This window comes from Mytilus californianus, unplaced genomic scaffold (assembly GCF_021869535.1).
Source record: "Mytilus californianus isolate M0D057914Y unplaced genomic scaffold, xbMytCali1.0.p SCAF_8, whole genome shotgun sequence".
Lineage (NCBI taxonomy): Eukaryota > Metazoa > Mollusca > Bivalvia > Mytilida > Mytilidae > Mytilus > Mytilus californianus.
Genome location: NW_026262734.1, coordinates 14,411,650 through 14,462,234, shown reverse-complemented (window position 1 = coordinate 14,462,234; position 50,585 = coordinate 14,411,650). Strand labels below are relative to the sequence as shown.

Genomic DNA, 50,585 nt, shown 5'->3' with positions numbered 1-50,585 from the left:
TAAAATTTAATGTATTTATTCCCCCAAATAATTTGTTTTCTAATTTCGTAAAAGGTTTTTGGTTTTATCTGTCTGTCCTCCTCCTACTTTCATTCAGCTTTTTAATAGATTTTTATAAAATTTTGGAATATAAGGTAGATATTGATCAACTTTATTATAATCCATATTCATATAAACTACTAGGCAATATTTTCCTAAGCCTTGTAAATATTTTAAAGGTATAAGTTGCCATCTGGCAATATCTGTATTTAAGATTCTACCTATCCATGATGCTTTTAGTGATTCAAAGTGACTTTCTATATCAATCATATTCATACCGCCGTTTTCATAACTACCAATCATCGTATTTCTTTTAACTTTTTCTGGTTTGTCATTCCAGATAAAATTTAAAACATTTTTTTTTCTATTTCTTTTTTCTATTTTTCTGGAAATATACATGAGCTAGCTAAAAAGGTGAAGAGTGATATAATAAAAAATTTGATGATCAAAGTTTTCCCTAACATAGTGAGATTTCGCTTTTTCCAAAGAATAAAAATTTTATCCATTTTCTCTATTTTATTTTCAAAATTTAATTTCTCACATTCTTCATTATCTTGTCCAAAATAAATACCTAAAGCTTTCACAGGTTTATCTGTCCAGTTAATATTTGCTATTTTGTCTTTACTGTTTTTGAGTTTTCCTATCCATATCCCTTCTGTTTTATTTTTATTAATAATTAATCCCGAATAAGATCCAAAGATTTCAATTGCATTCGACGCTAGTTCGATGTCATTTTAACATCAAACAATAAAGTTGTGTCATCAGCTAATTGGATTATTTTAATACAATGTGTTTTCCTATAAAATTTTATCTGAAATCCTTTTATGTCTTTGTTATTTCGAAGTCTCAGTGCCAATATTTGAACGGATATGACAAAAAGAAGAGCAGATAAAGGACACCCTTATCTAATCCCTCTTGAATTCTTAAACATTTCTGAAATCCACCCATTATTAATAATACATGTTTGAATATCAGTATACATTTTTTTTTGTACAAAGTTTTAACCCAATTTATGAATGATTCATTGAATCCAAAGTGATATAAAGTATCTAACATAAATTTCCATTCAAGAGTGTCAAAGGCTTTTTTAAAATCGACTAAAACAATAACCCCTTCTATATTATATATATCTGCATAATCTATAATATCTTGTATTTGCCTTAAATTGAATCCAATAAATTTATGTTTTATGTATCCAGATTGATCTGTGTTTATGAGTTTTGGTAGAACTTTTTTCAGTCGTTGAGCTAGTACATGGGACAGAATTTTAAGATCTACGTTTAATAATGAAATTAGTCTATAATTTTCTGATTTTAATGGGTCCCCCTTTTTAAATATTAATGACAAAACACTAGACCGCTAAGTAAGTCAATTAACTATCTTTAACAAGTATATATTTAAGCTTCTCCAAAAACATTTTGTAAAATTCTACGGTTAGACCGCCAAGCCCAGGAGATTTATTCAATTTCATATTTTTAATTGCTTCAGAACACTCTTCAAGCGTAACTGAACCATCACACAATAGCGTTTCTTCGTCATTTAATTTTTTTTCTAATTTCGTATTTTTAATGTATTCTTGAGAAAATGTATCATTCGGATTTTGTGATGAAAATAATGTTTCATAATAGTTTTTAATTTCAAGTAATATCTTGCTTTGATCTTTTAAAACATTGTTTTTTTTTCATCTAATAATTTATTTATCGATTTCTTAATTTGTCTTTGCTTTTCAAGTCCCAAAAAATACGCATTATTTTTTTCTCCAAATTCAACCCATTTTTCTCTGTCTCTGATTTGTGCACCAATGGCTTTCTCGTCATAGATCTTATTCAGTTCTTATTCCAAAGTTTTAATACGATCATCTAATCTAGAATTAAACAAATTTAATTGGTCTCTTTCAACCATCCTTTCTTGTAATTCTTTTTCTAAGGTGCGTGTGACTTCTCTTTTGGTTTTAGCTTTTGATTTACAATATTTTACAGTAGCTTCTTTAATTTCAACTTTTAATATATCCCAAAAAATCCGACAGTCTGTTCTCTATTTTGGTATTGATTTAAAAAGTTAGTAATCAAATTGTTAATCAAACTTTGATAATCTTTATTTTCTAAGACAGAATTATTTAGTTTCCAAAATCCACGTCCTTTTTCTGACACCCCCGTTTTAAATGTTAAACAAACACTCAAATGATCAGTAAACTGAATCGTTGCAGGTTTAATTTTGCATGTATCTATCTGAGGTCTTAAATTGCTACCAATCAATATTAGATCTATTCTACTCGCCTGAGATTTATCTTTTCTCCTCCAAGTAAACTGTTGTACATTTTTATTCATAACTCGCCAAATATCAGTAAGATTATTTTCTTTTAATAACGATTTCAAGCTTGATACTGGTTTATTGTTTTGGTGATTGTTATTTGCACTTATTCTGTCAATATTTTTTTATTAAAATCTCCCCCAATTATTGGGATTCCAATTCCATTTTCTTTCACAAAGAGATCCACCTTTTTAAAAAATGAATTTCTTGCAGTTTTGTTGTTTGGTCCATATAAACAAACTATTGAAAAAATTGTGTCATTACTTTGGATATTCAATAAAACAATCCTTCCATCTTTGTCTCTGTAAAATGATTTATAATCTCATACTTCAATAAATTGTTTATCAATATCGAGATCCCCCTGCTTGCGGATGTGCCATTACTGCAAAAAACATCACAGTTAGTTTGGTTTTTGATTTCATTTTCAATATCTAAGTCTATATGAGTTTCTTGTATTACGGCTATCGATATTTTTTTGAGATTTTAACCATGTCAAAACCCTGTTACGTTTTTCTCTTGAGTGCATGCCATTTACATTAAGGCTGCAGAATTTTACTGTGTTATCAAATAACATATTAAAAAGTTTACAATTCTATCAATAACATTGAAATAAATCATGCATTTTCTCCATACACATATATCAATTTGGTATACACACATCTTGTAAAGTAATACTAATAATTATAAACATCACAATGTGGGATTGCATAGTACTCATTTTTTCTTAATTGTACATACATGCTGTTTGATATACAGATACATGGATTATTATTCTGAACATCTTTTGTGTAACTGTATTCTATGTTTCTACAACCAAGATATTTATAATATTCTTTTGTAACATACATTGTTGGATTGGATATATAAATTTCATTTATACACATTGAATTTGTGAAACTGGTTTAAATATGTGTGTATAAATTTGCACGGAAATCATGGAAATTACTTTTGTTGAATGGATGTTTTTGCACAACAGGTAAGTAATATATCACTTTTATTATCAATATGAAACACGGATAAGTATTTTTAAAAACGATACATAATTTGTGTGTGTATACGATTTCACTGTTCGAAGTAAGGTCTTGCAATATTATTATGAACTTTAAATGTTTGAATTAGGCGTTTCGTTTCTATAAATAGTACGGGGAAAAACCTATATAATATGTAAACATAAACCAGTTGTTTATACATTGAGTTCACACTTTTTTTGTCTGCATATATCATCACATAACAACGTGTTACTACACTTAGTATTGCTTCATTACGACAACTTGCACGTAATATATATATAAAAATACAGCAAACAGATACATTGTTTCCAAAATTGTTTATACACGTATGGCAATTTTGAAAAAACGTTTTACATATAGTTCATGTAGTTTGAGCTTACTATTTTTCATATTTTTTTAAAATTTTTATAGATATAGATAAAGATAAAATTATTTACATTGTCATGATTGTTTTCATTTAGTATGTATTCATATTAGATGTTTAAGTGTTCCCTGTATTTTTGTTTCTTTTGCATTCTGTTGTGACTGTTCCTGTCAGGAAGTCTTTCTGGTGGTGTAGGCGGTGTTCTCGCTTTTGGATCTGGCCTTATATGTCCTGAAGGTGTTTTAACAAATTTGTCCATGGACTGTTGAGACTTGGTTGTTTTTTCTTCAACATCACGATCAACAATCTTTACATTTTTTGTTGTGCTTTTAATTGTTTGTCCATCTTTGTCTGATTTACTGGTGTTTTTCATTTTGACAGTATTATCACTAACATCATTTTGTATATGTGCCTGTGTTGATGGTACTTTGGTATTGAATTTTGTACCATTGTTGACTGGACGACCATTACCATTAGTTGATTTTTCCACCGGACGATCATATGGTTTGGAACTCCTTCTCCGTGAATTAGCTCTGGCGATTGCAGACCGTAAATTGAGAGCATCGTTCTTATTATCAGCCAACGGACTATCCAGATACTCTTGTACTGTATCCCAGCCATGCTTATCGGCAATCTTAAGGATTTTATTGCGTTACCTTAATGTTTCTTTCTCTTCTGCAATAAAATGTGAGGCGGCGTCTAAAGAATTTAACTTAATATAACTGTCAGTTTTAAACAATTTATCAGAACGTTCAATATTAAAACTATGCTGTATTTGGTTACCTTTGTGTCTGAACGGAAAATCTGTTGCATCCACTCCAGTAGCTTTCTCCGACTTACTTGCAAAACGGCTCTCAAATTGTTGAATGATGTTGTTCTTTTGTTGTTCTAAAGCGTTGCTTAGTACAGTAGAGAAGATTGAAACAGCACTGTCGACAATTCGGTATTAGCACCATTAGATTCTGTCTGATCCCTAACATCTAGTTCTGAATCGGAGTTTGACATAACGTATACAGGAATAAACGGCAAACTGACAGTCGTAGTTACTGTGAGCACCTTTCGATGAAGTGACACCCAAAAATGTTCTTCATATAATATAACGGAACCCCACCTTTTAAACCGCCAAAGTATTTCACGTGCATATATTACCCATATATATTTATATTCCAAAACAAGAACCCGTTATACAACTACTCTCACTAACCAGTTTTGAACATATAAATAGTATAACTATAATACAGGGAAAAACCCGAAGTCTCAACGAAAAGAAATTTAATAAAACGATTTATATCTATATGTTTTATAATGTTTGTACTTGAAATATCACATCCGAAAACTTATTCACTTACCATAACTATTTTTATATACACTAAAGCAATGAACTCCTACATCTTCAACATGACTGCAGTCATGAAACCCCCATAATCCATGTGGACATAATGTTAAATTGCCCTCCGCCCCGTCACATTGTATGTTGTCTAGCCAAATTTTGCCAATACCATCTTGTACAGAATTTCCCAAGGAAAAACCTGTCCTGTTTATTGATACAAAAAATAATTTGTCTTTGTGTGTTTCATTACAATTTTGTATGATTTTAAATTCGTATTTTATCTTTCAAACATATGTTAAAAGATTTCCTCGGACGTTAAGGTAAATATATTTCTAATAACAAAATTTTCAAATATCTCCAATATGTCAAGTAAATTGATAAGAATCATCAGTACTAATATATAATAATTAATAGAACAAACAAATCTCTTTTTTTTTTAAATAGATATCTAACATTTTATGATTTTACATAACAAATGGTCATCACTGTGGGTATTTAATATCCATGGCATACCTCGTGAGTAAAAATGTATTTTACATTCCACAGCATATGTTTAAGTCTATAAGTGGTTAATACTAGTATGGCATTATTTTTTGAATTAACTGTATGTACTATCAACTACAAAAACGGTTTTTGGTTGACCTTTTTGTAAGATTATTTGTATACTGTATGTACTATCAACTGCAATAACCTTTGTTTTGGTCTCTTAATCAGATTTATGTGTTTGTCTGTTTACATATTGTAGTCAGTTGTGTTATATGCCTGCGATGTATGTTTTGTTTTTAGTTTTGGCTGCTGGATCACAATTATTGTCACATTAACCAATTATGTCTGTATGGGTTGGTCACCCTTTTTGTCAATATTACTGCACTATAAACAACTGTCATATAAATGGGAGGTTAAGCAAGCTATATAGCCAGGTTTAACCCACCATTTTTATCGGAAAATGCCCGTACCAAGTCAGAAACAATGCAGTTCTGTCGGTTGACATAGTCTGATTTTGTCAGGTTTTATGGACTTCCACCTTTTCGAATTTGCCTTGGAGCTAGCTGGTTTTTGTTAATACTTATTATAATTCCTTAGTGGTGTTTAACTGTGCTTGGTAACAGCGACAGCATTACCGATACAATTTTAAGACTGAATGCCTACGTATATTTGTACGATTCGCCTGCATACGAAGTATATATCTCCCAGTTGATACGATATTCCAGGGCCTGTGATTCATATCATGATTTCCTTGATAGAGGGTTGCTGCTAACAAGTAAGCTATTAAACCAAGAGTTCGAAGTGGTGAAGTTGAAATCATCCCTTTGTAAAATTTACGGACGCCATCACGAGTTGGTCGACCGTTATGGAATATCTGTTTCACAGATGACGACGGACATGTTCCAATTGTCGTAATTACCATCTCGTCCCCTTCCCCCGAATGTGACCTACCGAATTAATTATATCACCGGGTTTATACTTACATGAGCAACACGACGGGTGCCACATGTGGAGCAGGATCTGCTCACTCTTCCGGAGCACCTGAGATCACCCCCAGTTATTGGTTGGGTTCGTGTTGTTCAGTCTTTGTTGATCTTTGTTGTTTTGTGTACTGTTGTTTGTCTGTCTTTTTCTTTTTTAACTAGGGCGTTGTCAGTTTATTTTCGAAATATGCGTTTGAATGTCCCTTTGATATCCTTCGTCTCTCTTTTGGGTATTTTTTCTTGGAATTAGGTAAGATATTTCAGAAGAAGAGGCAAATAGAATTTAGATACAATGCCAAACATTTACACTTCGTTAGCTAAAAAAGAGACTGAAGCAAAAACATAACATTCTTTTCTAGGGGCTTCTATGTATTAATGAATTCCATTTACTTTCCTGCATAGTATATTATTGACCATAATGATCTTTTTTGTCCAAGTATACAATTATTGATTTGCAATAAGTGTGTCATGCTTGTACTAAATAACTGTATTTATCTAACCTGTAACCAAGTTGTCGACAAACTACCATAGCTGCAGCACAGTCGAAATGATCATCACAGACAGTTCCCCAAATGCCTTCGTTATAAATTTCTAATCTTCCTTCATCTGGATAAGACCCATTTACTAAACGTATACTACCTGTAGAACACCGGAACATAAATATAATAATGTTTTGAAAGAAAAAACTAAAATGATCTTACAAAAAATCAAGTTAATATACAAGTAGATTTATGAAAGCAGTTTTTGCTGTTTATTATTGATTAATCCCCCAAGAAGTAACCAAGGATCTTCATCTGAGAGGTAAGACTCTTTCGCAAGGGGCATCGATTTATCTTTGGGGATGGCATTTGATTACCATTTGCTGTGCGAAAATGTACAAATACGCGTCCATGTTATGTCTGTTACAAGAAAACTACCCGACATGTCCACATTTTTTAGCGGTTTTCAAAACTTCGCGCCTTTCATTCTAGTCGACCTACTTTCATCAGTATACCTTAGTTTTCTTATGAATTTGTTCATGTCCTTGTTATGCATGACATATTTGCCTCAGTACGATACACAAACAAGAATCTATCAAGAAAAAGGGTGTTTATCGAAAGAAAATTAAATGAAAGAAAACTGGATAGATATACGATTTTCATGACTGACTTTGTATCTTAACTTTGTATTATTTTTAAACCAAAGGAAATTAATTGTATGGTGCTTCGTAAAACTTCAGATATGACTCTTTGTTTTTTTTTTCGCAAACCCCAAAATAAATAAAAAATAAAAAAATAGAACATCGATAGTGACAGTACAGACAGAATACAATAATAACAGCCAACAAATAATAAAATGCTGGCTTTGGAATTTCAAAGAACGCCAAGCGATAAACACAAGAACAGAACAAAACTTTCAATTATAAGGATTCAGACTTTTGCACATATACGTATTGCTTATTGTTGAAGGCAGTTCGATGACCTACGGTTTCTTATATTCGCGCCGTTTTGACTATTATGAATAGTTGTATAATTTTGAATCATACCACATCTCCATTTTGATATTAATGACATGTTTAATGTCTACAAAATTCGTAGTGTTGAAGCATGACACGAGTTTCTTTTTCAGTTACAGTGTGCCAGTATAATGTTTTTTTTATGATATACGCGCCATTTGGACTCTTATTAATAGTTGTCAACTTTTCAATCATACTACATCTCCTTTTTTATATTAATAACACCTGTTTAATGTTGTAGTGTTGAAGCATGACAAGAGTTGCTTTTCCAGTTACAATGAGCCAGTATAATGGTTTTTTTTTATGATGCAAAGTCGATTGCTGCCTTAACAACTCTCAATAGAGGTTAGCAATATAAATATATATATATATATATATATATTTATAACTTCGAGTTCGAATCCCGGCGAGGGAAAAAAAAGATCTAACATTGTTGGGCTGATGTTTAGACGAGTTATATATATATATATATATACAACTCGTCTAAACATCAGCCCAACAATGTTAGATCTGTAAATTTGCTTTCGCAAATTTTTTGTTCTTCCCTCGATATATATATATATTATAAAAATATTACTTTACCTGTTGAAGTGGCGGTGACACCGGCCCTACAATTTAGATCTCGGGTTTAATATTTACTGTTAACGATTTTATTGTGATTTTTGCATTCTTATTGACATAAAGAGTCAAGATTTGAATTGTTATGTTTTTATTTCAATGTTTTGTTATCCAAAATGACTTTGCTTATTAATTAGCTTTGTTTTGATTAAAGTTTTTACCATACTCTATAAAACCATTAAGTACTCTATATAAGATATTATACAGACAAATTTACGTATCAACCTTGCACTTCCTTAATTCTTATCTGTTATACAAAATGGCAAATGCAAATGTGAATTTCCTGCTTAAAAATCTAGTATATTATAGTATACATTCAACATAATGAATAAATATCTGTATCCTTTTGTAAATTTACTTTCGACCGGGACATAATATAGAGAAACAAACCTGCATGTAGGCCGGAAAAGAAATATAGGTGTATAAAATAATAAATATATATGCCAAAATTCAAATCCCAATAAAATCATTACAAATACAAATCAAACTCGTGCTGGACGCAGAGGAAATTTTGCAACGTACAATATAAGCACTACTAGTGATACGAAGAACCACATCATTCTGAAAAAGAAAAACTAACATTTAAAAAAATATTGGATAGTTTTATTAATAAAAATAATGATACTTTTTCTACAAGAGTCTGCTATATTAATAGCATATTTTTAAACTACACAAACGTTGTCAATCTATAGAGATAATGCAGATTTTTGAACAATCATTATGGACAATTGGTAATCCGAATAATACATTCGAAAAAACATTTACAACACTTTTAAGAACCAGGGTTATATCATAGAACGCCTAGTCCATTTTCTAAAAAAAAAGTTCATCGAAAGATACCAAGACCTTGTTGATAAATATCCCGTCTCACCTTCACAAATAATATATGATGGTCTTGAAGTATAAATTCTAGGTACTGACCTTGTTTGTCATTTTAATTACGTGTTATAGTGTTCTTGTTATTTGTCTTTGTATATTTTAACCTTTACTGTTTAGTCCATTTTTGTCATATCCTTTTAGCGTGGCTTGGTATTTATACATGCCACCATATTGAACTATGGTCATTTTTTTGTATTCTTGTCTTTCATTTTTGCTTATGTGCTTTGTCTATAGAGTGTCTATATGCCATTTTGTTATTGTTTGTTGACATAAATGGAAAAGGGGGATGTGTCAAAGAGCAGAAAACAACCCATGGTTACAAATGGGTTTTCAACAAAGCCAGAAAATCCCGCACCTGGAGGCGGGCTTTAGCTGGCCTCTAGACAATAATGTATGCTAGTTCAGCGAAGATGGACATCACATTAAACACCGAAACATATAAATGAACCAAAATCAAAAATAAATTCCCTCTGACTTGGGACAGGCGCAAAAACGCGGCAGGATTAAACATGTGTTTGTGAGATCTCCCCCTATACCTCTAGCCAATGTGGAATAAACAAACACACAGTAATGCGCACAATAAATCTCATGTTTAAAAAAAGTCCGAGTCCGATGTTAGAATAGGTAACAGAAGAAACTAAGCAAAATGACAATGATGAACATAAATTAACAAAGGACTAGTAGCAGTTGCTGACATGCCAGCTCAAGACCTCATAATTGTTTGTTTCTATAGTGATTAAGATTATAAGACAATAATGACTGCTGTACCCCAATTTTTGACATTTTTACCTATTATGACTGTTTGTTTTGCTCACACATCGTTGTAAATATAATCGGATTCTATGCGACTGTCATACAAGTGAGAGGTTTAGCTATAAAACCAGGTTTAATCTACCATTTTATACATAATACTTGTGTTTGAGCTTTTAATTTTGCCATTTGATAAAGGACTTTCTGTTTTGAGTTTTCTTTGGAGTTCGGTATTTTTGTTATTTTACTTTTTGCATTATAATTATTTCTACTATGATGTTATGGTTTTTAAAATTATTATATTAAGAATTATTAACAAAATATGCTAATTCAAAAAGGGGAGGTCAATAACACATGACAAAATCAAACGCTCGACAATATTAACAGACGGAACGAATGCAAAAAAGTATAACAAAAAAACCAAACTCCAAGGCAAATTTAAAAAGGGGAAGTCCATAAAAACTAACAAAATCAAACGCTATCAATCAACGGAACAAATGAAAAACAAAAGCCATATTCCTGACTTGGTTCGGGCATTTTCCGAAGAAAATGGTGGTATTATAGTTAGCTGAACCTCCTACTTGACAGTTGTTTAAAGGTCCGTTATATTGACAAAATTGATCGGACAATCCGAACAGACATAATAGGCTAATGTGACAATAAATGGGATCTAGCAGCCAAAAATGTGTAAACATGCATCACAGACATACAATACAACTGACCTAAAAATTCATATGTAAACATACATCACAGACTTACAACACAACTGACTTAAAAATTCAAACAAACATACAAATTAACCTAACAAAGACATCAACAAAAAAAGTTTTTGTCGTTAATAGTGCACATCGCGTATGATATACACTTTCTCGATAAAATAAAAATTAATTCAATATACATTTAAGGGTAGACAAAATAGAAACAACACTGTAAAAACCCTTTGTGTCTGAATCGCACCTCAGGACTAACCTGCAACAGGAATGCTCAAAGTTTAAAAGTCAAAAACCCGATGGCGGGATGCATAAATACCAAGTCACGTCAAAATTCGTACGACCAAACGAAACATCATTGCACGAAGACAAATAACGGGAAATAAAAGTGAAATAAAAAGATACAAAACTTTAGCACCTAGAATCTATAACTCAAAACCATCTTGTATTAAATGTAACGTAGACACTGAATATTTATCTATTAGGTCTGGGTACTTTCTGATAATCTTTTGAGAAAAAGAACGAGATGTTTTTTTGACAAACCCTGGATCATTAATTGTTTGCTCAGACACCGATGAGTAGCAGCTGCAAACTCTTGAATGTCGTATGAGTTGAGAAATGTATACTTCATTCGCGGTTGAAGATGGTATATTGCTGCTAATGTGAGGAAAATTTATCATTTTAAAATTGAAATCGTCTCATTTGTTATAGATTCTGGTACTGAGATGACTGCTGTTGTCAAATTCGAGGTAAAAAGGAAGATATATCTGTGTTTCTTTAATCTCCAATCAGAACAGTTTGGATTGTTAATGGAAAGAACATCATCAATATACCTGTATCTGAAATTAAATAATCTAGCTTCTTTGATCTTTTTGTTTTTACAATTATTTGAAGGAACTCCGACTCATATGAAAATAAGGAAAGGTCGGCCAGGAGATCTAGAGGTGCACAGTTAGTTTCTATGGGAATGCCGACGACCTGCTGGAAAATTCTACCTCCAAATTCAACAAATACACAATGTATGTTGTCAATGAGAAACTCTAGCATATTGATCACTTGTTCTTCAGTGTAGCTTTTTTTTTTCATTTTTGGGCTTATATTTAATAAAATTTGTAGAATTATACCTCAAAACAATAAATTTGTAGCATATACTACTATTTTTATGGAAGAAAGTATTGCGAATTATTTCTTTAAGACGGGTTTTAAATATTTCATGTAGTATGGTGGTGTATAGGGTGAAAAATCGAAGGTTTTGATAGAATTCATTTCAGAAAATGACCGCGATTTTAAATTTTCCTGACTTGGTACAGGCATTTTCCGAAGAAAATGGTGGGTTGAACCTGGTTTTATAGCTAAACCCTCGCCCGATATTTTGACACAATTGGGTGAGCAACTAAACAAATTTTAATTGGCTAACGTGACAATATTTGGGATCTAGCAACATAAGATTATATTTAATAGAACGAAAGTTCAAAAGCAGCTGTTGCGATCAACTTAGTAGAGGTTCTAAAGAGCCTGTGTCGCCCACCTAGGTATATGTACATATTCTTCAATATACAATCTCCAACATTTTAGACTAGCATATTATTCATGGCTAAATTCCAGTGTTTTGTTGAACCTGTATTGCTTATAATTTTTTATGTTAACAGTTTCTCTTTATCTTTTTAATTAAAAAAAGTGTTAAAATCGTCATTTAAGGGCAACTACTGTCAAATTCATCTACATGTTAGCTGACTTATTTGCAGATCTTGTCTACAAAATGGTAAAAATCATAATTTAAGAGCAATTACACCAAAAAGGAACCGACTAACAATTTTAACCGATCTTGTCTTGCTGATCATTTTGCTTCATAAAGTTAATGTCTATTACATGTATAATGTTCCAGATAATAGGCAAAAATGGAAAACAAAATTAAATTCATCATTTAAGGACAACTACTCTTACAGGAAATAGCCTGACAGGTTTGATCTTTATAGATAGAAGGTAGATCTCGTAATTCTAAACATATTTACCCCCGTCAGATTTATCTATATATAAAGTGGCTTTCAAGATAATAGACAACATTTGCATTTTACCCCTATGTTTTATTTTTAGCCATGTCGGCCATGTTGGTTGACAGGCGGGTCACTGGGCACATTTTTAAACAAAATATCCCAATGTTGATTTTGGCAGTTTGGTTAAATTTAGCTTCGTAGTTTCAGAGTAGATAGCAAGTGGTAGCAAAAGCTCACAAGGGTCATTACAATTCGGGATACAAATTGCTTTAGTTGTTCAGAGTGACACAACTTATTGCGGAAGTATTAACATATAGTTATTAGATATAGTTGTTGCCTGGTAACTTGAAGTTTCAAAGAAATGAACTAAACCAAAAACTCCAGCAACACATGGCTGTTATAGTGACCAACATGTTGAATTTTACATTACATTTTGTTATGTGGTTTAAGAGATGTTTCATTGATGTACACGTATGTCCTACATTTCTGTTTTATCATGCGACTGTAAAATTGTGCTAAACTTCATTCTTTCTTTAACGCGATTGAGTACAAATCATTACATTTTCCTTGAATAAGGATTTTGCGTTATAAAACAAAGGTGCAAATTGCAGCTGCATATACGAAAAAATCACCTTATTTTATCCACTGAAAAAGAATGGCGTACTTACAGTTGGGCTGCTATTCAAATTTTGACATCAATAAACTATTTCTTTGTTCCCTTTATCTTAACGGGGGGTTTTTTAAAGTCATAAACAATTACTTGTCTACCAAGGAAGTATCTGTACCATGACATAGATCAACATTTGTACCGAAAAATGTAAAATATGAAAAACTTCCTTAGTCGAACAAAGGGCGATAGTTACGAAGGAATGTGAAAAATATGAGTAATATGGTTGATATAAGGGTAAATTAATTCAATGGTGTTCACGCTATTCCAACATTTCTTTTTATTTTTATTTACATATTTATTATTTCTTGTTAGAGAAATGTGATTATTATGTAATAAGGATATTAAATAATTTTACTTTTAATAAGGATAAATAATTTTATGTTTTAAATCACTTTGTTTAACCAAACATTAAATATTTATGTGATAAAATGCTCCAGCTACTTCGAAACCATGTGAACATAATTGAGCAATTGCAATTATGTTCACTTTTCTTACTGAATACAATGAAACACAAACACAATGTTTCGGTACTGAATGGCGCAGTGACCAGCTCGACGCACAAAGAAAGCAGGCTAAATTTAAGCTAAATTCCAAAATGCTTAGAAACTGATAAACGATTATGTAAATTTTCTAACACATATCCATTTTTAGATCTATCTGATTTCCAGTGACCGTGCATTAAAAATCATCTTCCAGTATCATTCTGAGCGTCAGGTCGCTCTTATATGTAAACCGAAAATAGTAACGCTACCGCCAGTAGATTTTCCTTTCTTGATGAAAATGATTTGAGACTGAAGAACGACATAGATCTAAATATATACGAATCAGATGTCATATATCTATATTAGCTACATCTTTAATATTTTTAAAGTAACTGAGCAACACGAATCAAGCTTTGATTTCGTAACATGGTTGCCTTTACTAACCATGATTAAAAATAAAAAAAGTCAATGGTATTCATTAATACTTTCAGACAGGTATACATTGAAATATCGTATATCGAAAAACAAGAAATAAATCAAGGTAACAAAACAAAATCAAAGGAATTACTTTGTTATATTAAAACAAAATAAAGTTGTACCAAATTTTATATTGGAAACAGGGAAATTTGGATTATAAGTCCTTTGACTTTTATGTTAATTTACATTTTACATCTGTGCAATGCAACTTTGTTTTGAGGAACACAGTAACTGCTAGGATAGATATTGTTGTACCGGTCTTACAGGTGGTTGGTGGCGCGGTGTCATTAGGTCAAGTAGTGGTTCCAGTAAAACTGGTATCCTTCAATGCCAAACTCTGTCACGAATTCGATAACAGTTTGTCATCAGGTACATTGTCAGCTTTGCCATTGTCTTCCAGATTAAAACCAGAAAAAGCTAGCTTTGATTCAGAATACTGATAACATTATATCAACTATAAAGTTACTGAACAGCTGGATTAGGGGAGGGTTGAGCGTTTGCAAACATGTTTAACCCCGCCAATTCTTTATTTGTCTCCACAGGTGCATGTGGTTCAGTTGTTTTTGGTTTGGTTTGTCTGTCATAGTTTTTTCGTTTTTTTTTTAACTTAGATAAGGTCGCTAGATTTCTCGTTACAACACAGGGAAATCTCCCAAGCTCCAACGAAAAGGCATTTCCGTTAAAAGAAATTGTTATATTTATAAAGGCCTACAAACTGTTCTTCAAATGTTTAAATTCACCTTTGTATACCACACCTTTGTATACCACACGTTTGATTGTATTCCATTTATTTTTACAGTTTTGTTAGGGCAGTGGTCTAAAGAATGCATATCCAATTGATGGTCCATGCAATCATTATATTGAGATAAACGCTACAAACTGTCGCAGAAATTACCATCCCGATACCCACTTCTGGTAAAATATTATTCATATGTTTATATTTTAATTCGAGGTAAACTTCATCATTCAGGATGATAACATTATAATGGTGCAATTCTGTCAATTTGACAAATGAGAATACGGACGCTTTAAACTATAGATATCGTTATGTTTCAGTAGTGTTTCTTCCTCTTCTACATCTAATTTTCTCAAACAACCTTGTCCGCGTTATAACATTTATTTTTATCTTTTAACACTAGCTTAGGATATTTACATAATATATGTATTACCACAGAATGATGTGTTCCATATCATCGTGAGCTTCATGTGACCTTGACTTTTGACCTCAATGTCCGCTACCTGATCAACACTATTAAAACATAATGTCTCCCTCCGTCAAATGGGAGACATAATAACTGACAATTGATTACATGTATTTCAGGTAGTGGATGGAACAGTCCAATATATCCTTTGTTTCCAGTTATTTAATGTTTCACATATCATACATGTATACGAAATCATATAAATTTTTTTTTCATTTTGTGAGTTTCGATCAAATTCGCCCTTTCGCCCTTTAGCCATTTTAAAATGTGTATAGAAACCGTTTTTGCAACCAACGATTAGCCATCAAAATTATATAACTCCCCAAAATGTCAAATTACGACCTGCGTGATATCCACACCAGTGATCTGTTCTTACGTCGATTAGAGCATACACAGTATAAAATGACGAAAAGGCGAATTTGACCGAAATTCAAACAATGAAAAACCTGAGATTTCGTAATGCAGAAACATCATCTGTAGTTAAAAGTTTTGTTCAATATTGTACCACATCCGCTGCGGATTGCATTACTGTAGATTCCTTGACTTTCTTTCGTTTAGCAAATACAATGTTTCAGTGTTGTATTGTTCATAATGAATTACTAGTATGATCATCCATGTGAAAAATGTATAAAAGTTTAAATGATTACACAAAGATTGAAAAAGAAGGTAATATGAGACAGAAATCTAATGAAACAGATATTTGAAAGAACTACGCTTGAAAGTCGTATGAAACGAGTTTCTTTGTAATTTTAATGTTATCGAAATATTTGAACCAATGCATTCAAATATACCAAACTAAGTCCTGTATGCACGTTTTATTTGTATATTTATTACGAATCTATAACGTATTTTCGACAAAAAATATTTCATTGAGTGTCTTTTCATCGCAAGCTAGTTTACTTTCGAGTTTGTTGCCGAAGATTACCGGTAAACAATCAACACAGAGCATTGGAGCACGTGACAAATAAGTGAATTGATAGAGCCTTTATGTTTTGTTATGTTATATTTTTATGCGTTCCCATTTGTTAATTAAACTTTTTCTCAACAGTTGTTAAATGATTTGTTGTATTAAATTTGTTCTTTACGAATCCGTTATTACCATTTACCTTCCAGTGCACGTTTGTTTACATTCTTTCATCACAGATTTCCCTTCGCACTTGCGCTATGCAGTGGCAGAAATTTTAATGAGAGGTATCGTACACGGCTGTCAATCGGTATACTGAGAGAAACGATCGTGAAAGAATAAATAACAGTGGTCAAGCATTGCGATTGGAACTTGAAAGATCTGGTATCGGATCGTGAATGTAATTAATTGAAATTCTACTTCAAAATCAGTGAACAATTTGTTGTATTTTCAAAACGCGGAACAAATCCGAAAAAAAAATGATGTCTGTCAAAATGATTCAACTTTTCTCAATAATACTGTGCAATAAGATACCTGTAACACTAATGGACATTTGCGTTTTTAACTTTGATACACATGACCAAATTGACAAGGTATTTGCGCTTTTCACCTATAATAGTTGTCTACCTGTAATCTTTAGAAAATTTACCAAAGCCATGGAAAGATATTCACATATTCTTTGAAAGTTCATAAGAACAATCGACAAATTTAGAAAAAAAATATTCGGGTAACCCAGACATATCAATATAAAGAATATAGAATACGTTTCAGGGGGCGCATTAGGTTTGTGCGTATTTGGAGATTAATTTCTGTTTACGTTTGCGCCGCAGCCTTTGCTTACATTTGCGAATATTTTAGAGTAAATAGCATTCTGTTTCATTATTTCACCGAATGGAAATTTAATGAATAATTTAAAAGAGGGGCGAAAGATACCAGAGGGACAGTCAAACTCATAGATCGAAAATAAACTGACAACGCCATGGCTAAAAAATAAAAAGACAAACAGACAAATAATAGTACACAAGACACAACATAGTGTTAATTTAATTTGTAAAATTGCACCAAGATACACATTTGAAGTTTCGTTTGTCAGAAACAAATCGGGGTGTGGTTTGGGGATGATATGATTTGTGTACGATGAATTTACTTTCCGTATGAACAGAACACATAAGTCCGGGGATATTTCATGGAGATGCATCGGAAATAATTGCAAAGGTATTTCACCGGTTTCCCATTTTCCTCCAAGTCCTTGGGCATCCGGCAGAATCTAAGCGTACTACATGTATTTTGAAACACGTTACGACGTGTGAAAACAGTACTTTTAATCTGTAGATTTACTACTTTTTTGCATTTTTATCTGTATATTATCCCAGGACTAAGTGCGTGTGCGCAATAAAACGGACTTATCCTGCTCGAAAATAATAGTTAAATAAATAAATAAGTATAATCTACCTGTTATTCCTGAGTTTAATCAAAAGATGTGCGCAAACGTAATGATTTTTGCGCGCAAATGTAATGAACCGGTTTCTGGGTAAACGATAGAGAAAACGAAACTTTTATGGATGGAACATTTAAATTTTGATCGAAATTCTTCAATTAGCTCCCTTATTAGTGGATTGAAATTGGAAACTATATTCCTCTTGTGGTTAATCTGTTGCATGGATAGTCCGAGGAACTATACCATCATAGTTTATCTAACATTTTTTTTCAATTTGTGTAGACCTAAATTCTATTTTAAACCACCTGTACCTTTTGAATTTTATGATATGTTGAGAAAGCACAATGTCCATTAAAAAGGTGCAAATGTCCTATCAGAAAGCGCAAACGTCCCGCAACCGACCAGACTTAATAATCAGTTTTACACGGGAAACTCCACACTAAAATTTACGATAAAAGGGACGAGTTTTCGTTCCCCATTGTTTATTTTCTTTTTTAGGATGGCGATGTTCCTTTGGCACCATCTTACGGTGTTTATATCACAACTCGTTTGTATGCCCGTGTCTGTTGTGACGTTTTGGATTTTAATGAACGTAATCTATGTTTTACTGGTAAATTATTAAGTCTGGGATTTCGTTACCAAAGAGTATAAAAAACCTTTACTAAATTCTTCTATAGATATAATTATTTGGTTTTGAAGTTTGGTTGTACCTATAGAAATCTTATTTCAAACGGGATAGCACATCCTCATTTTTACGGAGATGTTATTTAGCGTGCCCGGAAATTTAGAAACGATCCCGGTAAACTTATCGATCCTTTGAATAAACTATATTATAAAAGTTTACCAGTTCAACACTGTAATTAGATCTTTGAATATTGTTTTATTGGTATTAATATTGATTTTTTTATCAGTAAATCAAAAGCAAATTAAATATTATTATTTATATACATATGCACAATCATGGATCTACAATCTGTCGATACCTGTATCATGGCATTGCACAAGATCATGTTTTTCTCTGACTGTTTATTACGTCTTTACACTAAATCCATTGGATGTTGGATTTGTACTGATTGATAATTTAGTCTTAGATGCATGATTTTTTTTTATTAGTTGTTATTTGCTTTGAACTGGCTGTCAGTAACTGCGAGTACTCTCAGATCTGTACTTAATGTCTTTTTATTGTTGGGATGTACAAGTACCTAGCCTCCTCCACTCTGTGTATTTGTTAGATGTATTTCTATTTGTACCTATCTGATGAGTTAAGCCTTTTTCAACTGATTTTTATAGTGTGTTCTTATGGTGTACTGTTACACCACTGTCCCAGGTTAGGGGGAGGGTTGGGCCCCAGCTAACATGTTTGACCCCGCCACATTCTGTATGTGCCTGTTCTGTCAGGAGCCTGTAATTCAGTGGTTGTCGTTTCTTGCTTTGTTACATATTTGTTTTTCGTTCATTATTTTGTACATAAATTAGGCCGTTAATTTTCTCGTTTTAACGTGTACGTTTTTTTTTTTTTTTCTTTCTTTTTTTGTAAGGGATGTTATCTTCAGTTATAAGTTGATTGTCTATTTCATGGCTGCGCTGACATAAACTAAAAACGTACCAAGATAACGTTATTTATACTCGATTATTTTACCAGTCTGTTCACAATAGCTATATATAACATACGTCATTGTACCTACTTAGTGGGGTAAGTACCACATTGTACCTACTTATTTGGGTAAGTACCAATCAACATACCTCGCGATCGATTGCGCATGATGCCCAGCCTGAACTGTAATTTAGCCGATTAGGTTCTACAATGTATTCTCAACCTTAAATCTGTATAAGAAATCAAAACTTATGAAGGACGAAAATACGACTGATATTGCTATAAGGCACCTAGTCGGTGTGGTATTATAAGATAATCAGATCCAATGGCATTAAACGATTATAGCGCAATTCACGAACAGAACAGAACTGGAATGCAAATCCAATATTTGCTATACCAATTAAAAATATAAATTACCATATAATTAAATAATGAGTTGAACGTTTTCATAGCATCAGATCTTTCACGATCTTGAAAAAGCAGAACGCGATCTTTCACGATCTAAAAAATCATTTTTTGGTAAATATTTTATTTTTTGCAAAATTTCTGATTATGCAAACACAAAGTAACCGTAAAAACCATTTTATTCATTAAAATGGAATGACATTTTTCAAAGAAAAGCTGTTTAGTCATTCGAATTATAAAAATAATCTTGTTTGTTTACATATTTAATGTCAATGAAATGTCGAGGAGCAATCTGCCTTTTGTTGTTTTGTTGTTTTGTAAGAACGGTTTATTTTTAAACATTGATTTTTCTCAGATTCTGATCATTATGTTGAACCATTTTGACGGACAGTTTTATTTTTTTGTAAATTTGTCCGTATAATTTATTAAATTAGATTAGTAGTTGACCTTGCATATGTCTTCTCGATAAGATTGAATTCACGAACCTATACCAGAGCTTTTACGATCCAATCGTAATACTTGACCACCGTTAGGTATTCTTTCACTATCTGTTTTCTCGATATACCGAATGACACCCGTGTCGTATTCGCATACGGTCACTGCATACGGAGAAATATTGGCGAATTAGTGTACGGTAAGACAATAATTCAATAGTAGTACATTGATGAAGATTTTGATATTATTGCTTCGCATCACGGTTCGAAGCTATTAGTTTCAGGCGATATACACGCCATCTTGAAATAGTTACTTATTACATGTATATAGATTCTGATTGGTTGCTTTATGGTGCGACTGAGACACAGCAACAGCTATTGGCTTAAATGAGATAAAGAATTACATACTTTTCTCGTCTTAGGATAAGACATTAAATGCCGGAAAATTAACTATGTGTATTTCAGTTCCGATCAGCTGTCATAAATTCATGTTCGTTTCATTATGCATATATTGCACACTGAAATTCAATATTGAAATATCAATTATTAATACTTGTTTATTTGCTTTGTTAATCTGCAATATGCACGATTTGTTTTGCTAAACAATATTCCATATCCTATACAATGTTTACAAAAATGCATTATCTGTATTTTATAACTTCTGCCAGTCTAGGCACACCTCCAGAGTCGTGTCTATTTGTAAATATTTTAATTTTCAACAAGTAAAGTGACAACATTTTAAAAGCATGGGTGTTTAACGCACACTCTTAAAGTAGAACAATATCATTTTCAATGAAACTAATTAGCCAGTTTAAAATTTCAGAAAAATTCATCTTAATATATATACAAAATTGATATTCCAAGTCTAAGACATCCATTTTATATCAATCAATATCTAAAAATACCACATTTCCAATACTAAATCAACAACCACATGCACACATATTACATTAAATTAGGGTACAGCGAAGCAATCTACAGCTTTTTAGAAAGCTCAAACTTGTAAAGGATTTCTTTTACAAAACAGTTCACGAACACAAGTTTTTATAGTAAAACTTAGCCATTCAAGTATATAAAACATATTCAACTTTAATCAAAATTTGAAGTTTCATATAACTTTAAATGCTGTTTTTCAATTGCTGTAGGTGTCAGGGAGGGGGTCGGTAGATAGCCTCTTGTATGGCAATGTTTCAGTCCTACTCCAACAAAACCTCATTTTTCAGTGCAGTCGAAATTCTTGGCTTTTCTTATCCCACTCTGCAGCACCTACCCGCTGTATTTATTGTATATATGCTTTTGTCCTGAACATTTCTAACTGGACGTTAAGCAAGCAACCGTTAATCAATCTATCATTTGAAGGAAATTTTTCAAGTCTTTTTGTTTTTAATGGGCACTGTCCTAAAAAATACTTATGAATGGTTTTAATGTAAATTTTTCGGCTAGAAAGTTTTCTTGTTGTCAGTTTGACGACTTCCTAACGGACAGAATTATTTTAAGAGTTAAGAAATATTATCAGTTAAAGAGATAAAAAAATGTCAGTAATGGACATCAGAAAAATAAAATGACAACACCATGGCAAAACAATAAAAAGACCAACAGATAAACAACAGTATACAAAACACAACATATTAACGGAAAATATCTTTTTTTAAAACACTATGGTCATTTATAAAAACTTCAGAGTTACATTGAATTTCGCTGCTGTCATTTAGAAACCAATGTCCCCACTCTTTAGCACGTGCTATTTTGTTATCATTGCCTATTATCCAATTGTTATGAATGACATATGGTTTCCAAGATTTCCGTTTAGATTCCAGTAAGGAGTACCATTTTCCGTCAGGGAAATCTGTATGCGGTAAAATTAAAGCTTTTAATCCGCCATAGCGTTTCGAGAATAATCTGTTTAAATACACTTGATCATTTGCCTTCTCGGATACCTTTTTCTCTGGTGGCCATGTTTTTATTCTATCTGCTAACTTCTGCATTCTTCTATACAACTCTTGAAATAGTTTAACAGTAGTGTTAGTAGGAAACATGTAGAAAAATCCACCATTTACTGAATTTGTTACCATGCTATGCCTATTGCTATTGTGTACAAACAGCATGTCATATTTACCGGAGTATGATTTAAATAACGAGAGCGGACTCCGTAGCCACAGAAAGTCAAATTCAAACAGGAATGTTTCTATACGACTCTCCAATAATGCTAACAGTATTTCGGTTCTACGAACTAAAAGTCTGATATAACCCACGTGACTGTACTGTTGATCTTTCTGGAGATATTTGTCGACGGTTAGCACAACTACCTTGATATCAGGTGATACTGACAAAAGTTTCTCCTTTGCTGCTTGATTCGTGGCAATCACTAATACCTACAAAACAAGGTGAATCGTGTACAAACAACAAAGTTTGTGCCAATCAAGCTACTGAATCAAGGCACACACGCACACATACCTACCTCCCGGTCGATCATATTTTTGGTTCTGACTTATTTGAATCTTTTTTTGTCGTTCTGGTCTTCAATATGCATGAATGTAATATTTGTTCCTTTAAGTCTTTAACGGAATTTCATCATCATTCAATGAGAAAAAGATCTGTTTTTGAGAAATCTTAGTAGAGATTTAGCACGGATATTTATGTTTTTTTTATTGTTTTTTGTTTTTTCTTTGTATTTTTTTTTTCTTTTTTATTTCTATTATTTCTATTATTATATGTATGTGTAGTATTGCCTATTACAATACCATTATCACTAAATCAAGCGCGTATGCTTTTGGGTTGTTTTAATGACTGGATCATTTGCATACTTTTAACCCACCACGTGTATAGTCTCGTTTCAAGTCAAGAATCTCATTACCAATTGCTGCAATATTATCGCTATGTTACCTCACGACTTTTTTTATGTTATTTAAGGAATGACTGTATTATTTGTTCTGTTTATGAAGAAGTAACATCAAAAATGTTGCACCACATTTTTGAGGTTTTTTCGAATAGACAGAAAAAATATTACAGTCTTCCTTTTGATTTAATTCTAAATTCCCTTTTTAAGGAGTAAATCATGAAAAAACGTCGATGATTATGTCTATGAGCTGATAGACAAAAACATTCATTCAATCAGAAGACGTGTTACATCCAAAATTGAATTATACGAGTATGTCAATAGAAAGCAAAATGTTAACGCAAATATCAAAAATCGATTACATTTAAAAATCTAAAAAAATACTGACCTGATGATGAACTCCCATATGTTTTGTATTACATAACCAATTATATGCTAGTGGTAAAAATCCGTCATTTATCACTGTAACAAGCACGGTCTCCTTTGACATGGCTTTAGCTATTGTTAGGATTTTTTCCAAGTCTTTCTGCGGTTGTGTTAAGTTTTTATCGTTTCCAGTTAGAAATACCAATGGGCCCGTTTCTGTTTCATTTTTTTTTCTGTGATTTTCACTCGGACGTGGGTATAAACAGTTCCTTGATACAATTGTTTGTACTGCCTGTATATGTAAGGAGTCATTTTCTACAGATTTGTATTCAACTAGGCAAAATAATATCATAAATGTCATAAAAATTGCGAAAACAAAGTCTTTTCTGTTCATGACTCTCCTAGTAAATTGCACTGTTATACGTGCGATTTAACTATATACTGCTAAAATCGACTCCGAAACTAACCCTGCAATAAAAATTACAACATATAAAGTAAATCGCAGAGTTGAATAAAAGATTAAGAACAATCTGAAATCTTGTGTCTTCTGTTGTCCCAACATTTTCAAAGAACTATCCGAAGTTCAAAACTCCTGGGATGGTTTTTAACTGAATAATGGTGTTAGAAGCGGCGAATTCTTTTCATAAAGATTTGTATAAAATTGATTAGAAAATAGTGAAATCGTACATGCCGACAGCATTAAGAATTTTCTATACGAGTACTTATATAAGGGTTTACGTATAAAGAGAAAGCAAGACACGTATGTACATTTAAGATTTGATACAAAATACTATTTAGTTGAACTGGAAATTAACAATGTGGCTATACCAGTTCCGATGCGAAATGTGTTTCACAAATACATTAAATATACCACTCAATCTAATTAAAATTCATATCTATATTAATTCGCGTGCTCGTTCATATATGTAGGATAACGAAATCAGAGAACTATATTTTAATTAGATTGACATACCACCATTCATAGTATAAAAGTACAACCATTTACACTGGCGTGTAATCCTCTCATTTAGGCTTCCAGAGGCAGTCGTTATAATTTACTTGAATATCGGACAGTTATAATAAATGACGGAGCATGATTTACATAGGAGTTCCTTGTAGTTCAGTTGGGTTTTTTTTTCTGGTAATGGGGAGATCACTCAAATTTTATTTAAATCTAAGTACACTTTTACGCATGGCCGATACCTATGTTTTAATTTTCAGTTACGTATAATTTAAATTCCTTTCGTCGGATGCCACTAGAATATTTTATGTTTTATGTTTTAATGGACAAACACGTTTGATTTACAATTCAGTAAGGATTATGATAATGATGATGATGATGATGATGATGATGATGGATGGCTGCTTAACGTCCAGCGGCAAATCAATATGCATATTCAGGACGAAAACATATTTAATTTTATATGAATATTTACCCTGCTTTGTACAAGACCGACACGCTGAGCCGGATTTGAACATGCTAGTTCACAAGCAACAGTCCGCAGAAAAGACATGTCCCTTTACCCGGACACATTATTCTAACCCCGAGCCGACCAGTCTTTGCCCTTACTCCTGAATGCCACGTGCTTAGCGGAAAAGCAGCAAATACCAATTTTAAAGTCTTTGGTTTGACCCGCCCAGGTTCTAACCCACGACCTACCGCACTCGAGGCAAACAAGCTACCACGAGACCATCGAGGCGGTATCAACTCAGTTAGGTGTTGTCAATATAATTATTTAAAGACAAACAGTAATTTAAATTATATCCGTCAACAGTATCACTGTCAACAATAAACAAATATATCCGTCAACATTATCACTGTCAACAATAAACATATATATCCGTCAACATTATCACTGTTAACAATAAACAAATATATCCATCAACATTATCACTGTCAACAAAAAACATATATATCCGTCAACATTATCACTGTCAACAATAAACATATATATCCGTCAACATTATCACTGTCAACAAAAACATATATATCCGTCAACATTATCACTGTCAACAATAAACATATATATTCGTCAACATTATCACTGTCAACAATAAACATATATATCCGTCAACATTATCACTGTCAACAATAAACATATATATCCGTCAACATTATCACTGTCAACAATAAACATATATATCCGTCAACATTATCACTGTCAACAATAAACAAATATATCCGTCAACATTACCACTGTCAACAAAAAACACAAATATATCCGTCAACATTATCACTGTCAACAATAAACAAATATATCCATCAACATTATCACTGTCAACAAAAAACATATATATCCGTCAACATTATCACTGTCAACAATAAACATATATATCCGTCAACATTATCACTGTCAACAAAAAACATATATATCCGTCAACATTATCACTGTCAACAATAAACATATATATTCGTCAACATTATCACTGTCAACAATAAACATATATATCCGTCAACATTATCACTGTCAACAATAAACATATATATCCGTCAACATTATCACTGTCAACAATAAACAAATATATCCGTCAACATTACCACTGTCAACAAAAAACACAAATATATCCGTCAGAAATATCACTGTCAACAAAAAGCAAACGATTACGAATAAAAAACATGCACATGCGTCAATGTTACAACGGCCCAACAATACAACATATAAAAAAAGAAGCGTGGACGTCAATATATGAAATTGGATTGTTTCAAAAACTACTATATGCATGTATATAGTTGAGATCGTATTGTTTTATTAAATACTATGGCATGTTATGTCCATTTCATTGATTTTGTGATAATAATAAAACTTTTATTTTTAAGCAAGGCTTTTAGTCTTTAATTTATCATACCCGAACCTTTCGGGTTTTAGTGCGGTACGTTTAGCTCTATGTTTTTCCTCGACTTCTGGTTTTTGTTTGTTCTTTTGGTTCATCTTCCTTTTATTCGTTTGTAACTTTTATTTTGTTAGTAAAAAAATATAAGAAATAGCGCACTATGATAAATGACCCAGCTTCAACAATTGGAGTCCAAGATACAATTGATAAGGAAGCTGCATGAACAAACAGTAAAAGCTCTCAACAAACAGAAAACGTTTACAACTAATTGTTTTGCTATATCACTTTGAAGCTTTGAACTCTTGTGAGTCTTTAGATATACCACGTTAAAGCTCTCAGCTCGTCTGAGTCTTTTGACTATACCATGTTGAAGCTACAAACTGCTCTGAGTCTATTGGTTATGCTACGTTAAAGCTTTAAACTGTTCTGAGTGTTTGAAAAAAACCGAAGACAATATCATTGGGAGGGCCCGTATTTAAAGTTTACCTTTCAGTTTAAATATATTCAAATGTAGATCAACTATCCCTATTTAACGCTAAATTAAGTGTAATCGTTGGAACTACAATAATTGTAAACAAATCTGAACAAGAGGATTAGTATGCCGAGGAAATCCGCTTATTATAATGACGTCTGATTTTGGATATAATAATAATCATCGTATCTCTTATTTTTAAGCTTTGGGTTATTTGTATTACATTTCAATTTTTATTAGAAGTAGGAAGTAAACAACATTTTAAAAAATGAAACAGAAAAAAAACCCTGTGTATTTCCTTTAAAAAAAAATGAAATTTTGATTGTTCGTTTTTTGACATTTTGTGTACGCCTGAATTCATAAGTTTTTTTTTCCAGAATAGGTGCTCCAAGTTATATGGAAAGGATCAAGGTATCCTGTATGATTTCAACCTTTTATATATTGAATGAAAACTTTACTAAAATATTATACATTTATTTAAATCAGTAATAATGAACACAGTGAACACTAGATATTTTGTAAAAAGACAACTTAGTCCATGACTTATTGTCAGTGGCAAATATTTCATTATGTATATACGAAAAAAATAATCTCCTATAATACACTGAAAACACGTGTGTGCTGATATACAACAAACTCGTCATTATAAACTTAATCTTAATACCCTGCTCAAAGATGTGTTTGCAAAGCGCTGTCTTTAGCAAATCATAAAATCGACTACTTTGAAACTTTTCGTTCAATGTTAAACAGAGAAAAAGTGGTTACATTGCATGATTTATTTTTACTTTAATATACATGACTGTCTGTGATATTTTAATTAAGTGTTTTGTATTTTTTAATTCAAAAAGGATAAATACTAGTACGAGGATCATGGTTAACTCTATCCGGGTCATGGTTTAATGATTTGTCAAAATATGAATTTTGAAGTTATATGTAGTAAATACACAAAGATATAATACCATAGAAAGTCCTCTCTTATTTATGAAAATGAAAATTTGATATAAGGTTTTCAAGCCCTTGTTTTGTTTTCGGTTGACAGGTTCCGGATCATTTCTTAATATGGAACATATATCTCCCAGTTGATACGATATTCCTGAGCTTGCATTTTCTATCATGATTTCCTTGATAGAGGGTTGCAACTTCTAATGAAGCTATTGAACCAAGAGTTCCGAGTGGTGAAGTTGAAATCATCCCTTCGAAATTTTTTCGGACGCCATCACCAGTTGGTTGACCGTTATGGAATATCTGTTTCACAAATGACGGCGGATATATTCCAATCGTCGTAACTACAATCCCGTTCTCTTTTTCACCGAATGTGACCTACCAAATTAGACTTATCACCGGGTTTGTACTAACATGAGCAACACGACGGGTGTCACATGGTAAACAGGATCTGCTCACCCTTTCGGAGCACCTTATATTACCCCCAGTTTTTTTGGGGTTCGTGTTGCTCAGTATTTAGTTTTCTATGTTGTGTCTTGTGTACTGTTGTTTGTCTTTTCGTCGGTTTTTGTTTTTTGCCATGACATTGTCAGTTTGTTTTCGACTTATTAGTTTGAATATCCTTTTGGTATTTTTCGCCTCTCTTTTACATGTGTCAAAGTTGATAATAAAATATAAATAGCCCTGTATAATGGCAATTTTTAAATTTTTTTCTCGCAGTTAATATAATTCGGTTCATGCGGTAATCCGAATATATGACATGAGCATGAGTAAACTATGTAACAATACGTAGTAGCTTAACCTTAATACTAAACTAATTAAAATCACAACATAGTCCTGTCACATTGAAAAAAAACGGACCATTTCCCAGTGTTTCGTCGGTCATTAGCTTGCACACACTACATATAAACTCTTCAGTAATTTCTAAATTCAATGTTGTAAAATAAAATTGTAATAATATTAAAACTGTGTCTGGTAATTCTTAATTTTACTATATAAACAGATTACAAAAGGTACCACAACGTTTATATGCATTGCATTTGGACCGTGATGTTTTCGTAAATTCATTGATTTTTTTTTTTTATTAATTTTAGATTTGGCAGTGTAATTTTATGAACATGTACATACCCGAGTTTTTGTGTATCAAGGTAATTAAAAAACTATATCCACATTCTACATTCAGACACTATCTGACTGAATTATTATAGAAAACGGGCCATATTAAATGATGACCACACAGGTAAATACAACTGATCGTTACACAGTGTCAGTAGGATACTATTGACCACTGACCATCTATAAAGTAGAGTTTGTATAAAGCGATGGTAGAAAATCAATGAACCGCTTCTTATTGTATTGTTATCTCTTGTCTAATTACCTTAAATACTTACATTTCATACCCAAATTTTGGTTCAATTATAAAAACTACTGAAACCCTACATTTCGTAACATAAAGATGGCCGTTACATCTAATGTGTTTACATTTGTTTTACTTTAAATTAAGTATCCTATTCCCTGTTTTTTTTCGTTATGCAGTAAGTTGTCGGTAGTTCCACAATTACCGATGATTATTGTCTATGCTGAAATAAACGTCTCCGAAGTCGGACTCAAATTTCCTATACTGTCGAAAGTTTCAACAGGTTTTCTTTCTTAGAGCAAACAATATACTCTTGTTTCCTGCCTCCTGGCAGAAAAGGGGTAGGTAGGTTAAATGTTTTTTGTTTTATTAAATATTTGAGGTTTTTGTTTGTTACCTTGATTTATCTCTTTTTGATCGATTTACGTGGTTAACTACTGTCGCCTTAATTTACAAACTAGACTTTATAGGAAACGTTCTCGACTTAAACGGTGCTTAACCAAAAATATGTATACATATACATTAAGAGCAGGGAGGGAGTCGGCGAACCGAATATATATTATGTTTTTGCTTTATTAACAGTTTCAAGAAGTTTTTCCATTATTACAGTGTAAAAAACCTAGTTTAACCCAACAACATTCTCATGTGCTTGTCTCTAATCAGGAAGTTCGTCAGTAGTCGTCTAATGTTATAACGCACTGGTCATTTTGTGTCATTATTTTGAACCTTTGCAGGAGCCTCGGTGGCCGAGTGTTCTTAGTAGTCCAACTACTGTATCACCAGCCTGTCAACACTGAGGTTGTGAGTTCGAATCCTGCATGTAGCAGGTGCGTTCAACTCTAATCTTAATTGACTAGGATTGTCAGTTTTCCTGCCGAATGTCGGCGGTACTCTCCGGGCACTCCGGCTTCCTCCACCATTAACACTGACCGCCACGAAATAGCACAATAGTACACTCAAAGTGAAGTTAAATACCAACCAATCAACCAATAATTGAACATTTGCTGTTAATGACAAATATTTCAAAGTGTATGTTCAGATCATTGACAACTTTTTTAGACTAGGGTGATAAAGAGTTTGACATATTGTATAGACACTTTTTTATTGTTGAAGACCGTACATGTTGACCTCCATATGTCTTTTTAAGATTTGTGTCGTTGAATCTTCATTACATTGACGTATACTCCCTAAATCATGCTTAAGATGAAATATTTAGACAGTTGTGGAAATGAAAATTGTGGTTGAATTCATTATGTCTTTTTTTAAATTGGTTTCATATCTTCAAAACCATCTGATTTTCGTGGACATTTTGTTTTTATGCATTGGTTTGCATGTATTGTCTTTTCCAAAAAATAGATAAAAAAGGAAATCCCTGAACTTTATCAAAAAATAGGTAAAACATTTTTTTTTATAAGTTCCAATGCTTTGCATGCTATAATTTGTTCGTTTGGTTTTCTAATGGTGCGATCTATAACTGAAAAAAGCCCATACAGAAAAGTATGTATAAATGTGATAAACAAGTTTTAAAAGAGACAGAACTTAAAATCAGGTTCGATTGGTGAATTTGAATTCCTGTCCTTTTAACTCTATTTGAATTTGTGTATCATGAATAGAACCTTTCATTTTTATTCTCCGTGTATGCACTTTAATACTTTGAACTTCACTAAAATCTACCAAGTGATGTAGGAAGAGTATTGCTCATTATATTTTTTTAGACTAACGGATAATGAATGGAAAGAACAAAGACAAAAGGGCGTAGGGACAAGATGGTTCCTTCATTTAAGCTAAACACACACACACATACACATCTATATCTGAGTTTTAAATTCTATTGTGATTTTCATAAATTCAATTTATTTTGAACAAGCTGGTTATCTTTTCTTTGGTTGACAGGAGGAAAAGATAACAAGGAGGCAGCTGAAGAAACACAGATAACACCATGTCCAAAGCGAGAATAGATAAACAACTGTCCTCAAAACACGACATCGAAATTTACGAACACTTACTTGTCTACATAAAACCGATGGTGATCCTAGTTGCTCAGGAAGGGTATTCAATCTTCAACAATATTAATTTTTCGTCGTATTTGATAAAACAAATAATACAGTATGTAGTAATGTTCTAACATTAAAAATACTATCCGCGTGCTACAAACAGTATTCATTCGAATATTGAACGGGGATAAACTTTTTTGTTTACATGCCTTCTACTTTCGATATCGATAAACCATATTTTTATTGTATATACCTTGTATCAGGAACATATACTGTTCCCAGCTTGTATACACTTTAAAAGATTTGTATTACCCCTTTTAAAAAATGGTAAATTATTTAATTCCTAATATTGACAACAATCGATGTGTTATCTAAACAAAGAAAAGCAAAATGATTCCTATTTGCAGATGGTGTTATTAGGGCAACTGCAAAAGCTTCATTGGAAGACTGATTTTTGACCAGTATTATATTATTTGCAGTTCAAAATGATGAAAAAATCCCTTAACCTATAAACGATAAATTTATTTATTTTTGACATATAGATATTGATACCTCAATAATATTCGTTTCTTTAAATAATAATAATAAACGTAAAAAACATGTTAACATACCTCTCTACCTTATAAAGTAATGGTACAATCGTGTGACTATGCCTTCAATGCAAAAACATAACTGAATTATAATGTTAACAACATGATCACGACTTACAACATTAAAATGATTCTTTCTGGATAATTTCGATTACCGACCGTGCGAGACCCGCATGGTTAATTAAGGTCGTTAAACAGACCTAGTCATTTCGATTTAATCATTTTAAAAATGCAATGTACCTTTCATGTATTCGCAGATAGTACACTCAAGCTGTGTAATGTGCATATTGTTTATCCAAAAGACATAAATGTCACATGTGTTATACGTTTTGCACGCACTTAAAATTTACAATATCCATATAAAATCTGATTTTGTTTATATAATTGAACAAAAACGGAAAATTAATAAATCTATTATATATAATTACATCATCTTGGTGCTCAATTAAGAACATTTAGACGAATGACATTAACTATAACATTTTCTTTGTAATGCATATAGACCTAACATACGGCTAAATCATATACCATTCAAAAGCATATCATCTGCACTATCTTCTTGTCCGGTCGTCAAATATTCGTTCTGTTCAATCACAATGAAAGGTCAAGGACGGATAATTTCTTATTTTACACGATGTCAGCATTTTTGCATATTATGTATTCTAACAAACAAAACAGTTGTCTGAGATTCAATTGTTTATCACCATAAAACCAAATAACTTATTTTATTTAATGCTAAGACGCGTTTTAGACGTCATCACATTTTACTGCAGTTATACTTCTCGCTAATTAAACAGCCAATCAGAACAACTCATACAGTTGCACAAAATACCACAATCTGCAAAATGAATGCTTTTAACCTGTTCTACGTTAAAACAATTTTTATGTAGTCAATACTAGATTGAAGAAACATAAATCTCAAAATTCAAAAATGTTTAAGGGAAATAATACACGCGAGATTCACTTTTAGGGGGAATTTAGGGAGCGAAACTTTATATTTCAATTGCTACCATTAGAAAAACTCTTCGTCTTTTCGTGTTACCTGTTTGTAATTTCACGATTAACATTAAAAGAAATAAAATACTTAATATATATATTAAGGTACTGGTATAGATTAGAGAATTTAGGTAATAATTTTCCTCTATTAAAAGAGGCATATACACAATCAAAGACACTACATCACATGAATATAACATCATGGTATGGTTCAATAAATGTTATTTTTAAAATACTTGGTATTGACTATACAAATGTCATAAATGCTCCATTTTGTGAATCCTTAAACAAATTTAAGAAATATGTACAAACCAAGCTATCAATATTGTTTATTAGCTGTTGGAAAAAACAAATAGATAAATTTTCAGACAGTAAACTGAAAACCTACCTTTTATATAAAACAATTTTGGTTTTGAAAAATATCGAACATTGATCAAGAATTTTGAACTTAGAAGAAGTTTTACTAAATTACGTGTATCTTCTCATAGATTACAAATAGAATTAGGAAGATACCAGGGTATTCCCCGAATTAACAGAATATGTATTAAATGTTCTTCCAATATTGTCGAAGATGAGGCTCATTTTCTATTTGATTGTAACAAATTTGAGGATGATAGAAATTGTATGTTAGCTAGTATTGCAAAATATAATTCTTATTTTAATCATATGAGCAGTCAAAGCAAAATTATCTGGTTATTTAGTGTAGAAAATGTTGAGTTACTTAAAATAATATGTAATTTTATATACAAACATCTTCCTTAGTGAAGATTAGTTAAAGGAAATCTATGTGTGTATATACATTTGATTGGACATAGAAAATTATATTCATCTGAATATCACAAACATACTAGCCGATTAAAAAAAAAATTAATTGTTAGAATATATTGTTTATTCAAATGTTCTCTTATATCCTTGAGGCATCGTCCTCTGGTATCAACTGCATTCAAGTTACCTATGATGCTTCCTTGTTTGCTTTTGATACAGGTAGGAAAGAGACATTTACACACATTTTACATGCCTATGGCCCATAAGGTATCGCCCCCTGGTGTCAGCTGCCTTTAGGAAACCATAATACTTTCCTATTTGCTGCTGACACAGGATGAGTCATGGACATGCTTAATTTCTACTTTCTTTTTGGCTAATTATTATATGTTTAACTGATCCAACTTTTTGTGTACTATACATATATGGATATCTATTTTTCTTTTTTCTTTTTGGGCTGCTTGTTTGTTATCTATATCAACCACACTTGCAATAAAATGCATTAGTATTAAAAAAAAAACATACTATAGATTCTTTATCTACGTATTCTTTAAGAACTTAAATAGTTCTCGTTAAACATTTTTTTTATCTCATTGTTTGTATTGTATTATGAAAAATTATTGATGTTGTTATGTGTATGCCCTTTGGGGCCCATAATTGGAAATAAAATATCTTATCTTATCTTATCTTATCTATATAGAAAATATCATATGGCTTTTTCAATATCACATCCGTATCAACCCGAGACACCAATATAATCCCAAGAGCTCTGCTCGAGGGATTATATTGGTTGAGGGTTGATACGGTATGTGATATTGAAAAAGCCATATCATATACACTTTATTAGATACATGTACCTCACGTAGATGTTTTTTATGCGAAATGACGTCATACATATAAGGAGATTTGAAATGACGTAATACAGTTAGAGGTTTGACATGACGTCATACAGGTTAGGTGTTTGATAAAGCCTTTGCAACAGTGACTGCAATCGATGACGTGACGTCATACAGATCAAAGGTGTGATAAAGCCTTTGCAACCGTGCTGATATCGATATCATCACGGGTGGCTGATACAGCACGCTTGCCAATGACTGTATTACACATACAATTTATCTGTATTTACTACTAAGTATATAATAAATATATGTATATATAATTGTTCTAAATATCATATATATATATATATATTTAGATCCCTCTACTCAGAAATTTGTTTTGCATGCACACGTATAAAAATTGTTTTCTGTTTGGTAATAAATTAGTTTTCAGATCCATTTTGTAATATCTTGTGATCCGTTTATTTGGCAATCGCCAATGGCATTCAGCAGGGTTTAAGAACATCAGTTGTTCGACCTGCTAGTCAAATGCGTTTTGTTAAAATATTCTTTTTCACTTTTTTGGTCTTTTGGAAAATGTTGTTTGTGCTGTATTTAGACCCCTCTACTCAGAAATTTGTTTTGCATGCACACGTATAAAAATTGCGGTTTTTATCCAACGCAATCATAGGTTTGAACGTTGTTTTCAATTTAGACTTGTTTATATTTTTTCGTTTGGGCTTGTATTATATTTGCCTTCGGGTTTATATGATCGGTTCAACCTATTTCGACTCTTTCAAAATTCAAGAGTCTATCCTAAATTGAGGTAAATTATATGGCCTTCCAAATACCGTTTCGATTCCTAACATCACTGAAGAAACATTAATTGTCGAAATCCGGATATGGTGTACAAAATTTTGCACCTCATGTTTGCGGTATACCATCTTTTCCGCAAGTTTATTGTTTTCTGTTTGGTAATAAATTAGTTTAAAGATCCATTTTGTAATATCTTGTGATCCGTTTATTTGGCAATCGCCAATGGCATTCATCAGGGTTTAAGAACATCAGTTGTTCGACCTGCTAGTCAAATGCGTTTTGTTAAAATATTCTTTTTCACTTTTTTGGTCTTTTGGAAAATGTTGTTTGTGCTGTATTTAGACCCCTCTACTCAGAAATTTGTTTTGCATGCACACGTATAAAAACTGCGGTTTTTATCCAACGCAATCATAGGTTTGAACGTTGTTTTCAATTTAGACTTGTATATATTTTTTCGTTTGAGCTTGTATTATATTTGCCTTCGGGTTTATATGATCCGTTCAACCTATTTCGACTCTTTCAAAATTCAAGAGTCTATCCTAAATTGAGGTAAATTATATGGCCTTCCAAATACCGTTTCGATTTCTAACATCACTGAAGAGACATTAATTGTCGAAATCCGGATATGGTGTACAAAATTTTGCACCTCATGTTTGCGGTATACCATCTTTTCCGCAAGTTTATTGTTTTCTGTTTGGTAATAAATTAGTTTTAAGATCCATTTTGTAATATCTTGTGATCCGTTTATTTGGCAATCGCCAATGGCATTCAGCAGGGTTTAAGAACATCAGTTGTTCGACCTGCTAGTCAAATGCGTTTTGTTAAAATATTCTTTTTCACTTTTTTGGTCTTTTGGAAAATGTTGTTTGTGCTGTATTTAGACCCCTCTACTCAGAAATTTGTTTTGCATGCACACGTATAAAAACTGCGGTTTTTATCCAACGCAATCATAGGTTTGAACGTTGTTTTCAATTTAGACTTGTATATATATATATATATATTGTTTTCTGTTTGGTTTTAAATTAATATAATTAAAATCCATTGTGTTACATCTGTGATCCGTTTATTTGGCAATCGCCATGGCAGTCAGCAGGGTTTAAGAACATCCGTTGTTCGACCTGCTAGTCAAATGCGTTTTGTTAAAATATACTTTTTCACTTTTTTGGTCTTTTGGAAAATGTTTGTGCTGTATTTAGACCCCTCTACAAAGAAATTTGTTTTGCATGCAGACGTATAAAAATTGCGGTTTTTATCCAACGCAATCATAGGTTTGAACGTTGTTTTCAATTTAGACTTGTATATATATATATATATATATATATAGGTTTAGCTAGCCCTAAAAAAACTAAATCCATAAATAGATGATTACACAGTAAGTAAATTAATGCATTAAAAGTTTAATTTCAAATTTTTCACTTATACAAATGTAGAAAATTTGTTTTCTTGGTTGCTTCAGCTGCATCGTGCATTGACGAAAGAGGTGTCACACTTACGATTCAATCAATCAGCGTCAAGAATGTTTGGTGAAGTAGGCCACCTCAGACAAAACATAGCACTTTTGGTATTGCAGTTTACTACAGCTACACGAAACTATTAATTTTGCTTAATTGAAATTGAGAAACAAACATGCATTTGGACCCTTGTTTTTTTTTTTTACTTTTGGCCTTGATTTTGCATTAACATTTTATGGTAGAGGTTCTACATAATATTCTCTTTAAAGGCATTCGGAAATCAAAGTGCTATTTAAGAATATAATCTTTCACACATTGATTGAAAATTTACATATTAAAAGATAATTATACATTAACAATTAGGATATACATGATTATAATGAAATCATATTTTAGGGCATACGATACAGTTTTGATCCAACGGTGAATTTTTGACGAATGTTTGCATACAAGCTATTTTAAACCTAGTTAATTCAAATATGTAATAAAAAAAAATATATGTTCATGTGCTATTATGAGATAAATGGGGTCACAATATTGGACATTTACTGGAAATTTCGGTTTCTTGGACATTTCTATCCTTTGGAAAGACATACCTAACTTTTTTGTTTTAAAATATAAACGCAAGCGGATTTTTGTAAAAATTCTTTCGAATATCTTCTCTACATAAGTTTGCTTGGAATTTGTGTAACAATTCTTTGGAAATAATTCATTTTATCACATTTTCCTGATTTTAGTCATAAAACGGCATTTCTTTTTGTATATTAATCTAATTTAAAAACAAATCATTGGTCATTTGGATTTGTTTATAAAAATTGGCATACATAACCAAGCCAAATTTCATTTTTTTAAAAGAGGGGTCCATGAACTTGTTTTCAAGTTTAATCAGTCTGAATGATAAAAAATCAGTCGAAAAATGCATCTTTTCCCGATAAGGCGAAGTATACACTATTGCAGGCCTCTAGCGGAATTCGGGAAATAAAACGTGCATCGTTAGCTACGAGAGTTATTCCCTTTACTCCACCAAATGAAAAATGGACACACAACCGGGAATTAACTTTGGGCAATTTATTCGAAACAAATATGCATGTGCTGTAACAAAAATAAAAATAAATGATAAAATTGACGTCGATTAGAACTTTGAGGTTTCTATTGACAGTGGACCTGACCCCGTTAGCACTGACATCGCTTAGGACATTACGGAGAACGCATATCCTGATAACTGGACAGCTGGAAAAAGGGTTGTGGAACTTTTACATTTGGCTGAGCAAATGAAATCTTGTAAAACGTGTTCTTCCCCACTGCTATTACATATGAAATGTGGTGAAAAAGGATGCGGGTTGGGAAGTTTCCTTTACGTCCAGTGTGTGAATTGCCCATATATTAACACAGTAACAACAAGGAAACAACATCGGCAGACAGGGGAAGATGTTGGCACGTTGGTGTTTGATATCAACACAAAGCTGAGTTTAGGTATATATATAAATATATATATATAAACAAGTCTAAATTGAAAACAACGTTCAAACCTATGATTGCGTTGGATAAAAACCGCAATTTTTATACGTGTGCATGCAAAAACAAATTTCTTGTTAGAGGGGTCTAAATACAGCACAAACAACATTTTCCAAAAGACCAAAAAAGTGAAAAAGTATATTTTAACAAAACGCATTTGACTAACAGGTCGAACAACAAATGTTCTTAAACCCTGCTGACTGCCATTGGCGATTGCCAAATAAACGGATCACAAGGTGTAATAAATGGATCTTAATTAAAAATTTAATACCAAACAGAAAACAATAAACTTGCGGCAAAGATGGTATACCGGAAACAAAGGTGCAAAGATTTTTGTACACCATATCCGGATTTCGACAATTAATGTCTCTTCAGTGATGTTAGGAATCGAAACAGTATTTGGAAGGCCGTGTAATTTACCTCAATTTAGGATAGACTCTCGAATTTTGAGGAGTCAAATTAGGATGAACGGATCATATAAACCCGAAGGCAAATATAATACAAGCCCAAACGAAAAAATATAAACAAGTCTAAATTGAAAACAACGTTCAAACCTATGATTGCGTTGGATAAAAACCGCAATTTTTATACGTGTGCATGCAAAAACAAATTTCTTGTTAGAGGGGTCTAAATACAGCACAAACAACATTTTCCAAAAGACCAAAAAAGTGAAAAAGTATATTTTAACAAAACGCATTTGACTAACAGGTCGAACAACAAATGTTCTTAAACCCTGCTGACTGCCATTGGCGATTGCCAAATAAACGGATCACAAGGTGTAATAAATGGATCTTAATTAAAAATTTAATACCAAACAGAAAACAATAAACTTGCGCCAAAGATGGTATACCGCAAACAAAGGTGCAAAGATTTTTGTACACCATATCCGGATTTCGATATATTATATATATATATATATTTGCAATTGTAAATTTTAGCACATGTTTCAAATTTTGATAAAAAGAAAGATTTTACCAAGGGGGCAATTGTAAAATGTAAAGTCGAGAAGAACGATATACCTGTATACGACGCTACTCCGAAAAAAAAGAACTAAAGATGAAAAAAGTCTACAAAATACATATGGTAGAAGCTACATTAAATTTTATCAACAGGAACGATAAATATTTTTTTGTGCAGAAACTAAAAGGGTGTCTTCTATTTTGTCCGCAATTTTTTTTGGGGAAGTAAAATCTAAATTTAGTTTCGTGGTTGAAACTGAAACTACAACTGTTTGATAAAAGAGAGGCGAATGATACCAAAGGGACATTCAAACTCATAAATCGAAAATAAACTGACAACGCCATTGCTAAAAAAGAAAAAGACAAACAGACAAACAATAGTACACAAAACACAATATAGAAAACTAAAGACTGAGCAACACGAACCCCACCAAAAACTGGGGTGATCTCAGATGCTCCGGAAGAGTAAGCAGATCATGCTCCACATGTGTCACCCGTCTTGTTGCTCATGTAAGTGCAAACCCGGTAATAATTCGGTAGGTCACATTCGGGGATAGGGGACGAGATGGTAGTTACGACAATTGGAACATATCTGTCGTCATCTGTGAAACAGATATTTCTTATAATGATCAACCAACTCGAGATGGCGTTTGTAAGATTTACGAAGGGATGATTTCAACTTCACAACTTGGAACTCTTGGTTTAATAGCTTCCTTGAGAGCAGCAACCCTCTATCAAAGACATCATGGTACGCTGGAAATACAAGCCCCGGAATATCGTATCAACTGGAAGATATATACTCCGTATGCAGGCGCTGCTGGAATGTTAGAATATGGAAAAATAGAATATGACATTTCTTTTATATGATTAGTTTTTAGATTCAAATTTCGAAGGGGTAGCGAAAATCGTTTTCTTTTGTTTTGCATTTGTGTATAAATCAGAAGTAGCAAATGCAATTATTAAGTCGATTTTTCCTTCTGAAGTCTTATTTAAAGATGATTAATTAGAAATTAAAAAAAAAGTAATCTGACACGTCTACTTCAATTTTTACCATTTCCAGCTAATGGAGAGTGAGCCATTCAAAATATTGTGGGATCAGAGGTGAAATAAGTTCAGACTCTTTTTAAATACTGAAAAAAAAAGAAAATATTTCATAAATTCTGCAGGAATACTGCCAAATTCTACTATCCTCAATCACCTAGGTCAACATTTTACGTACACTAATAATAAAAAATGTTATAACATTACACTAGATAATCAGTCTGAAAGTATTATATTCAGGGTGATCCATTTGCATTATATACATGTACTAACTCTTTTTATAGCACTACACTAGGTACATTCGTATAGCATTACACTATGAACAGTATAGAAACATTACACTAGGTACATTCATAAAGCCTCACATTGGATACATTCGTGTAGAACCTCACTGGGTACATCCGTTTAGCATTAAACTAGGCACATTTTATAGAATAAAACTGGGTTCATTCGTATATCACACCAATGGGAACTTTCGTATGACATCACATTGGGTGGGTGCATTTTATATGGCATCGTACGAAGTACATTCGTATATCAACACACAGGGTCATTCGTATAGCATCACATCGGGTATATTCTTATAGCATTACACTAAGTACATTCATAGCATTACACTAGGTACATTCATAGCGTTACATTAGGTATATTTTTATAGCATTATGCTAGGTACATACTTATCATTACACTAGGTTCATTCATAACATGACACTAGGTACATTCATAGCATTACACTTTACCCAATTTTATAGCATAACACTAGGAATGACCTTGTAGTAATACACTTGTTACGTCAAACTTATAGTATTACATTTGGTGTATGTTTTATCTGGAATACTGTATGCATGAAATATATGACACGGAACGTTAAACAAATATAAACTTTGATCAACCAAATGTGTAAAAAGAAAAATCGATTCACACATAGAAGGATAAGGCATATTTTGACATGGGAAAAAAATCGGTTTAAATGATATCTTTCTTTTTAGCGTCTCGACGCAGGAATGGGACTCGTTTAAACTGTTCATTTCGTAACAGCTTTAAACGTGCATTGCATCAGTCCAAATTATCTCAAATCAAGGGAGAGAGAAATTGGGAAGACAATAGAAGAATATGCACTTTCATCTTGCAAGAAGACTTCAGAGGAGGAATATCTAATTAACAGGTAACTATACACCCGTTGTTCTAATTAGCCCTATACAATCGTTCGCAAGTTCAGAAAACAGTGATAGCTATATAATAAACACAGAAAACAGCTACAAACACGCACAAGAACTTGTATGTGTCCTTTTATCAGGCATTCCAACATGGTATGTGTATATGGTTTAACAAGCCGGAGATTGAAACTACAACATCCGCAATTCAAGGCAAGAATGTTACCACAAGAACAACGAGTCTATCACATAATTATATTTATCACAGCTCGACTAAAAATAAGGTGTATTCCATCTGGTCATATATCATTAAAACAATACAACATAATTATACTCTCTCTCTCTCTCTCTCTCTCTCTCTCTTTCAATTCTGTAAGTGTTCTGTATGTTTTATGTTTTGTGTGTTGTTGTATTTGAAAAAGAAGCTGTAAAACTTGTGACAGATCCACTTTTTGATTGATACGTAGGTGATCATTATAGCAAAGTCGCTTATTAACAGATTTTAATTTCAATTCATGCTACACATACTTCACAGCTAATGCTTGGTAGACTCCTAGAAAATTATTCTTATTCTGTTTTTAGACTGGTCGTCAAAAAGTCGTATGGTAAAATTTGTTTACATTCATTTGACGTTTAGTTAGCAAATGACATGAAAAATCACACCCTCTGTTTTATTTTTTTATATAGAAATGACAGAACGAATAAAGAAGATACTCCTATAAACAAATCCTCGAATGTGTCTTTTGATGGAGGGTGGCAAAAGAGAGGAAGTGAAAGAAGCTACATAATAGCACAACTGGTAATGTTTCAAAGGATGAAATCTATAATAAAGTCTAAATCGGAAGGTCACATTCGGGGAAAAGGGGACGAGATTGTAATTACGACATTTGGAACATATCCGCTATCATTTGTGAAACGGATATTCCATAACGGCCAACCAACTCTTGATGGCGTCCTTAAAATTTGCGAAGGGATGATTTTAGAAATATAATAAACAAAACGCATTTCTTCTGAAACAGCGACGTTAATTTCATACAGTATGACAACACTAAATCCTTATGAATCGACCTTTTACATTTATATGAAACTACGTAGCTATATTTTTACTCCAGGACATGTTACAGTTATTGGTTACTTGTCTGAAAGTGTCTTTATTTTGGACTGAAATCAACAGATTGCCGGAAATGCAGTTATATTGACGAAAAGGGTGAAGCCAATGAAAAAGATCATGACTGTCGGCGGAATTATTCTGGAAGCTCAAAGGCAAAGGAACCAGCATTAGCTGTTGAAATGGTAGGAACTATTTCAATATTTAGACATTTTTACTCATCGTCGTATTCGTCGTCGTCATTATTATTACCAAATCACCAAAATTGGGAATAGTGGGGGTATATATCAAGCCTTGAAACAAAGTTTAACACAACGATTTCATCATCAAAGTGTATGTACCAAGTCGGGGGTATTAGGGTTAGTCCTTATTTGTTCCAGTGATAATCGTTCCAGCCGAATAAAAATAAAATCTATGGTTTCAGGTTTCTCTATATATTGTATATGTTATGTATCTAAATGTCTATACTGGCGTTTGTTTATGCACTTTTGTTAGTAAATATCATCAAGGTGAAAAATATTACGATAGAAAAAAGTTCTACATACTAACCTATACTTCTACAGTTTTTTGTTTGGTCATAAAGAAAGTTTCTTTAGAAAATTTTCAGGCATTCATAGAAATTGATGTTTTGATTTTTCCTGTATTATTATTCAACATTCTGTTTAACCATCTTAACAGGTTAAGGACATAGAAGAAATGGATACTCAATTCTTTGACCAGGCTGCGCAAAGAAATTGATCATGATGTTATTAAACGCAGTGACTCTAATTATTTCCGTAAAAACTTTACAGGAGATCTCTTAAAATCGAACCAAAAACAAAAAATATCGATATCTGTGTTGATTATTTTGTTATGTGCTGTATGCAATCGAACAAAATAAAGGGCAACATGAACATTTAAAGTCTACAATTGATGCCGTCGTGCCTCATGCATTTGGAGCCCACAGTCTGTGTTCCAGTTGGTGTGGTTATATTAAAGATCTTATCGGATACAGACATAAAAGTCTGCCACATGGCAAGGACTTAGGAGGAGAAGAGTTACAACAAGATCTTCAAACTGTTTTTTTTTTCTCTTCAAAATACAGTGCAAATACAAAATAAATTAGCCAATCTTGGAAGTTCTCAAAGCAAGGAATCGCTAAACTATATCGTTTCAACAAAAGCTCCAAAGTCAAATTATTTCAGTGAAAGTTAATCGCTGGGAAATCGAGTGGCTTCAGCTATATCTCAAAAGAATGAGGGTCGTAACTATGTCGTTTAGGTATGCATTATATTCAGTACAAAATAACAAAATGTTGATTATTACTAAAAATTGTCTATCAGTCTCTGTACATAATCAATACACTTATACCATGCATCTTTTGTTAATAACAGATTAGTTCAAGTAAAGAATAAATATTTAGCACATACTTACAACTTCTCGTCCAATCAAATTAATTGAATTTGCCTTCTAATTTTCATAGCAATACTTTTTTCCGTGTACTAAGGAACTAAGCATGAATGACCACAAGGGTAAGATTTCATTGTATTGCAATCAAAATATTAAAACAAAAATTACCACTGGCTATTTTGGAATAAAATGCTGTGTCCCAAATTAAAAAAAAATGTGTAATCAGTTTTCACATTAGTTTTTAAATATCCTGCTAATAAAATCTTATGATTTTAAAAATATTTTTGATAATTGCAAGTTTCTTTCATTTAAATGAAGAATAACAAATATGGTCTTTAAAACTTGACTAGAGTACAACGCTATCTTATAATTGTGGCAATTCATCATCCATACAATTACTATGTACAAAAAAGTGTGTACTATGAAACCTTGTGAAGTGAAATAAAGGCAATTTGATGATTTTTTTTTTTAACTTCTTAATGAAATTGATCTATTTCATCTTGAATTGAAAAACTGTGATAATGTCTGAAGGAAATGTGCCCCGTATATATATAATAACTATAACCTGATAACATATGTTTCCATACGTTTCGGCCATTACGGCCTTCATTGTTGAAATTAAATTACAGCCTTGTATACACTTTAAAGGATTTGTATTACCCCTTTTAAAAATTTATGAATTATTGATTTCCTGATATTGACAGCAATCGATGTGTTATCTAAATAAAGAAAAGCAAAATGATTCCTTTTTGCAGATGGTGTTATCATGGTTATACTTCGCTACGTTGGTTCACATCATATTTGGCTGACAGAGGCCCCAGCGATAACTGAATGTAAGTCTATTTACTTAAATTCCATTATCTCAGATGGTGCCATTAAAACAAAATACATATATGGATTGGCGATATCTGGCCACAGCTTTTATTCATAATATAGATTCGTGCAAAACCAATACCGCATAGTAAGATATGAAAGGCCCCTAAATGACAAATGTAAAACAATTCAAACGAGAAAAGTAACGGCCTGAGTTATGCACAAAACAGCAAGCGAAAAACAAATATGATATACAGCAACTACTAAATTACAGGCTCCTGACTTTAGACATGTACATACAGAATGTGGCGGGGTTAAACATGTTTGCTGGTGCAAAATCCTCCTCCTAACCTGGGACAGTGATGTAACAGTACAAAATAAGAAAAAAGTTGATCGATATAAAGCACGTAAAACCATAACAAAAACACAAAAGACACAAAGTACAGCTCAGTTACTGAAAACTAGTCAAAAGCCAATAAAACCTAATAAAAAAATCATATAGTCTATATAATTTTTCAACATTTTTTTCTCTATACTTTCTACATATTCAAGAGGTATTGACTGACATGTTCACAAGGTATTGGCGACTGTCGACATATTCAAGAGGTATATACTTTTCTTGTCGATATATTCAAGACGTATGTCTTGACTGTCAACATATTTAGGTGGTATACCTTTATCGTCGATATATTCAAGAGGTATAATTCCTTGCCTGTCGACATATTCGACGGTATTCCTTGGTTGCCTGCTTATTCAAGTGGAATTCCTGGACTGTCGACATAAAATTCAAAAGGTCTCCCTTGACTATTGACATATTCAACAGGTATACTTTTGCTGTGGACGTATTCAAGAGGTCTTCCTGGACTGCCGACATAGTTAAGAAGTATTCATTGACTGCCGACATAGTTAAGAAGTATTCATTGACTGTCGACATATTCAGAAGGTAGTCCTTGACTGTAGACATTTCAAAAGGTATTCATTGACTGTCGGCATATTCAAGAGCTTTTCCCTTACAGTAGACATATTCGGGAGGTATTCCTTGAAACCCTGCTTATTCAAGAGGTATTTCTGGACTGTCGGCATATTCGAGAGATATGCCTTGACTGTCGACATATTCAGGAGGTATTACTTGATTGCCTGCTTATTCAAAAGGTATTCCATGATTGCCTGCTTATTCAAGAGGTATTCCTTGACTGTAGACATTTCAAGAGTATTCCTTGACTGTCGGCATATTCAAGAGATTCCCTTACAGTAGACATATATTCAGGAGGTATTTCTGGATTGTCTGTTTATCCAAGAGGTATTCCTCGACTGTCGACATAAATTCAAGAGGTATTCCTTGAAGGTCTACATATTCAAAAGGTAAACTTTGACTGTCGACATATTCAAGAGGTATTCCTTGACTGTCGACATATTCAAGACGTATACATTGACGTTCGATATATTCAAGAGTTATTTGACTTTTGACATATTCAAGAGGTATATATTTTTCACGGGGTATTCAATAGGTATTCCTTGACTGTCGACATATTGAAGAGACATTCCTTGACTGTCGACATATTGAAGAGACATTCCTTGACTGTCGACATATTCAAGAGGCATTCCTTGACTCGACATTTTCAAGAAGTATTCCTTGACTGTCGACATATAACAGAGATATTCTTTGACTGTCAACAGATTAAACAGCCTTACAGTTATAAGATTTGATTTTATGATATTAAATGTATCTCTTCCCATAAGCTCAGAGCATTAATGCTGGATGAAGTATCGGATGTTTGCCTAAATAATAGTATTTGTTCCTCTTACCTTAAGAGTCTTCCGTCTTCCACTTGACAAACCATAATACCCTAGTGAATTATTTGTTTGTAAACCCATTCTATTTTATGAATGCATTTATTGTTGGCCGACAAATATTAAATCTGTACCAGCAGAGAAACTTTACATATATAAAGTATTCAATTTGAGTTGCATAATAATGTCTATAACGTAGAACAATATTAGCAATTGATGGAAGGTTTAATCGCGTTAAATATAATTTTAATCGAGACTTAGTTTACAGGTTTTAGTGAATAATGATATAAGTTATATATATTAATGAAATTTACCAAGTCAGAAAGAAGCAATGAAACGTCCACATAAGGAAATGCATGTACCAAGTCAGGAATATGAAAGTTGATTTCTATTCGTTTGTTATTGTTGACATTTTTACGCTAGGCTCAAGCTAGCAGCCACTCGCTAGCAGCCACTCCGCTAGCAGCCAGTTTTCAGGTATGTCTATAAACCCAAAAGTTGCATAAGACTCAAATGTTTTTCTATACTATATAACGCTTTTTAGTTAAACAATCGAAGACACTATGAATGCGTTTTAGGGGTGGATCCAAGAATTTTGAAGGTGGGAAAGGGAAAGGGGGGGGGGGGGGGTAATTGCCAAAAACGATATATATATATATATATATATATACCGCCGAATGGAGGGATACAAAAAATTGTTGGACGATTTTATGCAAAAAATAAGAAGATATTTTCCGTTGGAAGAGGAGGGTGGCGTACGCCCTCCACGCCTAATCTGAATCCGCAACTGACTTTTACATTTTCATTTCTTGATAAGAATTAAAAGACATTTGTATATTTTATCAACACACCGCGCTTCACGCGTTGAAAGGGTGAGATATAGATAAAAAAAAATATATATAGTACACTGCAAGAGTGGAGAAATAAGGAAATACTTTTGTAAAACACAATGTTAAGCAGTATTTTTTTTAACAATTTAAATTGTAACCCTCAAAAGAACGGAAATGTGGAATACAATTTTTGTTAAAAATCTTTAAAAAATATGATTTACCTCCCTTTAAAACTGACTACTTTAGAATAATTAAAATATTAAGTCTTCTTTGATGCGTAAAAATACAAATACTTGTATCATAAGGTGTCAAGCATTTATTCATTAAATATTAATGATCATGTAACAAACAGTTACAGAAATTATATATAATTAAGCTAATTTCAGTTTTATTTTACGCCTATTTCATGAGACTCATTGTGAATATTCATGAAGTTCGAATAACTTTTTTTCAGCTTCGGAAACACAATAAACAGTTATCCACAAATGATATGAGAAGGAAGTGATTACTATTTATTTTGAATTTGGTTGATGAATTTTAGCTAGTTAGAACTGAATGTAAGCAATGAAATGAATAAGCTGTCATAGACAAAGTGAGAACTAAACATAACCCATCTTGTCGAAAACAGGATGAAATGAATATTCTATCCAAAATAAAGAACTATTGTGTACGAAATCGAAAGTAAATTTTCGCGCGGCTTTGCCGGCCCCAAAAATGACTATTGTGAAGCTAGTCGGCGATAACAGTCGGCAACTTTCTATCCAATCTGCAATAATATTTATGAGCCTGCGATAATATTCATGAGATGACCTGGGTTCGATTAAGCGTTGTAAGGAAATATCGTTTATTAGGATAAGATCATGTTTGCTGTTTATATTTGATATTGCTATAAATAACAATAAAATCTGAACACTATGTGTGTCTTCTTAAAGGTTTGCGTTTTCTTAATCAATTATAAAAGGGGAACGCTTACGGAGAACCGACAATTACAAATATTTTTTCGGTAAATTATATAAAATGCCAATTGAAACATCAATGAATAGCCTTTTATATAAAAACATTAAGCTGAACCATAAATACAATCTACAGATGTTTCTCGGTAAAGACACGTTCCATATAGAATTACAAAATGGTTGTTATTAAATTCTCTTACATGCCGACAGAAGTGAAGTTGGACTATGTGACATATCAGGATACTAGGAGCCCCCCCTCCCCCCCCCCCCCACCACCACACATGCTAACAAACTCGTACGGGTCTAAAGCAACACACCCTTCGTTAAGTAATGACAAGCTCGTATGGGTCAAGGGTATAAGTGCTCAGAGCCATGTTAGAGGCAATGTCTTCATCTTCTTCTTGTTTCATGGCCAACGTGGTGAATCTCTTAGTGTGGCCAGCCGGCAATAGTTAAGTCGAACTATGTGACATACCCGGTAAACCGACTCCCTCGCCCTATGCTGACACAATAAGGTTGACTTGCCAGCAATAGTTAAGTGAGAGTATAGCATACCAGGTACCCCCACCCCATCCTTCGCCCAATGCTGACAAGGTCTTAAGGGTCAAGGGCATAAGTCATAAGGGCCATTTTAGAGGCAATGTCTTCTTCTAATTCTTGTATCATGGACAACGTGTATAATATCTAAGTTTGGCCAGCCGACAGTAGTGAAGTTGGACTATGTGACATATCTGGATGCAAGAAGCCCCCACCCCCACCCCCTCCGCCACCACACATGCTAACAAATACGTACGGGTCTAAAGCATACGTGCAATGGGCCATTTTAAAGTTGGACAATGAGAGGTCCCCCGAACCCAATACTGAAAACTCGTACGGCTCTAGGCCATCAGTGCTATAGGCCATTTTAGAGGCAATGCATACATCTACTTCTGGTATCATGGTCAACGTGAATAATCTTTTAGTTTGACAAGCCGGCAATAGTTAAATTGGACTATGTTACATATTAGGTGTCCCTTTTTATCCAATGATGACGAACTCGTACGAGTCTACGACATAAGTACTATGATGCATTTCAGAGGCAATATCTACCTCTACCTCTGGTACCAAGGCCAACGTGAAGAATGTCTTATTTTGATCAGCCGGCAATAGTTAAGTTGGACAATAAGACATACCAGGTCCCCCTAACGCTATGCTGAAAACTCGTACGGCTCTAGGCCATAAGTGCTATAGGCCATTTTTGAGGCCATTCATGCCTCTACTTCTGGTATCATGGTCAACGTGAATAATCTTTTAGTTTGACCTGCCGGTAATAGTTAAATTGGACTATGTTACATATAAGGTGCCCCCTTTTTATCCCATGCTGACGAACTCGTACGAGTCTACGACATTAGTACTATGATTCATTTCAGAGGAAATATCTACCACTACCTCTGGTATCATGGCCAATATGGAGAATATCTTAGTTTGGCCAGGCGGAAAAAGTAAAGTCAGACTATGTGACATTCCAGGTACAACCGGCCCTTCGCCCAATATTGACAAGCTCGTATGGGTCAAGGGCATAAGCGCTCAGAGCCATGTTATAGGCAATGTCTTCTTCTTCCTCTTGTACCATGGCCAACGTGGTGAATCTCTTAGTGTTGCCAGCCGGCAATAGTTAAGTCGGACTATGTGACATACCCGGTACCCCGACTCCCTCGCCCTATGCTGACACAATTAGTTGGGCTTGCCAGCAATAGTTAAATGAGAGTATGACATACCAGGTACCCCCGACCCATCCTTCACCCAATGCTGAAAAGGTCTTACGGGTCAAGGGCATAAGTCATAATGGCCATTTTAGAGGCAATTTCTTCTTCTACCTCTTGTTTCATGGCCAACGCGAATAATATATAGGTTTGACCAGCCGACAGTAGTGAAGTTAGACTATGTGACATACCAGGTATACCCCATTTAACCCTATGCTGACAATCTGCCTACAGATCTAGGGCATAATTGTTAAGTGCTATTTTAGAGGTAATGTCTGTCTCTACTTCTGGTATCATGGCCCAAAGTTGATAACCTTTAAGTTTGGGCAGCTGGCTCACTGAAATATGCTGACAAACTTATAATTGTCTAGGGCAAAAGTGCTCAGAGCCATTTAAGATGCAACGCGTATCTAAACCTGTGGTACTATGGCTAACGTGGAGAATTTCTTAGTTTGGCAAGCCGGCAATTGTTAAGTGAACTATG

The 50,585-nt window shown here is 32.9% G+C and overlaps 1 protein-coding gene and 1 pseudogene across 1 annotated transcript; both read right to left on the bottom strand.

Moving 5' to 3' along the window:
* Window positions 1-3,814: 3,814 nt before the first annotated feature.
* LOC127711891 (uncharacterized) lies at window positions 3,815-4,728 on the bottom strand (annotated as a pseudogene).
* Window positions 4,729-21,117: 16,389 nt separating this feature from the next.
* On the bottom strand, window positions 21,118-32,084 carry LOC127712649 (uncharacterized). The gene is made up of 3 exons (XM_052219217.1): window positions 31,993-32,084; window positions 23,799-24,244; window positions 21,118-22,946 (listed from the first exon to the last, which is right to left on the bottom strand). Exons 2-3 carry the CDS (start codon window positions 24,168-24,170, stop codon window positions 22,203-22,205), a joined length of 1,116 nt encoding a protein of 371 aa, XP_052075177.1. The 5' UTR covers window positions 24,171-24,244; window positions 31,993-32,084; the 3' UTR covers window positions 21,118-22,202.
* Window positions 32,085-50,585: the final 18,501 nt, after the last annotated feature.

Excerpts from the sequence above, each read along its gene's own strand:
- LOC127712649 (XM_052219217.1), bottom strand. The coding sequence starts at position 24,170 with ATGAACAGAAAAGACTTTGTTTTCGCAATTTTTATGACATTTATGATA. Across the intron at positions 22,947-23,798 it reads ATATGGGAGTTCATCATCAG|GTATTAGTGATTGCCACGAA; the intron begins GTCAGTATTTTT and ends CTTGTTTTGTAG.